The sequence below is a fragment of the Aristolochia californica genome, unplaced genomic scaffold (genome assembly GCF_029961685.1).
Source record: "Aristolochia californica isolate CCGP_79_NKW_82.1479 unplaced genomic scaffold, dmAriCali1.0.hap1 SCAF_5, whole genome shotgun sequence".
In the NCBI taxonomy this organism is placed as follows: domain Eukaryota; kingdom Viridiplantae; phylum Streptophyta; class Magnoliopsida; order Piperales; family Aristolochiaceae; genus Aristolochia; species Aristolochia californica.
Window position 1 is genome coordinate 379,278 of NW_027182214.1, and position 55,212 is coordinate 434,489.

General features: G+C 38.9%; 8 protein-coding genes, 1 long non-coding RNA gene and 1 pseudogene across 18 annotated transcripts; 4 read left to right on the forward strand and 6 right to left on the reverse strand.

Annotated features, from left to right (window-relative positions):
• The first annotated feature begins 244 nt into the window (after nucleotides 1-244).
• On the forward strand, nucleotides 245-2,561 carry LOC137965989 (GDSL esterase/lipase At2g04570-like). Its single transcript, XM_068812418.1, has 3 exons — nucleotides 245-716; nucleotides 829-1,318; nucleotides 2,319-2,561. The coding sequence occupies exons 1-3, from the start codon at nucleotides 351-353 to the stop codon at nucleotides 2,507-2,509; spliced, it is 1,047 nt and encodes a 348-aa protein (XP_068668519.1). The 5' UTR covers nucleotides 245-350; the 3' UTR covers nucleotides 2,510-2,561.
• Nucleotides 2,562-3,912: 1,351 nt separating this feature from the next.
• Nucleotides 3,913-6,512, forward strand: LOC137965744 (GDSL esterase/lipase At4g26790-like). Its single transcript, XM_068812076.1, has 3 exons — nucleotides 3,913-4,389; nucleotides 4,481-4,970; nucleotides 6,147-6,512. The coding sequence occupies exons 1-3, from the start codon at nucleotides 4,003-4,005 to the stop codon at nucleotides 6,329-6,331; spliced, it is 1,062 nt and encodes a 353-aa protein (XP_068668177.1). The 5' UTR covers nucleotides 3,913-4,002; the 3' UTR covers nucleotides 6,332-6,512.
• Nucleotides 6,513-6,528: 16 nt separating this feature from the next.
• Nucleotides 6,529-7,632, reverse strand: LOC137966258 (probable carboxylesterase Os04g0669500; annotated as a pseudogene).
• A 5,995-nt stretch (nucleotides 7,633-13,627) lies between these two features.
• Nucleotides 13,628-14,452, reverse strand: LOC137965745 (uncharacterized). The gene is made up of 2 exons (XR_011116153.1): nucleotides 14,361-14,452; nucleotides 13,628-14,026 (listed from the first exon to the last, which is right to left on the reverse strand). It is a non-coding gene; the product is annotated as an uncharacterized lncRNA (long non-coding RNA).
• A 2,103-nt stretch (nucleotides 14,453-16,555) lies between these two features.
• On the forward strand, nucleotides 16,556-17,998 carry LOC137966259 (protein JINGUBANG-like). The gene has a single exon (XM_068812830.1). It carries the CDS (start codon nucleotides 16,556-16,558, stop codon nucleotides 17,996-17,998), a length of 1,443 nt encoding a protein of 480 aa, XP_068668931.1.
• A 1,801-nt stretch (nucleotides 17,999-19,799) lies between these two features.
• LOC137966452 (mitochondrial pyruvate carrier 4) lies at nucleotides 19,800-23,645 on the forward strand. Its single transcript, XM_068813064.1, has 5 exons — nucleotides 19,800-19,931; nucleotides 20,837-20,935; nucleotides 21,055-21,107; nucleotides 22,801-22,874; nucleotides 23,411-23,645. Exons 1-5 carry the CDS (start codon nucleotides 19,877-19,879, stop codon nucleotides 23,454-23,456), a joined length of 327 nt encoding a protein of 108 aa, XP_068669165.1. The 5' UTR covers nucleotides 19,800-19,876; the 3' UTR covers nucleotides 23,457-23,645.
• Nucleotides 23,646-24,405: 760 nt separating this feature from the next.
• Nucleotides 24,406-29,030, reverse strand: LOC137966072 (transcription elongation factor SPT4 homolog 2-like). 5 transcript variants are annotated; one of them, XM_068812544.1, is made up of 6 exons: nucleotides 28,791-29,030; nucleotides 28,324-28,471; nucleotides 27,327-27,418; nucleotides 26,244-26,299; nucleotides 25,213-25,265; nucleotides 24,406-24,721 (listed from the first exon to the last, which is right to left on the reverse strand). In XM_068812544.1, the coding sequence occupies exons 2-6, from the start codon at nucleotides 28,450-28,452 to the stop codon at nucleotides 24,704-24,706; spliced, it is 348 nt and encodes a 115-aa protein (XP_068668645.1). In that variant the 5' UTR covers nucleotides 28,453-28,471; nucleotides 28,791-29,030; the 3' UTR covers nucleotides 24,406-24,703. The 5 variants fall into 5 exon arrangements, with proteins under 5 accessions (XP_068668645.1, XP_068668644.1, XP_068668643.1 ...); XM_068812543.1 differs by having other exon boundaries at nucleotides 28,774-29,030; XM_068812542.1 differs by having other exon boundaries at nucleotides 28,324-28,494; nucleotides 28,805-29,028.
• Nucleotides 29,031-29,931: 901 nt separating this feature from the next.
• Nucleotides 29,932-36,286, reverse strand: LOC137965791 (cysteine protease ATG4B-like). Of its 3 annotated transcripts, none has more exons than XM_068812138.1 (9): nucleotides 36,163-36,286; nucleotides 34,291-34,759; nucleotides 34,079-34,164; nucleotides 33,906-33,956; nucleotides 33,377-33,762; nucleotides 32,011-32,149; nucleotides 30,602-30,657; nucleotides 30,403-30,473; nucleotides 29,932-30,297 (listed from the first exon to the last, which is right to left on the reverse strand). In XM_068812138.1, the coding sequence occupies exons 2-9, from the start codon at nucleotides 34,754-34,756 to the stop codon at nucleotides 30,092-30,094; spliced, it is 1,461 nt and encodes a 486-aa protein (XP_068668239.1). In that variant the 5' UTR covers nucleotides 34,757-34,759; nucleotides 36,163-36,286; the 3' UTR covers nucleotides 29,932-30,091. The 3 variants fall into 3 exon arrangements, with proteins under 3 accessions (XP_068668239.1, XP_068668237.1, XP_068668238.1); XM_068812136.1 differs by having other exon boundaries at nucleotides 30,593-30,657; XM_068812137.1 differs by lacking the exon at nucleotides 36,163-36,286 and adding an exon at nucleotides 35,796-35,948 and having other exon boundaries at nucleotides 30,593-30,657.
• A 1,043-nt stretch (nucleotides 36,287-37,329) lies between these two features.
• On the reverse strand, nucleotides 37,330-44,759 carry LOC137965825 (uncharacterized). Of its 4 annotated transcripts, none has more exons than XM_068812188.1 (12): nucleotides 44,549-44,759; nucleotides 42,796-43,065; nucleotides 42,112-42,324; nucleotides 40,270-40,350; nucleotides 39,776-39,862; nucleotides 39,557-39,652; nucleotides 39,419-39,472; nucleotides 38,155-39,164; nucleotides 38,024-38,072; nucleotides 37,893-37,932; nucleotides 37,574-37,724; nucleotides 37,330-37,471 (listed from the first exon to the last, which is right to left on the reverse strand). In XM_068812188.1, the coding sequence occupies exons 2-11, from the start codon at nucleotides 43,033-43,035 to the stop codon at nucleotides 37,576-37,578; spliced, it is 2,019 nt and encodes a 672-aa protein (XP_068668289.1). In that variant the 5' UTR covers nucleotides 43,036-43,065; nucleotides 44,549-44,759; the 3' UTR covers nucleotides 37,330-37,471; nucleotides 37,574-37,575. The 4 variants fall into 4 exon arrangements, with proteins under 4 accessions (XP_068668289.1, XP_068668287.1, XP_068668288.1 ...); XM_068812186.1 differs by adding an exon at nucleotides 43,199-43,298 and having other exon boundaries at nucleotides 37,330-37,724; XM_068812187.1 differs by lacking the exon at nucleotides 44,549-44,759 and adding exons at nucleotides 43,199-43,298; nucleotides 43,428-44,513 and having other exon boundaries at nucleotides 37,330-37,724.
• A 439-nt stretch (nucleotides 44,760-45,198) lies between these two features.
• Nucleotides 45,199-52,158, reverse strand: LOC137966204 (uncharacterized). The gene is made up of 3 exons (XM_068812757.1): nucleotides 51,684-52,158; nucleotides 46,303-46,452; nucleotides 45,199-45,552 (listed from the first exon to the last, which is right to left on the reverse strand). Exons 1-3 carry the CDS (start codon nucleotides 51,972-51,974, stop codon nucleotides 45,361-45,363), a joined length of 633 nt encoding a protein of 210 aa, XP_068668858.1. The 5' UTR covers nucleotides 51,975-52,158; the 3' UTR covers nucleotides 45,199-45,360.
• Between the last annotated feature and the right edge of the window lie 3,054 nt (nucleotides 52,159-55,212).

Sequence of the window (55,212 nt, forward strand, 5' to 3'; positions counted from 1 at the left end):
TGATCTCCTCTGACAAAACCCTAGACATTTGGCAGCATCATCTCCGCTCAATCCGGTAGGAGTCAAGACCTGCAACCTCACCTAAAAGTTGCAGCACAATAATGTTCAGCATTTCAGCAAGTAGTTTTCTGTTAGGTGTTATGATCAGTTAATTATCTCCTGCCGTCCAAGCATCTTCTTTCTTCTCTCATGGCAATAAAAGCTGCAACTGAAGTCCACATTCAGCGAAAAGTGTCTCCTCGTGTTCATATCTGTGACCTATCGGTTCCTTCATTAACATTCTCCCGCAGCATCGCGTGTCCAGGTACTTCCGACCGTCCCAGATTGTCAGATCGATCTGTCCCTTACCCATGGCAGCGGCTCTCCTCTTCTCAATCCACCTTTCTCTGCTCCTCGCAGTCTGCAACGCTGCCAGCGGCAACATCACCGCCGTTATCGTTTTCGGTGACTCCTCTGTCGACCCTGGTAACAACAACCAAATCTCCACAATCGCCAAGAGCAACTTCGGCCCTTATGGCCGTGACTTCCCCGGTGGCCGACCCACCGGGCGTTTCTGCAACGGCCGCGTCGCCACTGACTTCATCTCCGACGCTTTGGGTATCAAACCAGAGGTGCCCGCTTACCTGGATCCTGCTTACAGCATCAAGGATTTCGCCACCGGAGTCAGCTTCGCTTCCGCTGCAACTGGATACGATAATGTCACTGCCAGTGTTCTTGTAAGTAACTAATTACTCCATGAATCTGAGTTATATATAACAATAGTTAGCCACAGACACGTTTGAACTCGAAACGAAGTTCTTCAAAAGGGTCCTTCCGCTGTTTTTGCAGAACGTGATTCCTATCTGGAAGCAGTTGGATTATTTCAGAGAGTTCATCGACAAACTGAGAAGCTACCAAGGTGAGGCGGCGAGCATGAACACTGTGAGCGAAGCACTCTATGTGGTCAGCTCGGGAACGAATGATTTTATTGAGAATTACTACACCATGCCGACGAGGCAGAGTCAGTACAAGGTCGATGAGTACGAGGATTTCGTGGTGGGGATCGCTGAGGGCTTGATCAAACAGATTTACAATCTGGGTGGTCGGAGGATGTCCATCACGGGCCTCCCTCCGATGGGGTGCTTCCCGTTAGAGAGGACGATGAACCTCTTTTTCGGAAGTAGTTGCAGGGATGAATACAACCAAGTAGCTCTGGAGTTCAATGGGAAGATGAATGCGACGGTGGAGAAGCTGAGATTTGAACTCCCTGGAAGCAAATTACTCTACATGGACGTGTATGGTATTTGGATGAACGCCATTGATAACCCCTCCTCATACGGTAAAGTTCTATTTTGTGTTACACTATGTTTAAACAAGCCATCTTCTTTCCAAAACAATTCATTCTATCCATGAACTTGTGCATAAATAATAGAGACTTTTAGGTTTTTACTTAATTTTTTTAAAATTTAATTAGATAAATGACGACAATTTGAACTTATTTAGAAAAATACCCAACTTTGACCCGTTAGCTATAACTACGTTTATGTTGGAGCATTTTATTTCAAAGATCAAAGAATTTTTATTTCAAAAAACAAATTCGAAGAATCATAATTTATGCATAAGTTCATCAGTAAAATGTAAATTCTTATTTTCTCTTAACCCTAAAACCTAAATTTCCCAAATAAATTTTATCGAAGAGTCATAATTTATGCATAACTTCATCAATGGAATGTAAATTCTTATTTTCTCTTAACCGTAAAACCTAAATTTCCCATCAGACATTTTAGAGTGAGAGGGTAATTAAGGTCATTCATTCACATAGGAGTCAAGTAAAAAAGAACTTTTAAGCAAATAAAAATTTGTTAAAAGCCCCATTTTTGTCTCAAAAAAAATCCTAAAAAAAGTTTCATAGGTGGCTTTTACGTAAGATTTTAAGGACAAAAATCCATAATTATTGTTAAAAAGGTAACCCTAAATTTTTCTAACCATTTGACAGGGAAAAATAACAGGATGGGTTCAATGGAATTCCCACTCTGAGTGGTCCTACACCGTTTAATTGACCCAAATAGCCAAATCTATTTCGCGTTATAATTGAGTATGTTCAATTTTATACGCATGAACCAACTAATTAATGATGACCAATCAAGTCAAAGTTCAAATTTTACACCCAACCTAACATTCAGTTTAAAAGAATTAGGGTTTAGGGTTTAAGGATTTAGTTTTTTAAATGGATTGACTCCCAAAATGAAAATGCTTGCTTTAGAGTTTACATTTTTAGATTTTATTAGAAAATAAATGCTAATTAAAGCCTATAACTATTATATCTAATGTGTCAACAGGATTTGAGAATGTGGAAGTGGCATGTTGTGCCACAGGAATGTTTGAGATGGGTTATATGTGCAACAGACTCAACCCCTTCACTTGTCAAGATGCCAACAAGTATATGTTTTGGGATTCCTTTCACCCCACTCAGAAGACTTACCATATACTAGCTGATTATTTCATGAATAACTCAGCAAGCTTGTTATAAATATTTTATTAAGAGTGACTTACTTATATAAATGCATATTATTTTTCGTGTATGTTTATGTGCTTAGTGCTTCTTTACATCACAAAATCCTCAAATTTAAATTTAAAAAGCATGCATAGTCTTTCTATTAATGTGAGCCTTTAGATTCAAGTCTCACTAAGGTTATTAAGATAAATAAATTTTAAATTAGTAATTAATTTATATAATAGAATGGTAAAATCAAGGGCAAGTCAATCAGTACATTGATTTTTGATCGCTAAAAATCAAGAAAAAAAACTCTTGATTATGCAGATTAAATAATTAATTGCATAAATCAAGAAAATTTGAATCCCTTATTAAAGATTCCAATTTTCTCTTCTTAGCCTATAAATAGGCATGTGATTGACAGTGGCTAGCCAATACACCCAAAAGACCGATCTTTTAGGTGTGGAAAGCTACTGCCTACAAGAGTAGACGTAACCACTCTGACAGTGATCACATCAATTTAACTAGGTTTGCCATTAATGACCGGATTAAGATCATTATTTTTTTCCCTGAGAATGTCTAAGTGTCTGCAATCATGCATGGTCTTTCGTAATGTATCAATGGCTTCCTAACCTCCACTTAAGCTCCCACATGACATAAATAGTTTTTTTTTCCTTTAACACTCTTACAAACACACATGAAAATTAACATTTATATAAAGATTCCCCTCTCCTTCAATGGGATGATACAGGTGGCTAACTTAGTGATAGATATACCACCAAAAGAAAAGGTGAGAATACCTCCATGAATTCATGGATTAAAAAAGCTATGGCTACATATAGTAATATCAGACCTTGGAAGACTACATTTTTGGATTTTCAATTTGAAAATAAATTTTTTACCTTTGTGAGATTTAGGTAAGATTAAGTGTTTAATTACTTATATGCAATTTATTGCACAATTTACTAGAGAAAATGGATTCGTTTTGATATGAACAACAATTTTTTAACCGATTTGAAATGACTCGAATATCTCTGTTCCTTCAAATACAGTTTAACCTAACTTTCTTCGGTATAATATAGAGCAAAACATGTTTCTTATTATTTCACCTTGCCCTTATTCAAGGCATTTTATGGGTGAAACCAAACCTCCTATGTCTAGATCTTATTCAGATTTATTTTAAATGAAATAAATTAATTAATATTCAAATTTAGACTCATTTCATATAATATAATGTATGTTCAAGGTCATGGTTTGATGAAGATTTTACATATATTTTCTCTAGAGAGGAATGAACTAGAAAAGATGTGCTAACTACAATGAACAAAGATAAAAATGACTATGAAACATAAAGGGCTACATTTAAAATCATGCTTGTGTCATTTATATTTACAAAAATACCATTACCCCTTTGATGTAATAAATGCAGCTGTATTCAGTTAGCTTACCTCACATCTCTCCTCCCCTCTGCGTTATATATCTGCTCTCTACAGACTCCATTATCACAGCAAAGCTCACTGTTTGATAGCATGTCACGGTCAGACCTCACTTTCATGCCACTGCCATGGCTTCTCCTGCTTCATCTCCTGGCCTTTACGGTCCATGCACGTGGACCGCCCAAAATTCCCGCCGTCATCGTCTTCGGCGATTCCTCTGCGGATCCAGGCAACAACAACCACATCCCCACGATCGTCAAGAGCAACTTCCCGCCTTACGGCCGGGACTTCCCCGGGGGCCGGCCGACGGGGAGGTTCTCCAACGGCCGACTCGCTACCGACTTCATTTCGGAAGCTGTGAGCGTCAAGCCGGAGGTCCCCGCCTACTTGGATCCCGCGTATGATATCCACGACTTCGCCACCGGTGTCTCGTTTGCCTCCGCCGGGACCGGTCTCGACAACAACACCTCCGCCGCCCCTGTAAGTCCCTCGCACGTACCCATGGTTATTGCAGAGGTTGAAACTTGTTGCTGACACTATGAAAAAATTTAAAAACAAAAAAAAATTGCAGGATGTGATTCCTTTATGGAAGGAGCTGCAGTACTTCAGAGAGTACAAGCGCAGGCTGAGAGGTTTCATGGGTAAGACGAATGCGAGCAAGCTGTTGAATGACGCATTGTACGTGATCAGCATCGGAACGAACGATTTCGTCGAGAATTACTACTTGTTGCCCACAACATCAGCCCTCTTCACGGTCGCCCAGTACCAGGACTTCCTGCTAGCGATCGTCAGGGACCTTGTCAAGGAGATCTATCATCTTGGTGGCCGGAAGTTCTCCATGACAAGCCTTCCCCCGATGGGGTGCTTCCCGTTGGAAAGAACAGCCAGTATGCTGGGCAGCTATGGCTGCAACCAGGAGCAGAACGAAGCGGCCGTTGGTTACAACAAGAAGCTCAAGGCAATGGCGGAGGAGCTGAATTCAGAACTTCATGCCGCCAAATTGGAGTACGCAGACACTTACAGAATCTGGACGGAAATTCTAGAGCATCCCTCCTCATTCGGTAAGTCGGCCTCATCATCAACCTCTAAAACAATGAAAATCAGTTAAAATTGAGGGAAACTAATCTGAACTAGATGATCCATAGCCATGACTACCAACAGCATGGAGAGACGAAAATGGAAGAAAATTCGTCCAACTGAACGGAAATAATCATCTTCACAAGGTTTTGAGAATTTCATAAAACCTACCCGTTTTTTTTTTTTTAAAAAAACGTAATTGGCCATGGCATGACAGGTTCTGTTCAACCATGTTCTGTCATTGACACAATCGAGATGATAACATAAATGAAAATGTTGGCATATTTCGGAGAGATCCCATTAACCAATTTTAGTTTTCTTTGCCTTTTATTATTGATCGTGCCTTCATTGAAAACCAAAATAAGGAGAAATTTGTTTTATCTTTCATTAATTTTTAAATTAATTTTTTATTAAAAATATTCATTTTAACTGGTTTTCTTGTGTTTGTGCTGTTATAAGAAATAATAAAAAAATTATTTATAATATTCATGTGTATATCATAAATAATAAAAAACAACTATAGTGCTTCTTGGTTTATTTTACCTGTATTTTTCTATCAGAATAATAAAAAAACGAGTACAGGGTACAGAGAGTGAAAGAACAAATCTTGATGGTGAAAGGAAAAATTAGTTACCAAAGAAGAAGTATTTTAACAAGTTATTGGATTCAATAAATAAAGGGTAGGGACATCCCGATAAGGCTGGTCCACTAATTGAACTGCCTAGGATAGGAAAGGGAATGCAGATGACAAGTACAGGGTCTAGAGAGTGAAAGAACAAATCTTAATGGTGAAAGGACTACAGGGCTTCCAAATTTCTCACTGGTTTTCTGCCAGAGCATATTGTACTTCAAAGAACATGACTCCCCCTGGTTGCACATGCTGTTGAATTGGTGGGCTGGCCAACTATGTTTCCACATGGACTAAGATTTGATGAACATAGTGTTAATGTCAGTAAGAAAAGTAGAAAACCCTTCGCTGCAATAATTTTGAGATTTTAAGACATCCCCATAAATCTCCTTGTCAACATTCATCACTAGGAAAGGTCAACAAGAGTAATGGCATCTTGACATTAGTTGGTTCAATCCACAGTTTAGGTGAACATCTCTCTTCCAATCACTACAAGGTCTGCTTAATCTTATACATCTCTTCCTGTGCCAAGGGATTGAGAACACAGACGTCGGATGTTGCGCCACCGGAGAATTCGAGCTTGGCTATCTCTGCAACAAATGGAGCCCTTACACATGTCCAGATGCAAGCAAATATGTGTTCTGGGATGCCTTTCACCCCACAGAGAAGACATACAAAATTGTAGCTGATTATGTGCTTAAGACCAGTTCACCATAGTCTTATGCAAGTGTAATTAGCATTTCAGATGATGATACTGGTGTCAGATTTTCTCCTGTATAAATACTAAACAGTGGAGAAAATGCTTCCCAAGGACAGGTTGAGTGATCCATCTTAGTTTTATCATGCAACAATGTTTGGAAAAGGAGATTTCAATGCTATTTACCATTTCATTTGCCTACTATAGCTGCCACATCAAAACAGAGTAGGAGTTGCCTTTATATGGAGGGTAATTATAATCATTAAATGTTCCTGGCCCATATTGGGTAGAGAATGAAGATTCAGCACATCCTGCGTCCACCATCATGTGATTCATTAAACACTAACTGCATAAATGGCTTTCTGGGGTCCACCACACTTTTAACCATTTGAGCTCACTAATGGAAAGACAACCATATTGGAGGCAAAACTTTAAAAGCAACACCTTATGATGAGCTCTGTAGATGAGTTTTATCCATGACTCTAAGTGATCGTAATTCTGCACTACTTATTGAGTGGCCCAGATCTGGATATGCCTGCATTTGCAAGACAACTCAGATTTGGTAAAATGAAATGTACGAGGAGGATATCATCAAGACAGTGCAGGGAAAAACCTTCACTACCTTGAACTCACAACTGAAGCCGGCCTGTTGGAGGAATAGTGGACCTGCTTTCCCAACTTCAAATAGTACTGTTCGATCAGCCATACCATGAGACCAAAAGATTGGTGTCTGCAAACAGCTTTATACGTTCAGTCAACATGAAAACTAACATGAACATAGCTACAGGGAACATTGCAAGTTTCACCACCAGATGAAATGTGCTCAATAGATCACACTGATATCTTTGCAGAACTTTAATCTGGATCACCAATGCAAATTTCACAATTGGACCGAGTGTTCAAAAAGGAAGGACAAACCTTTTTGGCTTCAAGAGTAATTTCATCAATAAATTGAAAAGGACCCGTCCACTAAAAACAGCACCTCCACCCAGAGTTTTTTGGATAAAGTAACACACTTGCAAAGGTTAACGCACCTGCCAAGTTGACAACATTATTTGTGAACATGGATATGGGTAGGGAATTAATCAAAGTGACAAAGATAACTTATACCGCCTTGGGTAAATCCATAAACAAAGACATTTCCAGGATTTGTGCCAGCAGCTACTTTATTGTCTATCATTGCATGCACATTTTGAACTGCTTTTAGGAGTCCTTTTTCATCTTTTGGGGATTCCTGATACAATCCATAGGATCCTTATTAACAACCACTTCTCAACAACAGAATAATAAAATGGTTTATAAAAATAGTCATACCAATCATTTGAAATGGACATTGCTTTTCTTCTAACAATTAAACCAATCTAAATCCATCCTTCCTTAAGTCCCATAGGTTTATCTTCCCAGTTAAACTCCATCCTTCAACTCCACACAGGATTTGAAAATACAGATACGTTGTTTTGTGGACTTATGGCAGTAATGGGTATCTCATAAATGTCAAACCAGGAAGGCATCACAGCACCATCTACAAGAAGGAAGAGGCCATCATTATTCGATCTAATTATGAGAAATGAGAAGAACAAAATGATGAATATGGGATAGCAACATCCCATCTGACACGTTCATGGTAGCAGACCATACAATGAATATGTTTCATTACAAAAAGCATATGAGACAAATAATTTAAATGAGATTAATGCATTTCAACCATAAAAAAGAGCAATTCATAAAAATGCTGGAAACCTTCCAGGCATCAGTTGATATCACAGCTAAGGGATTCAAGAGTCTTGCAGCAAAACCCATTTTCATTTAAAAAGAAATTCAGAGACACATAGAATGAAGTTTAGTGTTGTTGAATAATAAGCAGTTACATCACCAAGTGCAACCATGCAGAGGCAAATTAAATTGTGGATGATTTCCCAAGCATCTAGGACATTTCGCATGATAAATGAAGCCTAGAACACTCTCCTTCCCTTTTCTACATCCTTTTGACATAATCTCTATCAAAGTTCTTGAACCAGAACCTTCATTTGTAATCCTTCCCTTATGTGAAGCCTAGAAGTGATGATAAAGTTTATAATGCTCTACCTGGTTTGCAGAACCTTGCAGAGCATATAAGGAGTTTCCTCAGTTCTCAGACATCAGACGTTGATCACAACTATATCAATGGGTTGAAGCCATACATGAAGGCAATGACAAGAATCCAATCAAGAACAAGTTTCTGAAAAGACCAAAAGCATGCTCATTTTGCTCTAGTGAAAATAGGTAGCCATCCAGCTTTAGACCTCTATATGCTACCTTCCGTGAATTCAGAAGACCCTATATGCATTTTTTATCCCATCAATTATTGCTAAACGTTCCCATTATCCTTCTTCCTTAGAATGTGCATAGATGTCTAGCAATTCATCTCAACCCTCCGGTGGGTAGCACAATCTCTGATTGCATTCCTATCAACAAGTCAAAGGTTTCTGTAGCACTAGGGAAAAGCCCAAAAAGAAAGTGAATAGAAGAAAGAAAAACCAAAATTGATAAGAAAGTAACAGGCATATAAGAGCATGTTTATGTTCAGCCAATCATTTTTTTTATAGAGAGAGGCAGCAGCTTCTTCAAATCATCATCTTGTCTACATGCTGCATACCATGTACGACTCTTAGTCAAAATTGCTGGCGATTCTCTTCATCTAACGTTAGAATCAGTGAAGGAGGATTAATTACCTTAAATTGTCACTTCCACACAGACCTTCAAGTCTCCCTTCTGACTGCACTGACCGACAGAATGGATTCGTGCCCAATCTCCTAACATGGGACCCCCATCAACTAGGTCCCCCATCAACCAACCCAAGAAAAGACAATAGAATGAAAGTAGAACTACCTTATTCTGACAGGCATAGTAGCCATATCAAATCCATCTAAATCAGTCATCCACTCTCTTAAATGTCACTTTCAAAATATTGATGGATGTATTTAAAGAGGAGAAGGGTCTCAAAGGTGATCTCTGTAATAGCAAATGGTGGAATTATTGAATCTCATCTCTTTAAGTAGAAGTATGTTCACTTGCTGAAGCTTAAAGGCCTACACAACATGTCTCGGAAGAGGTGGTAAATCTCAGGATACAATACAGAAACAAATGCCCTCTGTTTATTGATCCTTATCACAAGGAATAGACATAACCACAACATCCAGCTCCCTTGCTCTTTATTATGCTGCTGCTGCTGCTGCTGCTGTATGTTTGGGAGGACACTGGATCCAATTAAGCCTCAATGCTTGATCTTCTCAGTTTTTCTCCAATATCAGGAGATCCCATCAGATTGTTAAACATTAAGCTGGGTTATAGAGCTTTGGTTTCAAATCATAATCTGTTGATGTTTACACCCATAGGAATACTCATTAAGAGGCTTCTAGCCATGGGGAGAAACTGTATTTTTTTCCTGCGAGCCACATTTAAAAGAATCTAGAAAAGAGAGGCAATGAGTTGCCATTACTCCAACTGGCAATATGGAAACATATACAGTTAGACACTGGTGAATGCAATCCTTGGCAAAGCAACATGCCTTGCAGCCCCAGATGGCATTTGCACTATAACAAATGATTTCTGGTTCCTCTCCTGTACACTGGAAGCCAAAGAATCATCAAAGAAGGCAACTGCAATTCCCAACAGTGATGCTAAAGATAAAATATTCATGAGCAGGACATGGCAGATATCAAAGTAATTTATTGTCTTTCATTGTAAGGAAAAAAATTGAAATTTTCTTTTTTGAAATAATGGATGAATTTTTATCACAGAGAAAGAACAGAAGAAGGAAGGGCCTGGGCCTCCTAAGATACAAGAGGGAAGGAATTTCCCACAGATAGGACAAGTGGGAAACACCTTCCGTAGCCAGGGAGTATGACTCCTTATTGGTTTCCCTAGGGAGGAGCTGCAGGATAGGGCAATTGAGACACTGAAGCCTCTAATTTCATCATAAATGTATCTAAAACACCACAAGGGGGAGGTCTAATCCGACATCCAGCTAATCAACATCTTTTGAATCTCCTTCAAAAATGACCGGAACTGAAAATCTTTGCCTGAAAAGTTGAAGGCCTTGCAAGAGAGGTTTGGTTTCTCTACTGCAGAGTCAGTAATCTCAATGGGACCAGAAAATTCTAGAAGACCAGACCCCTTATGGTCCAAACAATGCCTGGAATTATAGCTGGGCCTAGATTACGGAACGAACTGCCATCAAAATTAAGTTTCAGCGAGCCAGGCGAGACCAAGAACGAGCTGAGAAGGGCTTGATAGGAGAAAGAGGCAACTAATTTCCAATGCTTTCTGATTACTGAGAGAGGCAGAGGAGGAAGCCCTTTTAAGGAACTTGCCCAAGTCAAGACAGTGTAAAGAAGCTTTTGTATGAGCCCTCCAATGGACGTGGATGATCTGCTAAATGTTCCGGTGTTCCTTTCATTCCACAGGAACCAAGTGACAGCAGCAACGGATGCTCTCCAGAGGTGCTGGCCAATCTTTGGCATTTTCCAAGACTGGCACTGGATAATAAGGTCTTGGAAGGAAGCTGAGAGACATGTCTGGATTCCAAATTTTCTCAGGATTGCAGACCGGACTAAGGCACTGAAGGGACAATAATTAGCAAGTGATCCACTGTTTCCTCAGAAGAAAGGCATAACTTGCATAATGAGTTGACTGTTAGGCAGCCACGTTTATGGAGCTCATCATAGGTGAGAATCTTCTTTCAGTTTGAAAACATCTTGTGGAAGAATACAAATGCTGATTTCAAAATGAAAATTTAAAAGAGAAAACAATGAAACTTGAGTCGGATGAAAAAATGGACTTAGATGCAAACCAGCTTCTCTATCAATGATCGCAGAAATAGTACACAAAATGTCATAGCTTGATTTCACCTCAAATTGCTGATGAGAAAATGCCCATACTTTTGCAAGATATTGCTGGTTAGAACTCATCTAATGGAACCAGCAAGTATACTCCACCTCCCTTGGGGTTTGTTTTTGTGCAAGTCAATTTTTAGATAAGTTTGTTATAGAGCCCCAATTCACCAAGTTTTTTCCTTTGTAATATTGCCAATGAACATGTTACATTCAGTTGTAGCAGAAGTTGGAGTTTTCTCAAAAAAATTCAAGAGATTTAATGACACCTTCTAGTACGGCAGACTAATCTAATGTTATTGGTGTGAATGAGCCAACCTAGGAGTAAGCAGAAATTGTAGAGCAAAATCATAAATATCGTGATCGATAACTATTTCATCCTCTTGTGAGACAAAGGCAACCAAGCAGAGTCCAGCAAAAGAGCACATACCAACTGTTATTAAATACTAATTCCTATTTTGAGATAATTTTATACTTCTTCTTTCTTTGTTTCTCCCAAGATCCTCGTATGCAATTTTATATCAATCCTTCTGTTGTTTCTTAATTTAGATTTTAAAAAAAAAGTCTTACCAATGACAAAAAAAGTAAATAAAGATTCCAGAACTCTTGGAGACAATGGAGCCATTAGAGCGTCAATATTCTCTTCTCCACTATCAACAAGAGCAAAAAAACTAAAACAACTTTTGGGCTTAAGACTTCTCAGAAAAGGATGAATATTTAATCTTAGTATTAAAACTGAAATATAGAGCCGGCAGTAGCTTTAAAGCATTATAAATACACATTCAAAATTATATTCTTTAATTGCATGCCAATTTATGTAGTTAATCTAATTTATATCCTCTGCATATACCAATAAAAATATGGTCTAGTTGCACATGAGTAATAGGTGAGTTCACTATGAAAAATCAAATAACCATGGAATAATCTGCTAAGCATATCTGACAACATAGTGCTGATTTTGCAGTTGGTTAGCCCAAAACAAAAGCGAAAAATAGATTAAAAACAAAATTATGCAGATCAGAGACTTCATGGCATTTAGTATTTACTCTCCATGACAAACAAAATTACACACACAGAAAGAAAGAAAAAAAGAAAAATTTCTTTTTTAAAAAGCAAGAAAGAAAAAAGACAGTGAAGATTAGCAGGTAAAGAAAACGAAAAAAATGGCGCAGTCACATTAAAAATTCCCAACGGAAAAAAAAAAATTAAAGCCACAGCAAAGCACTTGTTCAAGGAATATAATATCTAGAGGAGGAATTCCATCCTCCACAGCCCATACACAGAATAAAAAAATGCAAAAATCGGAACTTTCGGAAGTGAGATCTCACAAAGAAAATTCTGAAACCGAAATGAATGAACAAATACCCAAAATGCGAAGAAGAGAAACAGGATACAATCTCTAACTGTACCAGACTTTTGCAAGAGACAGGAGTTGAAGGCGCAGAAGGGAAGGACCAGACGGCGTTTCTAAATCCAGGTGAAGCTAAGAAAGCTCTGATGGGCTCGTTTGCAGGACCAGAGTCCCCCAATCCGTGGAGCCACAGAAGGAAACTTCTAGCCATGAAACCTCCTGTCTCCGAAGGAGCAGTACTCTGTCGGGAGAAAAAACAGACGAAGAGAGAGGTAGCTAAGAAGGTGACGGTCAAAAGAGAAACGGGTTTCAGAAACAAAGACAAGGAAGGTAACACTTTCATGGACCTCCAGGCAAGCACACCCACCAACCATGGTTTATCACAGTTTTACACTTACAGCAAACACCCATTCCTCTAATGGCCAAGACAACATTCATGCACAGGATGCCTCCTCATCTGCACCATCTTCACCAAACCTACTCTTGCACAGGATGCCCCTGAAACAAACTTCAACTCCTCCCAGAAATCGCTCGGGCAGATTATCATCCAGGATGATGCCGAGCCGGAGACGGAGGACGCGGCGAGCTTCCAACGGCATTGCATCGTTGTGGGTCATTAACTTCTGTTTCATTCACCTGCAATGGAGCTTTAACGAGGAATAGATTTTTCCTTGATTCAGCCTTTCAAGGAGCTTCTTGCCCTGTTTTTTGTTTTTCTCATTTTTTTCCTTTGTCATGGTAATGAAATGACATTCATTTTGGAAGAATCAGAGATTATCATCCAGGATGATGCCGAGCCGGAGACGGAGGACGCGGCGAGCTTCCAACGGCATTGCATCGTTGTGGGTCATTAACTTCTGTTTCATTCACCTGCAATGGAGCTTTAACGAGGAATAGATTTTTCCTTGATTCAGCCTTTCAAGGAGCTTCTTGCCCTGTTTTTTGTTTTTCTCATTTTTTTCCTTTGTCATGGTAATGAAATGACATTCATTTTGGAAGAATCAGGTTTATCAACTAGAATTTGGACTCTCTTCCTCAAGAAAATGCTTTCTGTTTGATTTTGGATAACTTGTAAATTTTGGGTTTTGCCTGAATTAGAAACTGAAAAGGGTTTAATTCCGATTTGAACCAGGCTAATTTGATCCGGATTTGACAACATTGAAAAGTAGGAATAAAATAACATAAAAATAACAAATAACAAATTCAGAAACTCTACAAATCCACATCTTTGGGGATAAAAAAGTGAAAGAAGGGAACAAGGAAAAAACATGAAAGCAAGCTCTTAACAAAGCAAATACACAAATTGCAGAGGAGTGAATCATATCTGCACAATCGCTAGAGCGATTCCTGAAGAAATCAAGTCGGTAAATCAAAAAGAAAGATAATTTTCTCAAGGCATTTCCCAGTTGTCTTCGTTATCTTCCCTGGATTTTCCTTTCTTTGTTGCATCCGCATCGGCTGATGATGGCGATTGGATTCTGAATCCCGATCGTCTGAAACCGCAATAAAAAAAGAGAACATATTAAAACTCCAGCAAATTTTTGGCGCATCAGTAGATCGAGCATGTTTCTCTGATAAACGAAGCATTTGTTCGTATCTCAGATCGTTATGTTCGTGATGAACTGAGTGATCAAACAAGTTTCCATCGATCAAAAGTAAATATTTTCACATTCAATGATTTCTTTAAGATTGGATAGTTCGGAATCAAATCCGCTCGAAGAAAAAACCAATTTTCATGAAAAATCAAGATTTCAGAGCTCGAATAATCGATAATTATTTGAAAACAACAGGCACGCATCTGTTTTTTTTTTTTTTTTTCCAGTTTACCTCCGTCGATTTCTTCTTCCGGCCTCTCTGGCTTTCCTCTTCTTCTCCTCCTGCTTGTTCTCGAAGTACCTCCTCCTCTTACACTCCTGGATCACTCCCGCTTTGGACACCTCCCTCCGGAACCTCCTCAGAACCACCTCTTCGCTCTCGCCCTCGCCCACGGTTATCTGCGCATTGTACGAGAAACAGGAATGAAGAACATTCGCCTGCCTAACCACGGGATTCACTACCGAGAGATTGCCCGGCCTGCTGTTGATCGGAGAAAATAGACTATCCGCCGTGGCGGAGGCTAAGTTTGGCCGGATGAGAGGGCGGAGTGGAGAAGAAGCCGCCGGTGAGAAAGCGTGGTTTTTGGAGAAAGACAATGGGAGAAAATTGAAAGAAGCGATCGCCATTGTTGAGTAAATTTCAGTCTTCCTTCGCTCTGCAGGAAGTGACAAATCTGTTATCCGTTCGCGAGGAAGAAGATAAGAGAATTACGAAAATACGATATTAAGGAATTTAGCTTCCTCAGTATTTCGATTCCATTGATTTCTGATACCCACGAATTATTAAACTTAAATGTCATTAACTTTAATTGTAAATTTAATTATTTAATTTTTTAAAATAAAAATAAAAAAAGTAAAAAATAGGGCTATGTCCCCTTTTCCCTATGATTGAAACAGGTTTAAGGGACACCCATCCCTCTTCTTTTATCTTTGAGCAATAAAAATATGATAATATATTTTATTGAACAAAGATGGAAAGAGGGAGGAGGGGGTAGACCCTCCCTTATCTTAGTATGGAGGGAGTGTTACCTCATAATATAAGCCTCAGGCATTATGATTAAGATTAAGTAAACAAATGTGGTCTCATTGTTAGTGAACTTAATAGAATAATCAAATATTAGCTAAATTGCTAATATTACCCTTATTTAATATTTGATATAATAAAAATAAATTATTTAAAAAATATTTTCTCTTTTTCTTTCAACACCTTTTTTAAAGGGTTTTTTCAATAATAATATATTCACCTCAGTTATTTTTTTTTAAAATAAATATATGTATTAAGGGTGTAAATGTGTTCTTAGTATTAAATGAGTCATATTAAAATTCTTAAAAGTCATATCAAATATTAAGTCTAAGTTTAATTATTTATACCCATTTAAAAATACCTAACAAGTCTTGAACTCACTCCACATTCTAGAATAATTTTTTTAAATTATTAAAACATGTGACAAGCGTTACTAAGCATTATGGTTTCTAGAGATTTATGCTACCAAGATTTATGTGGCTTGCACCTGTACTATGTAGCATATCCATAGAATCATGTTGGTAGAGAAAAACTGAGAGAGAGAGAGAGAGAATGAACTCCACTTGGGAGGTATTATTTAGACTTGAGTAGAGTAAGTTGATGGAAATGGACAATTCGATTGATGTCTCACCTTGAAATAATAACGAATCCCAACTAATTTTTTTTTATCCTATGATATTTATAAGTGATTATTTGATAATTAAAAATCGATGAGGGTTCGAAGCGCAGCGCACACTTCATCTCGATGATTCACAATATATTGTAGAAATCGGATTCTTGAAATTAAACCGTGGAGATGATTTCGGATTCATGTTATTTATCTACGTGACTTAAACTCGGGTACTCCAATGCGGCTATAGTTTATCTCATACGTCCAAGTTTAATCTGATTCACGGTGAGATGAACCCAGAAAATTACAGCGGTTAAAGTTTTAGTAGTCAAAACAGAGAAAGGATATTCGGTCCAGTCGTTAATGTTTGAATAGTCAAAAAGACAAAAGCGGTCAACGACAAAGTCAAATATTCTCCTTCGTTGTCCTCGTTGGTCTCTCCTCGCCTTGCCTCGCCTCTGCTTTTCCTCTCTCCTTCTCTCCCTTTTTTTAAGCGAAAACGAACCGAAAGGTCCAGGAATAGAGAAACTTCCGCGTTTGTTCGTCCAACCGTCTCCGCGGACCGCCCTAAACCCTTCCCTATTAGGCCCTTTTTCTTCCCCCTGTCCGTTTTCAGTTCCTGTCCTCCGCATTCCCGAACAGTTTGTTGTTTAGCTCCTTCTGTTACTGCGCTTCTTCTGCCTCCGGTTTCATTTTACCCCGTCCATTTCCGATTTCTTCAAGCAGTGGCGGTTCGTTTCAGATCTGTGATCGCACTTTTTTATGCTTTGATGTCCGACCGCGGGAAGTGAGGATGCGAGAGGGTACAGGCGGAGGCCCTGTTTTCTTTTCGGAGTCCAACAGCAGCAGCCTGCCCCGACCCGCCAAGTTCAATACTAGTCCGCTGCAGTCCGATCCCAGCATTCTTTTATCCACGGCGAACGACGACGATTTCCTGGCTCGCGCCAGCAGTGACTCCGCCACCAGTCCCGGGTTCTACGATCGGAGTCCCATGAGCGCGGAGAGCTCCCCGTACAACATGTCGCCCTGGAACCAGACGTCTCCGTTCACGAAGTCGCCGTGGACAACGAACGCGAAAGGTGGTCATGGCGGCTTGGCTGATGAGAACTTCCCGCCGAACGGGCTCATTGGGTCGCTGGTTCGGGAGGAGGGGCATATCTACTCGCTGGCTGCTTACGGGGAGCTTCTGTACACCGGCTCCGACAGCAAGAACATCCGGGTGTGGAAGAACCAGAAAGAGTACTCTGGGTTTAAGTCCAACAGCGGGTTGGTGAAGGCCATCGTCATCTCTGGCGAGAAGATCTTCACCGGTCATCAAGACGGGAAAATCCGTGTCTGGAAGGTCTCCTCCAAGAACGCTACGGTCCACAAGCGCGCGGGAACTCTCCCCACCTTCAAGGACTTCCTGAAATACTCCATGAACCCGAGCAACTACGTGGAGGTGAGACGACACCGAAATTCTCTATGGATCAAGCACTACGATGCCATTTCTTGCCTCAGCTTGAACGAAGACCAGGGCCTGCTCTACTCGGGGTCCTGGGACAAGACTCTGAAAGTTTGGCGGATCTCCGACTCCAAGTGTTTGGAGTCCTTGAACGCCCACGACGACGCGGTGAACTCCGTGGTGGCCGGCTTCGACGGGCTGGTCTTCACCGGGTCGGCGGATGGGACAGTGAAGGTGTGGAAACGGGAGATACAGGGGAAGGGGACGAAGCATTTGTTCATGCAGACGCTGCTGAAGCAAGAGTGTGCAGTGACGGCGCTGGCGGTAAACCCATCAGCCTCGGTTCTCTACGGTGGCTCCTCCGACGGGTTGGTGAACTTCTGGGAACGAGAGAAGCACCTCAACCACGGCGGGGTCCTCCGCGGCCACAAGCTAGCCGTCCTCTGCCTGGCCGCCTCCGGCAATGTCGTCTTCACCGGGTCTGCGGACAAGACGATATGCGTCTGGAAGCGGGAGCGCGGCGGTCACACCTGCTTATCCGTGCTCAACGGGCACACCGGGCCGGTGAAGTGCTTGGCCGTGGAGGAGGACCGGGAGTTGACGCCGGATGACCATAGGTACATCGTCTACAGTGGCAGCCTGGACAAGTCCGTCAAGGTGTGGAAGGTGTCGGAGCAGGCAGCGGAGATGCAGTTCGCGCAGAACCAGCAGATCCCGCTGGCGGAGGAGGCCGGCCAGAGCTTCGCGTCGCGGTCGTCCCCCAGCAGGGTGAACAGCCAACAGAGGTTCTGATAGTTTGGAAAACTCTCAGCTTCTGCATGGAAAAGTCGGTCTGCGACATGGGAATGGGACTGTAAATACATTTTACGTAAAACTAAAATCTGTGAAGAGGAGAGCGACATTGATGATGAAATCCGCTGTTTGATGAAATCAAGAAGACAGATTTTTATGAATCCTTTTAAAATTTATGTATGATTTGTAAGTAATGAAGGGATCTGTGTGGGGTTCAGGCCATTGTTTTGATTGAGGAAGAGAGAGAGCCATTTTCAAGGAAGACTCTTGAGCCCCATGAAAGTATCTATTTTCACACAAAAAATAAAATAAAATAAAATAAAAAACTAGTTTTAAACTGTTTGTGATTTTTTATATAAGAGTAATTCTATAAAATATTTATTAAAATTGAATATATGTTTGAGAAAAAAAGGATTCAAGTCATGTCTTTTTTCTAAAGAATTTGCATAAAATGACATTATTTTTAGGCTTATATTTATAAAATAATCCGATTCTTTTTATATTTTTTATGACTTTATAATTTGTTTAAAGTCCTGGGGGAGGAGAGGGGAAAAGGGAAAGAGAGGGATTGTGGCCTCTCTCGCTCTTGCCTTTGACATTTAATCAATGCAAATATATGGTTCAGTTCAGCATCTCATATTTTCTCAATATTACATGTATCTTAGGTGAAGTTCTCTAACATAAAAAGTGACCTAGCTAATTGGATCGAATAAGTATGTTCATTAGCTAAACTAGTAAACCCAACAAGGTAAACTGAATTTTGGTCCTCATCCAATATTTACAAATATATAATCCAAGAAAGGGACTAGGTTTAGTTCAAGCCAATTGATCTATGTTATAAAATCCAACTAATGGTAAGCTCAATCTATGTTATAAAAGTCATACCACATGACTTGTTGGACCAGGTTCAATCAAAATTAGTTCCTCTCTCCACCCCTTGGTTTGCCCTAGATTGTGTATATACTTCAATCAAAACCGGTAATTTTATCTAATTATATTTGTTTACATTTCTAACCATTTGATTATTACAGGGTATGAAATAATTTTTTTTTACTCTTTTTAATAGTTCAAGTAAAATTATTGATTTACTCCTGTACGACTTTTTATTAAACAAAACAAATATGGGTAAACCATATTTAGTATCCTTTTACCGTTATTATGGTATATTTTAAAGGTCATTTGGTAATTGTACTTAGTTAAGTTAAATACAAAACATGACTCAATTTTTTTAAATATTTAATTAAAAATGAATTACTTATAAGCTTAACTAATATTTTAAAATTTTATTTAATATATATATATATATCCAATATTTTTATTTATTAATGTATTTATTATAATGTTTACGTATAAATATTACGATAAATAGTCATTTTACTATAACCGAATTGCGTATATCTTTTTTTTATACATATCAAATATACCTAAAATTTAATAGAACTAATACGTTCTACCCTATTTATCGAAAAAAAATCTAATACATATCGACTGATACACACGATATATTATAAGCTAATGGCTACCCTATTAAGAACTATTAGTGCTTCAATAGTTCTTTTTATACACATCAAATATACCTAAATTTTAATAGAGCTAATCCCTAGGAGAGAAAAATTGACCTATTATTGCATCAATAGTGTAACCCTTGTTTTTTTCCATGATTTATGAGTAAACAAATGAATTATGCAAAAAAATTATTTCTAGCTTTTTTTATTGGATCGATTCTCTACTGACTCAGAAGCTGAGCCAATCAAGAAGTTAACCCATGTAACAGTTTTTTTTTATCGTCGGTCAAAATTGGTTTTCTGAGCAAAATAAGACGACCAGATTGTTTGCGGCTCTTGACATCGAAAGCGTTTGGTGGGATATAGAGATTGAATGGCTGCAGCCAAGCTTCAGGCGATCTGGAATCACCCTGCTGGCCCAAAAACCAGTTAGTCAAAACTTTGTGCTTTCTTTTCTCATTCAAAATGAAGTTCTCTGCTCGTTGAATTATTAAATTTTTTTGTTTCTCTTCAACTGCATATCGATCCATTTCATTCGAGATTATTGGGAGTCAAATGTATTTGGGAGTCTTCTTGATGGATTGAAGAATTCCCTGTTAGATGTACTTCGATTCGATCGATTGGTGATTGGTAGCCAATTATAGATGATGAAGATTGTGCAACTTTTTGTGCTCGATGATAAGAAAATGATTCTTTTTTGAGTTAATATTGGAAGATGAAAATGGTTGTTTGGGTTTGCCTTTTTAGTTTGATATGGGTCCTAATCACCCAATATTTGTTGCGGCAATAGCTGAACGAAGAACTGTGTTGGATAACCAATTGTTACAACACAAGCGTAAGGATGGGATATGATCTGTAGATGCATTTTGTTTTTTTTATAAGATCATAGATTGGCTTATAGGGATCGCTAGGCGATAGGATGTGATATTTGAATTTTTGTTTGGTGGATTCTGCTTTAGTTCATTCACTGGCAGTTGGACAAATGTAGGTTATCGAATATCATCAACAGTTTGTAGTGATCGTCAAATTTCAATGCTCTCTCTCTCTCTCTCTGCTATATTATCGTCAACTCTTTGTTTGATGCAAGGAATTAAAACTTAAGAACTACAAGGAATCTGTCCACATGTAACTACTATGATAGAAGGAGAGATGATGACGAGCTTAAACAAATGTCTCGTCCATGTTATAAATGAGTGACAGTTGTTCCTAAAATGACTTTTGAACTCTTGAACATCATTGACCAGTCATATTTGAGATGAAGATCTATGTAAGTGTTTTATTTTTTAAAATAGCTTGGACTTTTTTCAGCTAGTGGACTATTTGATATCTGCAGTTCACTTTTGGGCTCCAACTTTTAAATGGGGTATCAGCATTGCAAATGTCGCAGATTTCTCAAAGCCACCTGAAAAGATCTCCTATCCTCAGCAAATAGGTGAGGCTTGCTATGCATAAACATTTTGGTGCGGAGTATATAAGTTTTTTACTTTGTCATGTTTCACATAGTTTTCATAGCTACTACCTTAACTTTAATCCTTTCTTCTTGATCCTCAGCTGTTACTGCCACTGGAGTTATCTGGTCCAGATACAGCACAGTAATAACACCGGTACGATTTCACTGTTTAGGCCACTCAAAAGGCACATTGTATTTGACAATTGCAGTTCTTATTCTGGTTAATTTAGTGGCTCTTTCTAATCATTTCTTGCAACAAAGAGCGAGAGGAGTTATGAGGATGACCTTTTTGTTTTTAACACATTGAGAAAAAGATTTTACTCTGAGAATGAGAAATTATATGATGGTGAAACAAAAGAAATACTGCCTAGAAAGGAGAAAATACATCAAAGGGTCAAGAAGCACAACTAATCAATAGGGAAGGTGTTGCCACAATAAGACATTGTTGGGAAGCATCTGTTCTAGCTAGGGAATCGGCAATACTATTTGCACTCCTGGAGGCATGTCTCCAAGCTATTCTGTGATTAGCAATTATGTCCTCATCTTGTCGGAGAGATGCAGAAAAGGGGTAAGTGGAGGAAATTTCCTGGAAGCCCAGCTAATGACTATTGCAGAATGCCCCCATCCCCCTCTCCCTCTCAAGTATCAAAATTTTAATTTTAGCCAACCAATCATTGGGGTTGACACTCAATTGGGATCATAATGTGATAGTAGGGAAAGAGGACACCAATTCCCAACTGTCCTGCTTAATCGACCTAGGCAAATGTCTAGCGTAGGGAGTTTACTCACTTAGAAGAGAATATGGTGAACATTTTTCTCAATTATGCAACAAATTGTTTAACTATGCCCTTCAAATGTCATAGATTGGCAAAGAAAATGAGCAGTAGAGGAAAAGGTGGCCGTAGTCTTCACTTCACCAAGACACAGCTTGCAAGCTTAGTGTTCAACAATCCTCCCTTGCTTAGACAAATTAATCTACTGTAAGGATCTGACTTTCCAAGGCACGCTAAGAAACAGAGTGACCTTTGGAGGGGGCTGGATCCTCCAGGTGATCATCTCAGCAGGTCTAGAACTCTGGTCCAGGTCAATCAGGTGTTCATAATGGGAAGAGATGATGTATGAGTAAGAAGATTAGTCTGTTTAGTGATCTCTAAGTCTGTTAGAGGATGCCCCAAATTCAGGTCTCAAGCTTGAGCGTTGTTGTTTGCAAGAAAGCTCTTTGGACCGGTTGTACAGGTCTTTCGTGACCTCTAATGTCCTTTTGCATCAAAGCTTCATGAGCGTCTATGAATAATTTATTTTACTGCTATGAGCTTCCTTTACACCATAATCTCAATTAAAATAACTTGTAAAATAATTTGACATTTCAGGACAAGTGAAGAGAAGGGAAAAAGAACAGAATAAACTTTAGTCATCTGGCATTGATCACGTGATTCTTCATAGTTCTATTCAATTGTATGTTGTATAGAGAACATACTTGTGAAAATATTGCACTATTTGAAAGGAAAGAATCCAGCAAAGTAAGCTTTATATTCAATTATTTTGATTTGATGATCCAATAACGGTCCTTTTCTTTTGTTAATGTTGTTTCTCACGCATGCCTTCCCAACCCTAGGGTGAGATGTGAGTTCAAGGCCTCACACTAAAAACTTCTTAATATACAATAAATGGTATTTAATCTACTACTATGCACCTCAGCTAGGATATGACTTTTTGTTGAACAACTGATCAGCTGCTTTTTTAAGCGTGTTAGTTTAGTAATTAGTGAGGAATTTTTATTATTTTTATTTTGCATTTTCAGTCTTTGTACTTCTTGTTTACCCTGGTTAATTATGGTGATTTTGCAGAAAAATTGGAACCTCTTCAGTGTAAATGTTGCCATGGCAGGAACAGGAATTTATCAACTAACTCGAAAGATCAAGTATGTCATCATTCCAAATTAGTGTTCATTGTGCTTTATGTAGTTGTTAGGGTACTACTTACTAGTTATTGACCTCATAGTGTACCTGATTTGTTCTTGTAGTATCTAGTGGTTCCAAACATACTTTTTAACTTGAAAGTGTGTGCTAATATGAGCTCTTCAATGGCTGAAAAGGAGCAGTACGTCTGTCAGTAGAAACAAGTAGAAACCCATTTGGATGGCTGTAATTTTAATTTTCAGCTGGCATGACTAGGATATCGTCCTCCAAAACTCTTCGACTATCGCTTTCTTATCCATTCAATTTTTTTCACCTCATCCTGTTCAGACAGCCATCCTTAAATCAGTGGCTGTGTTGCGTAATGTGGATGGTGGTTTATTCAAGTGCTCTTCCAGGGCCCCAAATGGTTCATTTATCTTCTGAGAATCAGACAATCTATATCTTTATCATTTTTAACAGAAAAGTAACTGTAACTTTCATTTCCAGAGAAATGCAAAATATTGTAATATTTACATTTTACTTGTTTGATTTGCTCCAGGCAGGATTACTTTTCTGAGACACAAACGGTGGTTGCCAAAGAATGAAAAGACCTGCTGTTTCTTATTGTATCTGGATTTTATTTGAACTTGTGACCAATCCATTTTGAAGAATGGAAAGTCTTGTAGACTGAGAATCTAATAATTGTCACAGTTGTGGAGTTTCTTAGGATTTCAGGGTTTTACATGGTATAAGGCAAGCATTCATTATATAAAATTTGCCCATTGCTTTCTGAATGGCCTAACCTGCTCCAGTTCTCTACATGTCTTTTCTTTACAATTTTAGTAACTTTTTAGTCCTAAACAAGACATTACAGTCCCAATACGATACATATTGGCTTATGCATTTCATATCATAAGAGTTCCAACACATTTCATGTTACTAAGATGCCGGTGTCAAAGTCTTAGGCAAGAGTACTTTCCAGGAGGTCACCCATCCTAGAATTACTCTCACCCAGGCTCGCTTAACTACGAAATTCTGAGTCAGATACCTAGCCAATACAACCCGAAAATACTAGCCGTTTAAGGTCCGAAAAACTAAGTACCTAACTCAGACCACAAACTCTAACAAGAGTGGACGGACCCACTCTGACACCCACCCCGCCCATTCTGGAGCCGCTTCTCACGGGATACGAATACAGGCCGTGGCGTGCCTAACTCTGATACCATGTCAAAGTCCTAGGCAAGAGTACTTCCCAAGAGGTCACCCATCCTAGAATTACTCTCGCCCAGGCATACTTAACTACAAAGTTCTGAATCAGATACCTAGCCAATACAACCCGAAAAGACTAATCATTTAAAGTGCGAAAAGCCAAATACCTAACTCAGACCACGAACTCTAACAAGAGTGGACGGAACCACTCTAACAGCCTGCCCCTGGTCTGAATAAACATTTCATAACAGAGGGAAGCCATGTTGTTGAATCTAAATATGATTCAATAACATAAGCCGTGTTACCGATTACACAGTTCATCTTCAACGGAAAGTACAAAACATCGACATTCAGGAGTGCCAGTAAATTTTGGATCTCCCACCTGTTCATAGTGTCTTGAGTGGCAGTATTCTAAACAAACAGATATCGTAAAATGTCTCTCTTTTTTTTTTTACAACACAACATAGAAAGCACTGTCATGAAGTTCCAAGAAAATAGTAACGGTGAAATTCCAGAAGAGAAGAAACATCATCTAATTAGAGACAAAGTGGCATTCTTTGGGGAATCAAACAACATTAACCAGACTCAAAACTTGTATCTCTGGAAGTAACGTAGCCACATTCCAAGCAAGTAAAACATGAGTTTACTCATCATCATAGCCCTGCAAAGATGAATGGGAAAAGTAAGAACAACGAAACAAATAATGGTTGACACTCCTAAATACACTGAAAAGGATAAATATTGCTGCATACTCCTTGTATTCGTCATCCACAGATAGTAGATGAAACAAAAGTCAAAAGCATGCAAGGCATCTGGATCTGAGCATTCGGTACCAACTCTCTACCTGGCAGTGAGTAGCTGAACTGCTCTAAAAGAGTGGAACAGCCTTCATTGGCCAAAAACACTTGAAGGCCTCAATAAGTGACTACTCAATGCATCAGTCGTTAGATGTCTTTGCAGAGGTTCTTATCACATAAGAAAAATAGTGACACGTGCTTCATAATCAGATTTTTATAACACTAGACCTCCCAAGGCAAACATAATTTATTGAAGTAAATTGCTACTCTAGTGAACAAAGGGCATTAAGGACTCTTTAAAACATAAAAAAGAGCAGAAAGGATTATAACACACAAGATCCAAAGAAAAACCTACATCTGCAAGTGTCTCAGACACGGCAAGCGCATAGCAACCAGGAACATTCTTTGCTGCAAAGAAAGGAGAATAACCACGTTAAACATAACTCTAACTTGCAAAAAGAGATGAATATGAGCAACTGAACTCAGACAAACAAAGAGATGTGTGGAATGAATTGTTTAAGACAGTGCTAGGAGTGTCAAACAAAGTAAACCAAGATAACACACCACCAAAACTTAAGAAGTGGACTTGGGGATATATTGACTCCATTACAACCATATAGTAGACTTTCATGATAAAAGATAGGGACACCCAAGAAAAGGAAAAATTGCTACAGTTTCAAACAAATAAAATTAATAAGCCTGATAAGCACTAAATTCCTTACACTGAATACACAAAAAGTGAGATAAAGCATGCAGTTATGTGTCTAAATCATGACCTAAATGTATTAATAAAACCATATATTGATAGAGCATAACTTAATAGTTTAACTGTGTCGCCACTCTTATGCAACAAGACAAGACAAGTTCAATGTGCAGTCGCTCACATAAAGTAAACTTTCTTTTAACTGTTTAATTTATAATTACTTGCAATAGATTGCTCAGAATCTGTTAGCCCAATGGTCACATGGGAAGTCTCCAGTGTGAGATATTGGACTCAAGTCTTATTAGGGGTAAGAGGTGTGTGTTCATGTGTAATCAACATTAAAAAAAAAAAAAAAAGAATTTGTGAGCCCAAACTAATCATTTCAAGAAGCAAAACAAACTCACAATAGTACATCGCAGGTCATTCATAAGTCTCAAGTGCATATAGATGTTTTTGTATATTCATCAGGTACTTTGTTCACCCAAGGAGTTCTTCTCTTTCTTTTCTTTCTTTGTTCACAGATAATGGCTCATGCGAATTATTGTACCATAACTACAGGAGCTCTTCTGTACAATAATATAACAGAGATTTCAACAAATTGAATACTGAAAATGGAAACATTATATTGGTGAAGTCATGATTTTTTACAGAGGAACATGTATCTGAACTACAAGGCGACTCACCAATTCTTAACCACTTAGCGGCCCAACTTCTAGTTGGATCCATGACAGTAATTATCCTGCAGAAAAACAAGAGAGACATCTTCAAATTTTACTTGTTCTAATCCTTTCCTATGTATTCATGATAAGTAATGGCAATTTGAATCTATTTATGGATATTCAGGTGCCTCATGATTCTACTTTCAGACCAAAAATATTACACATGACAGGCAAACTAGAAGGCAAAATAAAATCATTCTCTCTGTAGATATAATTGGGTTCTACCACAATTACCAGGATAAGTAATGGAAAAGGAGCAATGCATCCAAATGCAAAATGAAGAGACAACTAAGGAAACGTATATGAAATACCAGCCCTTTAGCACCTTCCCTACAAATGCAAATCTAACGAAAGGTGGACATAGTCTTCTAAAAAACTGTAAACTGAAATACAATTACTGCACAAAATAATCCACAACTAATTTAACCAAGGGATGATGTAACTGTTCACAGTCAAGACACAATAACTCATCATGTATTTTTTTTTTTGAGATGTATATCACATGTTATTTGCAGGTATGACAAGTAGAAATCTGGAGGTAAACCATGAAACCCAAGGGTTTCATTTTTTTTAAACACCAAGAAATTTTATTAACTGAAAAAAGGAATTAAATAGACAGTCAAGCCAGACTTCTAAGACAGAAGACATGACTTGTAACTCTATCTGTCAAATTCGTGTCTACAGAAAACAGATGACACAGTTATACTCCAAGAGACACCATATGCACGGGATGGGCCCTTAGAACAATGATAAGAACAATATTTTTTTTTTCTTTTTTGAGCAAATGACAAGGACATTACATAAAACCCTTGCAACGTCACTACCAGAAATATACAAGTACAGAGTTGTCACATATTGTCACTAGAGATTAATTACTAGCCATTTCTTCACAATAAAAACATGCTATTCACCCAGGAAGTATACCATCGTTGGCTTAAATGGATAAATTTCCCACCCATATTAAAGGTAGAACCAACAATGAATGACAGGAAAAGCAGTACAACAGTAATACTGACAGAAAGCAAATAAGGGTCACATACTACATACCCAGTAAAATTTGGTGTAGTGTACTCCACCACATACTCATGCTCAGCTGTCATGTTTAAATTGGGACAGTTTTCACAACCTGATTCCCTAAACTGAGCATCAATGAGAAACATCAGTGCCAAGTTTTTGCCTATGTTTGATACTACAACTTTGAAAGAAATGTGCAGCATACATACTCGGCATTAAAAAAAAAAGGTGGAGAAGGAGTTGGTTAGTGCTGAATATGTGAAGGAGTGGAGATGTGGATAAGGAAACGAATGGAAGTGGGTTGAGAATAGCACACATGTTAGTCATGAAAGGCTAAAAGACTGCACTAAGTTGGCAGGTTCATTTACAAGTGCTCAGACTGATCTGGGTCTGGCTGGTTGGGAAGTTTCAGTTTGCTGTTGAAAAGCAAACAAGACAGAGGAAGCTGAAATCCTCATGATTCATGTTAGATCAAGGATTGCAACCAATGTATATAAATTCATAGAGAAAGGTGAAAACTCCAACATAATGAACCAAAACAAACATTGAAAGAAAATGTTACAAGGAAATTTAGGAAAGAAAAAAAAAGAAGATAATCCTAAAATTTAATTACCAATCTACTCCATCATGGATTGAGCGTTTGGCTCAATGGCCACATGGGGAGCTTCTAGAGTGAGGTCTTGCGTTCAAGTCTCACTAGAGAAAGGGTACAGCATTCACATGAAAGAAAAAAGTATCATCTAAGACCCTTGGTGCACAAGAGAAGTGAGCAATGCAATTCCCACCAGCAGACTGTTGGGTGGTAAGTAAATCACCAGGGACAAATTGAAATCCACGCCTCATGTCTTAAGAGAAAGGAAGTGAAAGCCTTTCATAAGGGGCACTTGAATTGAGAATAAATGTTGTGGCATGGTCTTGCACTTGAATTTTAAAGATAATAACAAAGAATAACTCACCATAGACTAGCTTTAAGAAATCAAACAAGTAAACCAAGCAATTTTGTAAAACAGTAAAATAAAAAGCAAAGAACCTGATCATAAGTTTTGACAAGCCTGCACCGTCTGCAAGCCCTAAGCTCATGCCCAAAACTTGTTGGCAGCTGTGCAACTTCCACCATTTTTTCTTCTCTAGCAAGTGAAGATCTATACTTTCCCGCCATATGGACGAAGAAAACAAGCCTGAAGGACGAATTAAAATGAACCTACAAAAATAGATAAATATGTCGGGATTTCGAGGGGCCTACTGCAAGCAAAATAAGCACATATGCAATATGAAGAAAAGATAGCAATGGAGGATGAGTGACTCAAAAATGAAGCTAATTGTTTGTTTGAGTTCCCATCAAGCAGCGTTAAAACAAAATAAAACATAAAAGAGAACCCCATATGCTTGAAATCCCTGGGAATACAGAATTAATGCTTTTATTTGAAATAGAAAACAGAAGAGCCGAAGCAGAGGTAAACAAGAACAAAGTAAAATTCACCAAGGTAGCGGCTGTACGGGGGGAAATATACAGGAGCAGGCCTCCCTCGATCGGTAAGACTGGCGGAAGAACGCAGAGCAGGTTAGAGACCCGTCGGGTTTGGAGAAGTAGAAAATAGTATCGCCCCACCCTTTTTTGACACTTAGGTTCGGCTCGTCTTTCACTTAGGTTCGGTTCGCTTCTCTTTTAGCAATTCAAGGCAGTAACCAGGTGCATTCACTTGAAGACTACCCTTTCTTTCGAAGTGGGCATTTCGGGATTAGGATTTGAATAAATCTTATATAGTAACACCAATGGTGCCGATCAATGGTTCGAAAGTCTCTAAGGTCGTTGCATGACCTAAAGCCTCCTAGCGACGAAAGAAAACTAAGTTCCTGAGATACCATGGTATGGTAGTAAGGCCATGAACGTTTTCACTTGGTTACCACCTCCTTTAACTGGTTCGGTGCGAAAATTGTATAATGTTTGCAAGAACTGGGATCCGCTCCGACCAACGAAGCCCGACCCTGCCGAGTTGGGATCCAGTCCGAATAATAGACCTCCGAACATAAAGGGAAAGGGATGAAAATCCCGCCGCCGCCGCCACCACCACCACCACTACCACAGTCCGTTATCGCACCAAAGCTGTGAATAGCCGGCTCCCATTTAAGAATAAATTCGGACCCTTGTAAGAGTCCGTTTCTAGGTAAGTTAACCGAGTTTTTCTGAGTTTTTAAGACTCAGTGGAAAACTCTCAGCTGTAACCTAAGATATTCAGTTCAAATTTTTTATTTTATTTTATTTTTAAGACCCTTTCATATTTTAAGCCAAAAGTCCGATTTTCATCATGTGAGAACTGAAAAAAAAAGTCCGATTTTTGTTTAATCGGATTGAACCAATAACATGAACCATGTTGTATAGGCAATTTCAAAATCCAAGATGCATAAAAATATTTAAAATACGCAAGATGTATCGATATTTACACCCTCAAACCATTTTTATAAACTAGGCAAAGAGAATAAGAATTAAGAAATACATATAAACCCCAGACCGGAGGTGGCTAAGGTGAGCCAAATACTCCCATCTACATTCTTTTTGTCAAGGAAAACAAATCTAGTTATCCAATTTTTTGTACAAAATCTAATGCTAACTAATGAGGACAGTAAATAAAGACAAATATGAATCAATCACCTAAATTAAATATTAAATAACAATTTTTGTATGTAATAAGACAACACCACAGGCTACAGAAGGAACACCAGTGCGAGCTACAAGAAATTCTCACCTGATATCAAACACTTGAGAATTGCCATCGACTGGTACCACCCTACCAATTTTATCAAAGAAGTTGCCAATCGTCTTCTCGAGAACGGTCTTCTGCCTCACTAAACTTGCCTTCAACATTTAGGGCATCCAAGTCATTAACATCTTCGTGGGGTTGCACTGGTTTTGAAACATTCAGTGACTGAACTACAGTAAACAGTGGTGCACCACTAGACTGCTCCACGAGCTCTGATGCTCGAGTGCAGAAGTCATCAAAATCACCTAGAAACAGTAAGTGTGTCAAGCTCCAGACCAAGAGAAATGAATGAGGACATAGAACCTTCCAGTAAAGCAGTGAGTGGGAATAGTCTCAAGATTAATCCAAACCTTTGTCTCTGCAGTAAAATCCTATCGCTATGGATGGATCAATTGACTCAAGTGGGATGTGTCGCACAATGCTGTAAACGTTTAGCCTAGTATTAGTATGAAAAGACAAGGATATTTGACAATGGTTCTGATTGAAAAAAATTTGCCCACTCCCAAAATAAATGGAACGTAAAAGAGGATACGTAAGTACCAAACATACTTGCAGTGATAGGAGGAAGTGTCAACTTCCAAATTATCCAACGAAATATCAACCGCCTAAGCACCAGAAAATTAGTAATGATTTATTAAAAAAATAAGAATCACGTTAGAAACAAAAGAATATCATCCTATAGCCTAACTCAAGTTTACTACTTATCAAATAACACATGAATAAAGTATAGAGACACGTTAATCCATAACTTCTTGATTTTTTTCTTTTTTTTCTTTTTTAACAGTTGATTACACACTACACCCCCTTTCCCTAAATGAGAGTTGAACCCAATATCTCACACTAGAATTGCCCCGTGTGGCCATTGAGCCCAATCCACTATTTATAACTTCTTGATTTCATCTTCTATTAGCACAAGTACATAGCCAAAGTTTGTTGATTGTTTGCAAACCACCTTGCCCAAAAGCTAAGAGTCAAATTACAAAAGAATGTTTACTAACCTATAGACTGAATAAGTCTATTATGAATCAATTGGAACAAGAAAGGAGTATAAAACATAGTTGATTTATAAAATCTTCATTAGGTTCAAGGTTTCTTCACAATTTACTTACTTTCTTTTCTTTTCTTTGACAAGGCAAGAGTTTATATGATGAGGGAAAGCCCAGAGAGCAAATACACAGTTTCATGACAATTAAAAGTAGACTCTTGAAGAAAACAAAATAAAAAAGAAATTTGAGGAGGATTTTCTAAGTTTAAGCAATATGACAGTGAAGGTAGAGAGGTTTAAAAATCTGATTTTATATATCACCGTCATCAATAGAGCTTTATCCAACCATCTCAGGCCTGGCCATACACTTGCTCTTCCATTATTCTGCTCTATCATTTACCAGCTTCATTGCTAGACTGGCCTTCATTGAGTCTTTCATCTCCACTCTCTTCCATGTTGACTTTGCTCCATTTCTTCCCTGCCCCCTGATCGATACCAACAGAATCCCCACTAGCGCACTACTGAGTTACTAGTAAGATGCCTAAACCATCTCAAACAACTCTCATATTTTCTTGTAGAATGGATACTACTGTTAATCATTCTCTAATATGTCAAGTCATAGTTTGGTTTTTTCTTTTGCAGCCACATATCCATCTCAACGTTCTCATATAAACCACGCTCATCCATGCTCAAAACTTCCCTTAATAAAGCATAGCTGATATAAATGGTTGGTTTGTACAATTCTGCAATCTCTCTTTTCTGGATGCAACTAGTGCATAAGCCCTAGATGCTTATCTCCAGTTCGGTGTCACAAGGCCTCAACCAGCTCAAGAGCATGAAACAGTTTTTTGTTACTCACATTAGAAGCCATTTAATATCAATTTTAGCTTTCAATGAACACGTTACTAGTTTCCTATTTCTACAAGGTGTATAGTTAGACAAATAAACATGAGTCAGGATCTGAATATAGTACCTGTTGCACTTCATGGGGATCCAGGAAAAACGCTTTGTTATCTTGCACACCTATGATGTAAGTTGATGCCCCAGGTCTCCCACCCAAGATACCAAGACTCTGGGGGAAAGTGAATGTTGACCATAACAATGGTATATACCTGATGAAGAAATCCATATGGATGCAAAAATGAGGAACTAAAGTACAATAATGTTTGGGTACAAGCACCACGTCTTGACCAAGCACTAAAGTATCATACATTAGAGAAAAAATGTAAATGGAGATGAGACATGAAGGATACTAATTTAAGCAATGTTTGCACAATCATGCAAGGATACCATTTTGACTTTTTAAGGGCATTAGCTTGCCAGTAAACTCCTAAATAAATGATTTCAAGCATGGGAAACGAAAAAATTGACCGTAAACTTTTACGCAATGGTTTCAAAAAGGTATAAGCTAACTCAAATATCTGATTCTGCTATCATTTTAAAGCCAACGACTTGCAGGACAACGCATGCTAATGCGAAATTTGGTTCTAACAATATGGGTAAGAGGCAAGATCAAAGGTTCTATATGAAGAAATATCCTTCCTTAATACAGGTTCAAGCACTGCAATGCACATTAGCTTGAGTAGATACCAACCATTTACCATGATTATATGATTTGAGTGAGTTTTTTAAAGCCTCTAAGGACTTCTACAAACAAGCCTACAAGCAACTCCAAAAGCTTTTAGCTTGAATAAATAGTTGTTGGCCACTCGTTAAGCATAATGTATACAGCTCTTTCTGTTTTTAGCAAATCATCAAAGTGTCCCAGGTAGAAGAGAAAGCGAGAGATTATGACTGGATTAGGTTTATGCAGCATAAACAAGGACTATCCACATTGATGGCCAGACTAATAAAATTACAAATTTCAAATACCCAAATGGACTTGTGAGTTCATCCTATACATGGAAGGTTTCCAGATCCACACACAAAAAAAGACATCGAACTTCAGTTTCGTTCATAAATCTACTTGTGCAGGTGTTGAATAATGATTTAAAAAAAAAGCACCCAAGGCTGCACTTGGTCCCCTTATTAATATTGATTCTCTATGTGATAAGCCTTTAACATGGAGAGCCACTGCTGCTAATCATAGAGGCTTTACTTGTAACGTTTTTTTACGGGAGTTGGCTTTTGATTCTCCATTTGGGAAAATTGCAAGGGCCTGGTTTACAACCTGCCCATGGCACCAAGAACTAATTTTTTGCCCCAAAAGATGAAGAAAGTCAGCGCAGCGTTTTAGATCTAAGTAATCAAGAAAATCACCAAATCCAAAAACCTGAAGATCCTTAAAAAAGTAGAAAAGAAGATAATCAGAAAGGTGATTCTGTGAAAGGTTTGACTACCTGGGATTGATCTTGTCAAGCCCGAGCACTAATGGAACCAATAGGAGCATTGGCGACCAAACAGCTTGACCCTCACAAAAGTCTAGGCAGAGCCTAGCAGCAGCATCAATACAGACAACAGGGGCACCACCCCGTTCCCCATCTTCATCACCAGAAACAATATAAACAGCCATTGGTAAAGTCTTATTCTCTTTATCAATTTTGGTCTTCTCTCTTGTAGAACGAGCAAGAGTTTCCCACGAACGACACACAGCATATGGGCCTACCCATGAACCACCAGACAAACCATAGACCTTCCCAGCGTGAAGGAGATTATGAATGGAAAAAGTAGATTCCTCTGAATCCCCAAAAAGATGCAAAATCTCAACATACTCCAAAGCAAATGGCTGCATAATCAACAGAGATGACCATCATGAACAACAAACCTACATCGCAAATTAAAGGAGACCTCATTACCCTCCATAAATTCAGAAAAGGAACTACCTACAACTTTCAACCTTCAACAACTAACAAGGAATATCCATCTCACCTTCTGCATTGGTTTTCTCCAAGATCTCCCCAGATGATGAACAAGCAAGGCCTGAAAACATGCATATTAAGAGTCAACAACTATTACAGGAAATAAAATCAGAAGTGATACATAACATATGTGAAGTTACAAGAGTTTCCTTCTTAGTAAGCAAGAAAGTAGAAGCACAATACCTGTGCCACAAGCATCTGACTACTCCTAAGCATGCAACCCCAGTTCACATCACTGGTAAACATTGAATCACCAATAGCACTAAAACCTGTGGATTACCACTCTCTATTTACTAAGGTTTCATTCATTAACTTTGTATTTAATCAAACGGAAAAAGACTTAAGAGTAGTAAAATTTATTTTCAGAAAAAAAGGTTTACTACAAACAGACCAACCTTTCCGATACGTAATCCAAATTCTTGATGAGAAATCCTCCATGAAAGCAACTGATCCATTGTCATTATTTCCATCACCAGGGGACTCCTCAGGAGATATTTTATAGCAAACACCTAGAAGCCAAGTTTCACTGTTTGAGCAAGAAACTCCTGTCCTACTGAATCCCAGTATTCGCTCCTGTAGTCTCCACATTGTGACACCTGTCACCACTCTCTTCACAGCATTTGTCCACCCATTAGTTTTAGTCTTGAAAGTTTTCTTCTCCTTGGGAGGTGAAGACTCTGAGTGTGGCTCAAAGATGGAGAAAGTAGGTGCAAATAAACTTGACCATACAGAAGCACCCTTGGAAGACTTGATATGGTTAAATTTCTGGTTGATGAAAGCCAAATTACTAATGTTGGAACCAGCTGAACTTCCTGCAGGAAATTTTGAACCCACAGGCTGCGACTCAGGTAAGTCCTTCATTACCTAGTCATTGATAAACATGTGACAGCAGGATTGGTTTATTGGAGATAGAAAAAGCCAACTATTTTGTTTTTTTAAACAATGAGAAAATTATTATATTAAAGAAGAATGCCCATAGGACGCGAGAATACATCTGAAGGATTACTAAAAGCCTGTAATAAGAAAATCAAAATAATTCACAAACAAATCAGAAATGCTCATCAAACAGCAAGGTGTTTCCCTCAATGTTGATAGGAAACAATGCTTCTAGACAAGAAATCAGCTAAGCGGTTTACACTTTTAACTATATGAACCCATGTGCTAGTCAAGGATCAACAGAAGTTCTTAATCACATCAAAGTATTGCAAGAGGAAATAACCTTTGGACAATTAAGAACATTTTTTGGGAATGATAGTTAAATCTCAAACCCCAGCAAAACTTGGATGCAAGACCTCACACAACAATAAACCATGTGGCCATCGAGCCAATTGCCCAATCCAGAGACTATTAATTTTATTTTATTTTTGAACATTGAATTCTATACCCCAGCAAATCTTGAACACAATAAATCACGCTAGAACCTCCAACCAGCCCCTCCCCAGTGTGACAATTGAGTCAAAGGCTCAATCTACACTATTCAATACATAACTTTTGGACCTTTTTCCAAATGAGAGGTCCAAATTTCAATTAGCTTTGAAAGAGGGCATTATTATGGCTATTTGGAAAAAAGGACAAATCCCACGGGTACATGATTCAGTTTACTAACCTTAATGATATTTTCCTATTTTCCAAAATAAAGATCCTAAAATAAGAGTAGAACTATCACTTAATGTTCTTTCTAACACCTGTTGTGAAGCAACCTCTGAAGGAAGTGCTTATTTGACTAACAAACGAGAAATCTCACTTCTCTTCCGAAAATAGTCTATACTCACGTCTTTTTTGAATTCATTGAACTTTAAAGCCCTTGATCGGAAAAATTCCCCAACTTTAGGAAGTCCTTAATTGAAATTTATTTCAAAGTCAAAATCTTCTGCCAATTTCCAAAGCTCGAAATAATTACCTCCGAAGTCGCAATATCTATTCCAGCTCACTAGAAGTCAATTACTTCTCGCACCTGAAAAGAGTAGAAAGCATATTTTCTTGTTCGGAACTCGCAACGAGCTCCCGATTTCCCATTCAGCTCGATCGGGAAATTTACTCGTCCACATAAATAACCGGTATTTACGCAAATACGAAAGCAAGCCAAAAAAAAAAAAAAGAGTCCGATAACAACAAGAAAAACATCTCAGTTAGGAAAATTTAAAGCAGAACAAATCAATTTAGCTAGCGAGAGACATGATCGAGGAACACCATAGATTAAAAAAAAAAACGTTACCGGAAAAAGAGTAGTTGTAAGTTGAACTAAATTTTGCAAACTGGAAACCTACCTACAAGTCCACGGCGTCATTCACCCTGATCGCAGCTGGAAGAGGAGGCCAGATTCGACGCTGAGAATAGAAAAAGAAGGGACAAAAAAAACAAAAAAAAACAGAGGTCCAGGGAGAAGGGAAGAGGAGCCTTGGCACACGCAAGGGAGTCTTGCTCTTGTGCGACCCAGAGTCTCATGACTTCCTAATTGAGAAGAAAAATGGGTCCAGCGTGTGATGGGTCCCGCAAAAAGAACCGAGAAAAAGTCCAAACTCGCGTTTCAAAATTTCGCTTAAACCGGACTGGACCGGTCAATTAAAATGATCCAGGATCATGGTTAGGTATCCTTAGATTTGGGGATCAATCGGCCCTAGTGAAATCTAGATTAAATCAGTTCTTTACAATCCTGATACTAAACTTGAGAGGAGTGAAAGAAGAGAGTGGAAATAAAGAGGTGAGTTTGACCCACTAACCCAATTGACTCGGTTGGTTCATACAATTCTGAAAAAATTTAACCAATTAGGTCACTCTTCCCCTTTCCTTTTATCAATACAACTGGATTGGATTTAAGCTGTGTTTGGAATAAGTAAGTGAAGAGAAAGAGAAAGAGATGATTTATCTTGTTTGGATGTCCATAAAAAATAGAAAGAAAATAAAAAATATATATAATTTCTCATGTTTGGATACATATGAAATTTTTTAAAAAACATATTTTTTTAATTTTTAATAATAAAAATTTTCTGTCAAATTTTTATTTCTTTTCTGTGCTCCCCAATCCCTATTTTATAAGAGGAAATTTATTTATCAAAAGAGTGATTTTCTCTCTGGTTTTCTTTTGTCTTAATGATTCTTTGCTGCCAAACAACAAAACAATAATTCTACCTTTTTTTTTCTTTTCTGTAGGTTTCAAACAAACCCTTAAAATGGGTTTTCTCTGTCCGACTGAAATTTTAAATTTAATTCTGTTAAAAAAGAAAAAAAGCTAAAAGAAATGGAGGTTTAGGCAAAAAGTCTTTAAGGAAAAAACTCTGTAAGGGCAAGGAAAAAAGTATAAGATAAAATCCTTACTGTTTTAAAATCCAGCTACAAAAATGGGAAAGTAATTCAATACAATGGCTACTTAAATACCCTACTCGTGGTTGAACAGGCAAATCCTTGTCATTACCAAACATAAATCGAATCAAAGATTTTAGAACAAAATATTTACAAATGCTGTTAAAGAGACCCAGTGAAATATAAACTTCTACACAATCAAATCTGTAGAATTTCCTCTGCAGTTTCTCTTTTTAAGTTTCTGTAATGCACACTGGTATTGTCCTTACAACCCACCTGCACAGCCAATCATTCTCTTCTTGCTTTATTTGCATTTCCCTTTACAAATATATAGTTACAAAGCTAGCATGGAAGCCTAGTTCCAACTATAAGACCTACCACTAAGCAACTGATGTCTCCAGGGAAGATTTGGCAAGCCACAGCAAACCTGGGTCGTTCCTCTTGAGCACCAAGTAGGCTTCTGACCTCCCTATCTCGTCAAACACTACATCTTCATAGAAGCCAACTATGGAGAGAACTTCCATTGCAGCTGCTTTGAAGAAAATCAGGGAAGCAAGTTAGCAAATTAAATGTAAAGCAATGTTTCCTTTATAGGCTTTTTCAACAAGACTGCTTTTGTTATTGATAAGTAGAGTTCATTGACAGGAACTCCAAACACTTGAAGACACTAATGATGTGAGAAAGGAAGCAAACACACCTTTGCAGCTGGCCACATTCCTCTGGAAGATAGGATTAGCCTGGGATATTTGAGCGGCTGTGATTAGTATGGAAAGCAAAAAGTTGTAGTACCAGAGATATCTAAAGTGGTCATGTAGATAAAAGGAATACCTTTCGGAGCCTTCTGAATTTTGTCTCGTCGGGATGTTCTATCACATTGCTGCCATGAAAGATGTATGTTAACTATCTAAAAATAATGACATTAACTAAATGATACAGATAAGGGTACTCCATTCAATTACCTTATGATCTTGAAAAGTGTCAGAAAGATTGAAGCAGCCCCTACTGGTGTGACTTCAGATCGAATGCTCTCAACTGCCTTTTGAAGACGGTTACAGATAGCAGAAACAGGATCATCAACTACTTCTAGAGACTGCTTTTCCAGTTGAGGAAACCTGTCTGATACTGATGCATAACCAGAAGAATCAATTTCCATTTTGTCATCTGGATCAGGCTCATCAGTCTGCCCCAAAGAAATTTCTGAGACTGTTGAAACTGCATCAGAAGCTTCCCACCGAGACCCACCATCCCGATTTACAGGTTTTCTTGCAGAAGCAACATTCACATCATGAGTTTCAGATTCACTGTGTTTCGATGAGGAATCATGAGAGTCTGGTTCCTTTTGCTTCTCTTGAAACACTGCTTGTCTCACAATCTTAACTGTTTGAGAGTCATCCAGATCAGCTGCATTCAGAGTCCCACTGAGCTTTACTAATCCAGAATCATCTGGATCAGGTTCCTCACAAATTGATGGTTCCACAGGCATCACTGCTTTATCAATTATGGAATCATAAGGATCAGGTTCCAATTTCTGTTTCATACTTGAGGCATCATCAGGATCAGGTTCTGAACTCTGTTTCATATCTAAGCCATCGTCAGGATCAGGTTCTGCACTGTGTTTCAAATCTAAGCAATCATCAGGATCAGGCTCATTGTACTCCTTATCGCTAGACACATCATTATGGATTCCTTTTGTTGCCATGGGAGTGTAGTTTTTCATAGCCCCTTCAGGCAGAGAATCATCAGGATATAGTTCATATGCCTTTGAGAAATTTAACAGCCGATCATAAGCTGCAACCACTGATGATTGGCGTGCACTAGTGAACAGGTTCGGTGACTTGCCCCCAAGCTTTTGAACTGTACTTCCTGCTCCTACATGAAATTCTTCTTCTAAATCATCAAACCTCTTGAAGCCACTTAGTGTGCGACTTTTTGATTTTGTCCAGTCCAAGCTAGCTGCTTCTTGATTCAGCTGTCCACAAAGAATTGCAAATCAAGGATGTAACATGCTAATACTGCTATAGCTACAAGCAAAATAAAAAGAGAGGTCTTTCTATTTGTTAAACCAAATTAAAAACAGCTTAAAAAATGTAACTAGAGTAACATGATAACCAAAAGATGAAAAGGATGAGGATTTTTTTCCTTCTTTTATGGTTGAGAACCCTAAATTGTCTTAGGTTGTCTCTGTGATTAAGCTTCCAATTCTAGGGTGAAAAGAAAATTTACCTGTCTATCTAGAGCATAGAAATTCGCATCATGTTCAGAGAAAACCATGTGAGCCTGAAAAAAGAGAGAGAGAGAGAAGAACTTGTCATATGTTTGTTGAGTAACAACTGTATTTTCTACAATAAGCTGCTGGCTTACAAGTTCGTGCAATAAAGTCTTTTTGATGCTCTCATATTTCCTGAATCCCTTAAGATCATCAGTCCTAAGACGCAAAGATATCTCCTCCCCATGGTTCTGGATCAGTAATAACCACACACACACAAAAAAAAAAAATCATCTTAGAATCTATTTATTATTTTTAACAAACAGTGAGGGCATTTTATGACGTTAGCATTAGAATCTTGCAGTGAATCTTACCTTGTTGAAACCAAGAAGGCATTTAGGACTAATACCAACATACCCCTCAGGCGCCATCTCTGTCATAACTCCAACTCGCCAACGATGCTTAGAAAAACACCACATCCTTTATCAGTCACTCATCACAAAATTGTAGCAAAAAAAAGCAGGAAGTTGATGACACCTGGCTCAACAACCCTGCCCTGAGTCACATAGCCCCTTATTCCACCTTGCTGAACTGCAGCATGGGTCTCAGGGGGCTCAGTTCACATCCAGGACAGATATGAAGGCCTGTCAAGCTCAGTTCAAGGTTACTATCCTTGGGCTACTAATTGAGCCTACAGGAGAAAAAGGCCCAAAATTTTATTTTTCTTTTGTCAAAACAAAAATCTTCACAAGAAGAAATTCAGGAATTAACTGGAATTTTCTGAAAGCAACGATGCCAAGCCAATCTAGAGTTGTAATCAACCCAACCTAAAGAGTACAGTAAGAACCAAAGATTCTGTAATCAATACCTTATTCATGATGGCAACAATGCCTGGATCACTGGCAAGCTTGTGCATTCTTCTCAATGCTTCAGAAGGTGGGGGGTTTAGCTGTAAAACAGAAAACAGACATCAACTAAATGCAATAACATTAGTGTGTCTGTCAACCGCATCTTTTGATGATTAAGTATCATGAATAATACCTAAGTACAAGTATCCTTGAGAAGCCTATTGTATATTTGACAAGAGAGACCACCTGAACAAACCATTCTATCAGTTGAATTTTAAGCGAGGACTTTCTTGTGTACTTAGACAACAACTAGATGTCTAAACTGAGTAACCACATAATTTTTTGCATTGGGACAGTCCCGCAAGACTACAGTGAATTTAAAACGAGGCCCTTCTGCGGATTTAGGCCACAACTAGATGTCTATACTGTGTAACCACAGTGAATTTCAAAACTTCCTCACATGTTTAGGCCACAACTAGATGTCTAAACTGTTTACACACATCAATACACATTTTTACACAGATAGATATGCAAGTCCAGACTGTCCCTTCTTATATTAAGTCCTAGTTTACCAAAAGCTGGATGTGCATTAATTAGCTAGCCAGCCCCTCGAGTCACTGAGGTCAAAAACTGCTAGTTAACCTCCTTCAGAAGAAGATATGGTTAAGTCCATCTAAAAATTGATAGATCATTTCATGTCAGATAGAGAAAGATAATTAAACAAAGTGCGAACATCTCTCGATCACAATCCTTGCATCAATGCAAGCAGTCCACTCAATGCCTATGGTACAAAATAATGACTGATTATCTGTTTACTTTTACTCATTAACATTTTGTAGTTTTGCATGCAGAAGCATTGTATTTTAAAGCACTATTTTTCAGTAGAAGTAAAGAGCACAGGAATAAAAGATTAAAAACTGAAGAAAATCATACATTTCATGTAATTTAAAATTAAATCTACTAGATTATCCTAAATTGAATTGGTATGAGGATGAAAACCTTAGACATGCATTTCTTTCTCCATCCTTTTTTTATATATTTTGAAGGTTACAGTTATTAAATCAGGTAACAAGTGCAATAACAACAAAAAACTAGTAATAAATTTAAAACAAAATCGTTTTCATTATCTTAAATCATCAGGGCAATCATCAGAGCCTTGTTCCAAACTGAGGAAGCTCCATGAATACTCCTCCATTCAACCCCATAGTTTGCTAACTCAACTTTCAAGACTTTCTTCACTACTTCTATCCATGACCTTTACAATATGGAAATATACTGAGTTCGGATCTGCTAGTTTGATTGGATTAGCAGATCATTTGTCCAGAAAATGCGTGAGGAACAAAATTATCTCATATGCTGGGCCAGAGAGTGGGCTTCCCACTTTTTTAGCCAGTGGAAGCTCCCATTAGAAAATAGGAGCTCCTGCCATCAACATTGGAAGAGATCCCCTTTTGCATCAGGTGGAAACTCCCACCATGTAGCAGGATTTTTCTGCCATCAACATTGGAAGGGAGAGGACCCTCCACAGCAGGAGATCCTGCCATCAAGAGAAAAGGGGAAGGGGGAGAGCGTCCATGATGGGAGCCTCATAAGAAGGAGAGGAACCTCTCCCCTTTCCAACATTGATGGCAGGAGCTCCCTCCAAATAAAAAAAAAAGGAAGAACGCCACCATCGTCCAGCATGTGTTGGAACATGAATACATGTGCCTCTCACTCATTTGCTGAATTAGTATACTCAAACTCAACTGTATTTCTCAGTAAAATAAAATTTATAAAAAAATATATTCTTTCCTCGTAATTTATGTGATGTGAAATCAAAATCCTGAAGCAGAAATCATCACATTCTACAAATTGAGACAGACCTCAATCCCAGGAATTTGAAGTGTGCGGAAATCACAGAAGATGTAGGTGCCCTGCGGGAGTTTCAGAGAGGTCTGGGACTTATTTAGCGGATGTTGCCTTTGTCTCTTCTCCTCTTCATCAAAGCCAAGTATTCTCAGGTTTGATGCTGTGTTGTTTTGTGACACTGCTTCTATTTCATCTTCAAAGACACCCATCATTCTAATAGACTTTCCCTACAAATAATAGTAATATGTGAAAAAGAAGTAATATTAATTACCACTAAAACAAAAGAAGTTTAGGTGAATGATCAGAAAATATAGAAAACAGCATTAATCTTAGATAACATGAGCAGACACACTCAGATACACACTCGAAAGAGTAGTGTATGAAAAAACATGAGATAGTCCTCAAGTCTTGCAATTTGAGATACTAAAGCGTTGATGATGACAGTACCTAACTATATAATAAATAAGCCAAAAATGAATGCAGAGGCAAAGTAACCTATCAAATTTGGAATAAGGGCCCTTTAATGTTCATGTTCCTCATTTTAAGCTGTGTATCATAATAAGTCCTCACAGAAGTTATACCACATTATGATACTGCCTAACTTACACAAAATGTTTGACTAGATCAACATGCTAAATTAAATAAGCTAAATTGAATTTTAGATGGCAAATGAGAGAGTCATGAAAACTTCTTCTTACCTCAAGAATATCTGTGTCCTGGAGGCTTAATCTTGAGTGTTCATCTGAGAATGGTGTTAACAAACCAGAACCTTTGCCAGATCGTGGAACTAGAAGCCGCATGGTATCTGGTCTGACATTAGTCAACTGGTGGAGCTTTTCACCTAGCGCTTTAATAGTTGAGTTTGAATTAAGCTCGACATTCAGTTCTTTACCTCTCCAAATGGTCGATATATTAAGCATTTTTTGTTCTTCAGCCATATTATAGTTGAATAGTAAACAACAGATAGACTGTGAAGGAAGATGAGATGATGTTCAGAATAAAACATAAATTAGTTTTAGGAAAAGAATGCCCAAAAAACATATGCATGATATATGGCTTTCAGAAAACAAACATACTGAACAAAAGAGTTTCCACAAATACCCCAAGATAGGTTTTAAGAAATTGGGATCAGCAAATCTGATATTCAATCCGCTTCTAGATAATCTATGAACCGATGAAAAAATGTGCCTCAATAAATGACCTACATGTGCAAATAAAGAAGGTTTAGCAGAGCACTATATTGAGGAGGAAGCAAGAGAAAAGATATAGGTATAACTCTCAGCTGAAGCATAAACTATTTTAAGGTAGAAGCCACAATCAACTCTGTTACCTGAATGACATTGACACAATGATTATGCCTCAATGTAGCCATAATAAGTTTGATACAGAGAATGTCATCCTCCTAAGATTTTGCATGGGGCAGGGTACAAAATAAATGCAAATCTTGAAAAGTCCTTGGCAAAGATGGCACACACAAAGCAAGCTCAGTAGAATCCAAATATTTTCTCTATTCTCAAAGACAGGGGTATACAAGCATTGAAGGTTTGAAGAAATTGAAGTACGTAAATTCATGGGATAAGCAACAAGAGATATGATTGTAAGAATGTGATAAAAGCAATATCACAGACTTCCAAAGCCAACATGAACAATCAATGTTCCACAGAACATAATAATGACCACCCGGTTATCATCGAATCCAGGCATCCCCATCAAGAGTGGCTGGGTTGGTGATAATCTCGCATATCATACATCTCAGATTTTGAGGTGGCAACATGATACATACTATGTCATGTTTCATGTTTTCTTTTTATTTTTCATAATTTCTTTTAGCCCGAGACAGGACATTATGGTCTGATAGGCAAGACATATCCGCCAATACATATCGATATTTTAAGGGACCTGATCAAGTGCCCAAAACCGAGACGCCCTCCCCTGATTCACACAACTAAATTAGTAACAGAAACATGGCTCTACACTTAATCCAATCGTAATACCCTCGATTCAGAGCTACATCTCCACTAGAATCAAGAATACTATTCAGCTCAACGTCAAACAGAAGCAACAGAAAGCAACATAACAAATCAACACAATCATCGGACAACCAAACTAAAAAAATTAAACGAAGTTAGCTCAGACAGAGAAATTAACGTTCTCAGGAATCTCAATCCGAACAACCCAAATTCGATCAAAGTAAACAAGAGCCATACACAACTTCCTATCGGCCAACGAACTACCAACCAAAAAAACCAATGGACGAGTTACAATTCATATGTATCAAGATAAAGCGACCCACAAAGCCCACAACCCAGATAATAACTCGTCCTTAAACCACTCAATTAATAAAAAAATGATCCACCAAACACGAGAAACAGCAACAAGCTAAAAATTCAGCAGAAAAAACTACAGAATTTGTTCAATTAACTCAAAACTAATCAAAGTACGGCAACAAACCTTCGAATTTCACGCAGCGGAGCAAAAGAATAACCCAGCGAGCGACGATGGGAGCGGAGGACCGGAGTTTAGCGTTCAAACTAAAAAAAGTAGTCGGGGTGGGCGGGTGGCGCGGGTGTCGTAGGCCTCCGGACCGTCTTGGACGAATATTCGCGAAAGTGGTTGCGAATTTAGAATAAACTAGCTAAGGTTTTTCTAAGGCGCGCCGGAATGAGCTGCGAGGATGGCGACGTACCGTCTGGGATCCACCGCTTCGTCGCCGACATTGATTTACATGAATACCCTCACGAGTTTGTCATCATCGACAGACTTGGGGAAATCAAGGACCTGGGTTGTAAATGAAACTGGACAGTACCGGTTCCGATTAGAATCCAAATCTGAAATTCCAATCCCATATATATAAATCAAACGAAATAAAAATATTTAAATTAGAAATTAAGAGACAAGGATATTTGAAAATATTATTTTTAATTATCAATTGTATAATTAATATTTTAATAAATAATTAGTCTTTAGGATGTTAAAGATCGATGGTCACCGAGGCGAGCCTCCGCAGCCTCTCCCTTCGGTCAATTGCCTCATTCTGCGCGGAGGCTGCCAAAAGACTCATTCTTCGGTCTATTTTCTCAGATCCCTTCAAGCTGCAACGTTCTACATCAAATTTGAGACCCAAAACCAACCTCATTGATATCAATAATCAATTGTTGAAATCCATAAATGTGTGTTTAGTTGCCAAAAGGCCCCCCAACATAATGAGAAAAGATTGATACATCAATGGGTAATCAGATGGTGTGGGCAGACATGAAATAGGTTTACACTCTCATTTCTAGATCAGGTGCCATAGACTTTCTTTTTGGTCTGGTGTCGGTTTCTGAATTTGACAATGGCTTCATCTCCCCATCACCTCCTTCGCTTTGTTCCTTATTTCCATCATGTGCTTTCAAACCCAAGCTTAAATCCAGACTAGTTTCATTCAGGTCCTGTCGTCCAGTATGACCTTGTTCCTGAAATATGCAAACACATGTTCCTACGAATTAAAATCACAATTCACCAATGGAAAGTGCATGAAAGCATTGTGTAACTTAAAGATATCAATTTGAGCATACTACAGTTGAGGAATAAAATAACATAGCCCCAGCCTCATAATTGAGTACTATGTGTGAGTTGTTGTCAAGAAAATAAAAATACCCATCCAAGAGACATCAAGACATTTGATTGACTGATCAGAGAAAAAGATATTTTCCGTAAAAGAGAATTTGTGCAATATTGAAGATTTGATGATAAGAAAATTTAAGAGGAACAAAAATTTTTGGAGTAAGATATAGACCTCACAGAACTACTCTCACCAATGGTCCAACTCTCCTAAAAGCTGGATTCAAACGGATGGTTGCAGAATCATGATGTACACCACATAAAGGCAAATATTTATCTGATATTATGTTTGAAATGAATATTTCTCAGATATTGACCAATGTCATGTGCTTCTATGTGGACAGACAGGCAGACACAGACCAAGACAGATGTATAGATTGGTAGCATAGAAAAAGTTATTTGGGTTCTTAACCATATCAGATCCTAATAAAGCAAACCATTCTGGAACCTCCAAGTCACTTGATTAGGACCGATCAACTTTACCAATCAGTGACAAGATTAGCCTCAAATAACATCTTCCTAGAAAAGAACAGAATGAATAAGAAAATAAAATGAATGAAAGACAACACACACTCATACAGGGAAAGTCTGTGACAATATACCTGGTTTTCTTCCATTTCCACATCATTTACATGAGGTTTTCTTTCATTTACAGTAGGTGATGAATCAGAAATCATATTTTCAGCATTTGGCTTAGATTCATCTTCAACATCCTCAGCTTCCTCTTTCATTTGTTCTTCAATTACAGATATCTGTATTTTGTCAAACCATGGAATGAGAAAGATCCAAAACAATAAGCAAATTACGTAAAAGCCCAAATACTATTTCCTCAGGTGAATAAACTGAAACGTAATCAAGTGACACCAGCTTGAATGCATGTTATAGTAGAACTGATCAGTGGAGAGGTATGGATTTCTATACATTTACTGCCAACCACTAGATCATGCCTTTGAATTGACAGCCTAACAGAGTAGCACTTTTTTAATGCATAGCATAATGAAATAATAAGATCACAAAAAGTCCATAATACAGATCAATGACACGAAATTGACTTAGAAGCTTGGAATGAGAACACCACCACCAGAACTAAAAGTTGTGACAAGAATCTAACAACATGGATATGTTTGTCATTTTTTATTTACTGTTACAATTCCCACCTCATTTCACTTAAAAATGCAAAAATTCAAATGTTGGCACCTCTTTTTTTAGTTACAATATCTTGTTTTAGAAAGGTGAGAAACTTTATTAGAGCAACCAAGAAGAAAACAGCAAAGCAAATAGTAATTAATAAATAAAGAAAAGAAACCCAAATATAAAGAACCACTAAGCAAAAGAGATGTTAAGCTACATGACAATGTCCATTATCTCGTAAAAGGCAAAAGAAGATGCCAAGGAGGGGAACACCCAGAAGCCCAATTGATGACACTCATGGATTGGTCCTCGTGACAAGCAAACAAGAGAACAAATGCCAAAAGAGCTGAATACCCCAAAGGAGAGTTCCTAACTCAGCTTCGGTTGAGTTAGTCACCCCTGAAGGGACCAAGAAGACAAGTAGGAAGTTCCACATGCTATCATGAATAACACCACCATCCCTAGCCCAACTTGGTTTTCTCTAGAACTCCAATTGAAGTTAAGTTTGAATCAACCTTCCTGCAAGGGGTCCACTCACAAACTTAGCAGGATGAGGGGCCAAGAAGGCTGCCACCAGCCTCCAATTTTCTTGCATCAGAACGAGTTTGGAATTGCAGAAGCCCGCCAACCAAAAAGAACACAAAGAAAAGGACTTTCTTTGTAACACCAACAGGAAATGAGAATATGCTAAGAAATCTGCAGCAATCAGACACCATCCAGATGGACCAACAAATAACTGCAAAGGAGAACAGCCACATACCAGACCCACATGCCATCATGAATAACACCACCATCCCTAGCCCAACTTGGTTTTCTCTAGAACTCCAATCGAAGTTAAGTTTGAACCAACCTTCCTGCAAGGGGTCCACTCACAAACTTAACAGGATGAGGGGCCAAGAAGGCTGCCACCAGCCTCCAATTTTCTCTCGACAGCATCGGAACGAGTTTGGAATTGCAGACGCCCGTCAACCGAAAAGAGCACAAAGAAAAGGACTTTCTTTGTGACACCAACAGGAAATGAGAATATGCTAAAAAATCTGCAGCAATCAGACACCATCCAGATGGACCAACAAATAACTGCAAAGGAGAACAGCCACATACCGGACCAAGAGAGATACCAACTAAAAAACTGTTGGAAGCTATAAGAGAAAGAACAAAGAAAGCAACATTTAAAGCCAAATCGAAGGATGACTCCCCAAACAAAGGAGCTGGATGAACACTAGATGAATATTTGATCAACCAATTCATCGTCGTGGCCACAAAGCTTACATTGAATATTCTCCAAAGAATGGCCAACCCATGAAAACTGGTCAAAGGTGAAAATCTTACCTTTTGTCACACATCATAGAAAATAACAAAATTTTAGGGGGGAAGGGGATGCCCCAAGCAAAGAAGCACGAAGAGTAGCTAAGAGAATTGCAAGGGATAAGAGCCATATAGGTCCAGGGGATAAAGTAGTTTCTGAAGGCTTTTGGTTCAAACGAGTTGATCACTACCTCAACCACAAATGTTGAGGTTCGCAAGGGAAAGGCGGAGTAAGCTTATCTCAGACAACTCAGAACCATAAACCCCTCCTAAGATTGAGGTTCCACGAAACACAACCATCCGCAAGCAAGGAGCTGCTCATCAAGATGTGGAGGGTTTCAAGCTAAGTGGAAGATTGTAGTGAAAGCTTCCACAAGAGGGGCTAACCAAAACCTAGTCTGGAGCTGCTTTGGGACTGGATTCTTAACTCCCTCCTGGATGAAATTTTCCAACTTGCAGATGGATTTCTAGATATTGATAGCATATAAGGGATTGGGCCTTGGGGAAGCGAGAACTGGCCATGATAGCAGGATTTGAGGGTGATGATGTCCTCCACATGGCTGATTGCTCAAGGCAAAGCGCGAAAGCCATATAGCAAGGAGAGCTTAAGTCACTTGCTTGACCCTCTGAATACCTACCAAGCTCCCCTATAGCCTTGGGGAGGCAAACCTCGTTGCAATAGAACAAACAGTACCCGAAGTGCACATCAGTCTCTGCCCAAAGGAAGCTTCACTCAAAAGCTTCATTCTTGGATGCAACAAAGACAGAGCACTGGGGGATAAATATATATATATATATATATAGCCATAGGGAAGCCTAGTAGGTTGGATTTGATGAGAGTTATATATATATATATATATATATAGCCATAGGGAAGCCTAGTAGGTTGGATTTGATGAGAGTTATCGTGCCCACCAAGCTGTAGAGCTTGCCCTTCCATGTAGACAGACACCTCTCAAAATGCTAAAGGAAGGGGTTCCAGAAGTTCACAAAAGGCAGCCAAGAATGAAGGGAGGTCAAGGTAGGTAGAGGGAGACTGCCAATGGTGCAGCCCAGGTCTCTCACCATCTCTTCAAGGGAGTCTTGAGGGGTACGAATGCCATTGAGACCTTATTTGGATCAATCAACATGCTTCCCATGATGAGATCATAAACGGAAAGGAGGCCTTGGAAGCCTCACAAGTGCATATCATGTCACTTAGAAACTGCAAAAGGGAAGTTTGGGAAGTTTCGGTAGAGATGAAGCTTAAATCATTCTCCACTCAAGGCAAAAAAGAAGTAAAGGACTTCCCCACAATGTTAAAGAGAAAGGGGAGAGAGTGTCACCCAGCCACAGCCAAGGTGACCCATTGACTGAGAGGAATGAGGCATTACGAGAGGCAAGATCAGATCTAGTATCTCCACTTGGATCCAAAACCCAGATGGATCATGCTATCTAGGGAAAACCAGCTTACTTGAATGAAAGCTTTCTCCATACCCAGTTTGATGATAACTCTGGCATTGCTGGACTCGTGAAGAGTGGAGGTACTCATGAGCATATAAGGTTGAGTCAAGGATCAGACTTCCAAAGACAAAGGCACACTACTTGAGGCTGATGACCACAAAAAGGGCCTTTTTAGGTGGTTCGCCAAAACCTTGGCAAGGCACTCATCGGAGCTGGGAAGAAGTCAAGCGGGGCAAAAGTCACAGGGGTCTATCCACCTTCCATCTGGAATAAGTGTAATAGAGGAGGAGCCAGCTGTGATCCTAATCATGAAAAGTAACACTCAAGAAAAATTAGATGGTGATCCAAGACTTGTCTGGTAAAGTTCAGGCAAAAGGTTGTAGAAAAGATCATGCCATGAGGTGGTAGACAAGAAACGGTCAAGCTTTAAAATCACAGGCCTGTCCTGTCTATTCGCATATGTATACCGAGCTCCAGGCAGAGAAATCTGGACAAGCCCCAGCATTCAAATGAATTCCACAAAATCCACCACCAGAGAGGAAATGCAGGTGAAGGGGTCGCAACTTCGTATGCTTGTACCTAACTACATTGAAATCCTCACCACACACCAAACAAAGAGTGTCATTAAGAAACATAAGGCCAGAAAGTTCCAACAAAAGTAACACATAACATTTCTCCCAGATGGCCCATTAACTGACACAATGGACAACAGCAAACGACTGGCACCATTTTCTAATCAAAACAGAAAGGGACGAATTCCCTTTACTCGCCTCAATCACTTCAAAGGACCTGTCATCCCAAAGGAATTAGCATTCCTACTGAAGCCCCATCAGAGTCAAAGGTCTCCTAACAAACACTTCTCAGAGGCTAAACATCAGCAACCGTGACCTGCACCATTTCTAGGTATTAATTTCTTAAAGCCTGAAAAAAGGAGCCTTCTGTTCACCCAATAGACCCCAGACAACCACCCTCTTGCATGGGTCATTCAAACCTCTAACACACCAAGAAACAATAGAAATTTTAAATGATCTGCAAGCCCTTCTGATGGAATAGTAAACACCAGATAAAGAGGCCGGCCAACCAAATAAAAATGCCACCTCGTATTTTATGTACCCTAATCCTGAATGCACTAGTCTCCAGTATCTGATATGTACAAGCCATTTCTCCATGGTAACAACAGAACTTAGAATTTGATACTTCATCTTCCAAGGAGCCAATCGACAGTCTTATTAGTGCAAAGAAAATCAGATACAGTTCTTTGAAAATTGTTCAATTGAAACTAGGTGAATGTGAATCTAGTCAAATACTGATGGCTACAGCCACCAAAGTCATACAATCTCGTCAACAATATCATTATAAAAAAATCCAAATCTTTGATACCTTAATATCCTCGTCTCACCTCAGTCTAATTCTATACAACAATATCTCTAAAGTAAAACATTTCTACCTATGATTTGTTATTCAGGAAACAGATAAAATAAAACACCTCCATCTAAGCCCAGTCACAGAATGCAGTCAAAGCAATTTCAAAGATATTCGAAATCCACCGTCCCCAGCAGAAATCTTACCCATACAACTCATCGACAACATTCGAAAAACAGAACCACAAATGATCCTTAAACACACAAAATGAACTAACGAGAGATTCCGGGAAGCTCATTGTGAAGCTCGGATGAAAGAAAACCCTAATCCAAAATTTAAGGTAAAACTCTCAAACGCATCTCAAACATTTACCCGCAGCAGTTCAGTATAGATTAGCCCAATAACAAAACACCGTCAACAACCAATCCATTTCCCCGCAGCAGAAACCCATTGCCTCATTGTCCTCATAACAATGAATGAAGTGTTAGCCCCTGTTTGCATTAAATAACTTAAGAAATAAAAAAAAATACTTTTTTTCAGGAAAAGAAAAAGGAACAACCTTGCAAAAACATTTTTATGCTCGAACAATCTAATGATAAAAAACGGTAAAACTTGAGCTAAAAATAAAACCGCAAAAGTCACTACTCCCATCGAAATCCACTGCGAATTTAAACAAATCTTGAACTCTAAATAATTCTAAAGTAGATTCTATTAAACAAAATCAATAAATAATCTTCAATACCGGCACAAATCTGAATTTCCTTTTAACTGGTTCCTCCGGAACAGCCAGCGATTCGTCCTTCCCGTTATTGTTGTTGCTACCGCCGTTGCTCTGAGAAAGAGGAGCCCACTTGTACAGTCGCAGATGGGACTCATTGTTGCCATTATTGTGATTAGAGGAGGGAGCAGAGTTGGATGAAGAGGAAGTGACATGCACCCATTTCTTCTTCCACTTCCTAACAGGCCCACTGAAAACCGTCGCCGGGCCGTATCTGGTGGAGGATCGCCCTAAGCGAGCCCCAACACCCTCCATGAAAGAGGGAAAGATTAAAGGCAAGACCACGCGTCAGAGGACTATAGTAGAGAGAAGAAGTTAATGCCGAAGGAGAACTTCGATTGGTCGGAGGCAATCGAGAATCCCCGAGGAGGTTGATTTTATGGCGGCTAGAGGCAGGGCCGGTCGGAGGAAAATACTCTTCTTCCGCTCGCTAGAGAGTCTCTAGAGGGGAAAACTAAAAAGAGGGCTGAGGCCGCGGCCGCGACTTACCAGCGCCCGGAAAGGACACATGGTCGGTAATACAAGCCGGGTTTGGTTCAAACAAGCTCGACCGGAATCACATTTTAATTACTATTAGAGAATTTTAGCCTTTGGCCTTCAAGAGTGTTTGGCCACCCTTTGTAATATTGTCTTTTCAATACAAAGTTGACTTTTCTTTTCTATATCTTTGGTCTTTTCGTTGTCCTTTTTGGCTTACAACTTCTAGTGTGAAGTATTGGTTGGAGGATCCGAGGTTCAAAGAGGCTGACTAGTTATTGGGAAGGACTAGGCTGCATGGGGTAGATATTTCGCTTGGCTAGATAGACCTAGCCTAAATCTGACTGTGTGACAATTGGTATCAGAGCGTACGTTGCAATAAATGGCTTCCACAAGTGGAGAAGATGTTTCAAGAGGCAAATAACAAGTAAGTGATATTAACTTTCGTTTTTCAACTCTTGAACATCGTTTGGACAGTGTTGAAAACCTTTGTAAGAACTGGGAGGAGTTCGTTCAAAGGACGATTGAGGAGCATTTGCCAACTCCGAATTGGCTGAGAGGATTTGAGGAGGACGTCCATTCAGCCATGGCTGTCATGAGGGTAGAGATGGAACGGTTGGGGAAGGACGTCAAAGACCTCTCTGGAGAGCTGCGTGCAAGACTCTCATTGTGCGAACAAACCTTGGTAAATGGAGGGGTTGTTCACACACAAGCAAAGATAAAGGTGCCTGAGCCAAAGTCTTTCAACGGAAAGAGAGACGTGAAGGTCATAGATAATTTTCTATGGCAAGTAGAGCAATACTTCCATGTTAGCAAGCTAAGGTTAGTACGACTGTCATGTTCTTATTTGATGATGTTATTCTATGGTGGAGAAGACGCATGGGAGATGAGCAAGAGGGAGAGGATCCTGTCCATACTTGGGAAGATTTCAAGAGGGAGTTGCGGAGGCAGTTCTTTTCAAAAGATGTCGAGTACCAAACAAAGAAGGAACTTCGTGCCTTGACGCAGAAATATACTATTAGAGAGTATGTACAATCCTTCACTTCCCTTATGCTTTGTATCTCCACATGACGGATGAGGATCGTCTCTTTTCCTTTCTTGTTGGCTTACATCCATGGGCTGAGCAAGAATTGAGAAGACGGGAGGTAAAGACACTAGTTTCAGCTTTATCTACGGTTGAAAAGTTAACCGAATATGACAAAATGAATGATTCGATTAATAAAGTGTCTAAGGAAAATAACAATGGTAAAACAAATTTAAAGAAGAAGGAGAAAGGGGAGAAGAAGTCATGGGTAAAGGACACCAAGGCTAGGCCAGAAGAGAATAAGAGAGGGGACAAACAGAGGAATAAGGTCCATTGTTTAATATGTGAGGGAGAGCACTATGCGAGGGATTGTCCTAAAAAGAGACTCCTCAATGCTGCTCAAACAGAAACGAACAATGAAGGAATTGAGCTTAAGATGGGCTCTCTAACCTTCTCAATGTTGTTGTCCGTTCCAAGGATGAGAAGGTTGCTCCACTTCTGGTAAGAGCCTCAAGAGAACTTATTTTTATCTCTCTAACACTTGTTAGACATACTGTTAAAGCAATGGTGGACATTGGCGCCACCCACAACTTTCTTTCGGAGGAGGAGGCTAGACGCCTAAGGATACGAGGAGAGAAAGATGGGAGCAAAATGAAAACTGTAAATTCTGCTGCTCGTGAAGTCCAAGGCATTGCCAGAAATGTCCCGGTGGTGATAGGCAAATGGGTAGAATTTCTGAATTTTACCATTGTTGGCATGGATGATTTCAAGGTAATTTTGGGAATGGAGTTTTTCACGGTTTGTAAAGCTTTTGGGATGCCTTGGGTTAGTGGGGATTATGGACGAGCAAAGTCTTTGTACTATTTCTGAAGTTGAGAACAAAGATGTAACAAAAAAGGACTTAATGCTATCAGCCCTCCAGCTTAAGAAATGTCTTAAGCAGGGTTGTTCTACTTACATTGCTTCTATTTGTGCTATGGAGCAGGATGAGGTCATGCCTACCTCTAAGGAGATACAAACCGTTTTGCATGAGTATAAAGACGTTATGCCTGAACAACTCTCAGTGAGGTTACCACCTAGGAGAGGGGTGGACCATCGCATAGAGCTTGAGCTCAGAGCAAGAAAGCCAGCACAAGCACCATACCGAATGGCGCCCAAAGAGTTGGACGAATTGCGAAGACAACTCAGTGAGCTGCTGGATTTTGGGTTCATAAAGCCAAGCAAAGCACCTCATGGGACCCCTATACTGTTTCAGACTAAGAAGGATGGAAGTATGAGACTATGCATCGATTATAGGGAGCTCAACAAGGTAACCATAAAGAACAAGTACCCTATTCCCCTTATTGCTGATTTCTTTGATCAATTAAAGGAGGCTAGAGTTTTCTCCAAACTGGATTTGCGAAGTGGCTATTACCAAGTTCGGATTGCTGAAGGAGACGAGGGGAAGACTACTTGTGACACGAGATATGGAGCTTACGAGTTCATGGTTATGCCCTTTGGCCTAACCAACACACCAGCAACATTATGCACTCTCATGAACGAGGTATTTTCGGAATACTTGGACAAGTTTGTCGTTGTTCATTTGGATGATATTGTGGTGTACAACAAGAGTATAGATGAGCACAAAGAACATCTTCGAAAGGTATTCAAGAAATTGAGACACAATCAGGTGTATGTCAATGAAGAGAAGTGCTCGTTTGGGTTGCAAGAGGTGTCCTTTCTTGGACATTGGATAGGGGAAGGACAAATATGGATGGACAGCAAGAAGGTAGAGGTTGTGCGTGACTGGTCAATCCCTACCAAGGTGCGTGAGCTTAGAAGTTTTCTTGGTCTTGCAAATTATTATAGGAGGTTTATCAAGGGCTTCTCAGGTATAGCAGCCCACTTGACCGACCACCTCAAGAACGACCAAAAGTGGCAGTAAACGGACTCATGCTAAAGACCATTCCAGTAGTTGAAGGACACCATGATGGTTGAACCAGTGTTACACCT

Coding starts and splice junctions, on each gene's coding strand:
- LOC137965989 (XM_068812418.1), top strand. CDS start 351: ATGGCAGCGGCTCTCCTCTTCTCAATCCACCTTTCTCTGCTCCTCGCA. Junction 717..828: donor ATGTCACTGCCAGTGTTCTT/GTAAGTAACTAA, acceptor CTGTTTTTGCAG/AACGTGATTCCTATCTGGAA. Junction 1,319..2,318: donor TGATAACCCCTCCTCATACG/GTAAAGTTCTAT, acceptor ATGTGTCAACAG/GATTTGAGAATGTGGAAGTG.
- LOC137965744 (XM_068812076.1), top strand. CDS start 4,003: ATGTCACGGTCAGACCTCACTTTCATGCCACTGCCATGGCTTCTCCTG. Junction 4,390..4,480: donor ACAACACCTCCGCCGCCCCT/GTAAGTCCCTCG, acceptor AAAAAATTGCAG/GATGTGATTCCTTTATGGAA. Junction 4,971..6,146: donor AGAGCATCCCTCCTCATTCG/GTAAGTCGGCCT, acceptor TCCTGTGCCAAG/GGATTGAGAACACAGACGTC.
- LOC137966259 (XM_068812830.1), top strand. CDS start 16,556: ATGCGAGAGGGTACAGGCGGAGGCCCTGTTTTCTTTTCGGAGTCCAAC.
- LOC137966452 (XM_068813064.1), top strand. CDS start 19,877: ATGGCTGCAGCCAAGCTTCAGGCGATCTGGAATCACCCTGCTGGCCCA. Junction 20,936..21,054: donor CTCCTATCCTCAGCAAATAG/GTGAGGCTTGCT, acceptor CTTGATCCTCAG/CTGTTACTGCCACTGGAGTT. Junction 21,108..22,800: donor ACAGCACAGTAATAACACCG/GTACGATTTCAC, acceptor GTGATTTTGCAG/AAAAATTGGAACCTCTTCAG.
- LOC137966072 (XM_068812544.1), bottom strand. CDS start 28,452: ATGGCGGGAAAGTATAGATCTTCACTTGCTAGAGAAGAAAAAATGGTG. Junction 27,419..28,323: donor TTGTCAAAACTTATGATCAG/GTTCTTTGCTTT, acceptor ATTGATGCTCAG/TTTAGGGAATCAGGTTGTGA. Junction 25,266..26,243: donor CGCTAAGTGGTTAAGAATTG/GTGAGTCGCCTT, acceptor CTTTCTTTGCAG/CAAAGAATGTTCCTGGTTGC.
- LOC137965791 (XM_068812136.1), bottom strand. CDS start 34,756: ATGAAGGACTTACCTGAGTCGCAGCCTGTGGGTTCAAAATTTCCTGCA. Junction 34,165..34,290: donor TTGGATTACGTATCGGAAAG/GTTGGTCTGTTT, acceptor GGTAATCCACAG/GTTTTAGTGCTATTGGTGAT. Junction 32,150..33,376: donor CTTGACAAGATCAATCCCAG/GTAGTCAAACCT, acceptor TTTCTTCATCAG/GTATATACCATTGTTATGGT.
- LOC137965825 (XM_068812188.1), bottom strand. CDS start 43,035: ATGGCTGAAGAACAAAAAATGCTTAATATATCGACCATTTGGAGAGGT. Junction 39,473..39,556: donor AGACTTTATTGCACGAACTT/GTAAGCCAGCAG, acceptor CTCTTTTTTCAG/GCTCACATGGTTTTCTCTGA. Junction 37,933..38,023: donor AATTCAGAAGGCTCCGAAAG/GTATTCCTTTTA, acceptor CAAATATCCCAG/GCTAATCCTATCTTCCAGAG.
- LOC137966204 (XM_068812757.1), bottom strand. CDS start 51,974: ATGGAGGGTGTTGGGGCTCGCTTAGGGCGATCCTCCACCAGATACGGC. Junction 46,453..51,683: donor GGAAATTCAGATTTGTGCCG/GTATTGAAGATT, acceptor GACAAAATACAG/ATATCTGTAATTGAAGAACA. Junction 45,553..46,302: donor TGGAAATGGAAGAAAACCAG/GTATATTGTCAC, acceptor TGCATATTTCAG/GAACAAGGTCATACTGGACG.